Genomic DNA, 71912 nt, shown 5'->3' with positions numbered 1-71912 from the left:
CACAAAACAAAGTAAGTATTTAAAAACTGCATATAAAAATGTATTCGAGTACATGTGTTATATATATTGAGTATCAATAAGTTTTGTGATTTTATAGCACGTCACGTTTTACGTAAGGTTTTGTAGTAACACTAAAAAAAATTAACAGTTTGACCAAATATATAATATATTACAAATACTATAAATTAATATACAACTCTTGCAAAGCTGATGTGTATTTTTTCCTTTAACGTTGGGTTAGCAACAAGCGATGTAACATCCATCTGCCGTAATTTCTACTGGATATGCACCTTTGAAATGCAAATTTTTCATTTTGTTATATCGACACATTCAGTATAAGCTCCGTTCCAGCATCCAGAAGTTCATAAAATGGAATTTCATATGTTTTAATTGGATTAAAATTGGTAAAGGGCAATCGTTCAATGAAAAAATACGTAGTTCATATAGTCGATACATGAAAAATTAAATACCGGTACATTAACGCTCTGAGACTTAAATTTCATTAGAATTTATCAAAAGCACACACTACTAAATGCTATTACAGATTACGCAGTGTGTGTAAATTGGAAGCTCGTATTATTTCGACCATGTTTAATGTTAATATTAAACAAATGAGTTACTGTCCATTTGCAGTTAAAAAATAGTTTCAAATTTAAAAATTATTGTTTACCTTTTTCGCTCTAAATATCCGCAATATAATTATCTTAAAATGAGTTATAAATAGGTAAATATATTCAACATATAACATATGCTTAAAACAATCCACTCTAAATCTATCAAATTTTAAAAAATTCACGGATTTCAACGTATAAACTAAAAAAGATATAGAGTTCCTATAGAATACACTTCAAGTATGCCTTACAATATATTTACTAGATTTATCATTAATACATCTAAGCTGTATCTGAATATATGAATATATATTATATATATGAGAATTATATTTCATATTTACGTAATAAATCGAAATATTTAGTAAATAATTAGTTATTAATACCAAAAAAACTTATCACATATCTCTGATTGTATTGTCAAACGAATTTATGTTGTATTATGTTTCACCAAAAAGGTGTAAACAAGGACATTCATGCATTATACATTTTGTGGGACTGTCGATCTTTTCAATTCGAAATAGTATTGTTTTTGTATTATTCATGAATGTCTGTAAGTATGGGATTTGTGATATTAAGCTGATTTAATACGAAATCATATTTTTTTAAATACAAAGATAAACATTTTATTGGTTATTATTCTATTGGTATTAAGACATATGGTGTACATATAATTATTATATAATGGAAAACGAATATATAAGATATATCAAAAAAGCAAAGACCCGTAAAGCCGCCAACTGATATAACTTAATATTATTACCTTGTATTTCGATGTAAACATTTCTTTCATCTGAAAACTAATATGTGCTGTGTCCAGAAATATTCTTCAAATTCCTCAAGAAAAAACTGACTGAACTTTATTAGTTATGTATATGGTATATTATGTATTATTTTTGGGAAGACATTAATTATCGACAGATTAACATTTTATAAAAATATATATTTTTGAGCTAGAAACATTTTCATTGTTTAATTTAAATGATTGGGATTAGTTCAAAATTTAATTATGCTATTACGATCATGATATTAGTAAAACATACAACATATATATGTAGTTCCTTTTTGTGAATTTAATGATTATACGTCGATTAATTCTAGCATCGTGTGGAAGATCAATTGAAATTAAATTCGTTTTATGCATATATGTATGCGCTATGGAAGAATAGCAATTAGCTATTCTGCATTGCAAATCATATTTCGGTTTTATCCCCTCTTCGTTATATTTTCTTTTATTTCATGTATATCCACGAGACATAACACTTTTCTCTTTCGCAATTATTACGAATACCGCTATTATTATTTTTAATTACATTAATGTTAATATGTAATAACGATTTATGGACAGAGGATGTGTTGAAGCTTCATAATTTCAAGATGCCCGCTTTGACTATCACCCTAAGGCTATTATTTATTTCAAACTTTGGGGAACTTTCTTAATGATATAAAATTACCGTGTAGGAACTTCGTAAGAAAGTCGTACTGTATCAAATTGACGCCATAAAGGTTTACCTTGTATTTCACGTGCTTAACATTTTATTGTCCCAGTTATATTTATGTTATTTTGTCATTATTCTTAGTATATTTAATATAATCATATTAAATATGCTTAGGTTATTTTAAAGAGTTAAGAGACTTATAATTTTAGAATATTCCTTGTACTAACTTGTACTTTTGTACTAATAGTATTTTGTTGTTTCATTAATATTTATATAATTGCATGATGGAATCAATTTAAAACTTAAGCTATTACATCGTTGTTAAAAATAAATCATAAGAATTGCTTCATCATCGTCCAGACGAGAAGCACTTCTATTCTTCTATGTTATAGTTGTTCTTAATACACCACATAAGTTAATTAACTAAAAGTAGTTTTTTATTAACAAAACAAACAATTCCATGTAAGAGATAATATCAATGAGGATTAATATCAATTAAGTGAATGCGAAAATTAACAATCGATCGTTAAAAGGCGAAAAATTAAAAATACCAATATATAGAGGTTTTATTACAAATGTTATACTATTATAAATGAACTGCGACAAAAGAAGAAGTGAACAAATTAGGTTTTTAAGCGTTTTAATGTTGACATTTATATCAACATTATATATTTTTCATCTCTCAAGTGGTACTTTTATGGTGATAATATGAGGAGTTGTATGCATGGAGTATATCATATGGAGTTATGGTAACGCTGAGTATAGTAATTGTGATCTTCCCATCGGTTTACGTCAATCGATACTTAAGTGGTGAAAATTAAAATTTTGTGTATATGTGGTGTAAGACAGTTATGTAATATATATTACTGAAATTAATTATTCGAGCCTAACTAGTTCAGACACCTTATTACAGTATATTTTTTATATTTATAAATCTTTAATAGTACTTATTGAATATTGTACAATAAGGTTATTGATAATAGTATTGACTAATTGAATATTGTCTGGATGTGACAAAGGATAAAGAAGATCCGCCCAACTTATAAGCTTAATTGTTTTGCGGCAAATCTCAAAAGTTAGATTTGAACTCAGACGGTTTACTTAGTTAACTTTAAACGCTTAATTAGTGCATTTTCACAAGACAAACCCGGTTTTCATTATAGGGGCGGATTAAATGCGATGAAATTTGTCATTTATTATGTTTACATTTGACGCCGTTTAAGGTTTTCGGTCGGGGTAGCAGATAAAATTAACCGGGATATTTCCTGCTAGTTAGATATATCTGTTATTGCGGTGCGTTGCGCTCTAACCGAACGCTAATGTTTCCTTTTCTTTTCACGCCTATTTGGCGAAATCATCTAGTTATGACTGTCAAATAAATCGTTCTTCGTATAAATCTTGCCTAATCTTTCACATAACCCCTCTGTCCCATAATGGAGACCAAAAACAGAAGATTTTATTTGATATATACTTTTGCTTTAATACATTATATAAAAACTACTTTTCTAACAATCCTGGCATAACCATCTACCTAGTTATATATTAGAAGCTATTTACTGTATACTATACCATATTTCATATAATCTTCTAATCAATCGTTTTACAATTGCTTTATTGTCAACTTTTAGTTTACTTCTTCAATTTGAAGAAATATGCAAATGACATATATTAGCGACTGCTTCTACAAGCATGGTAAATTCACCTCGTAGATAAATAGATAAGTCAGAATCAGTAGTTCAAACTAAACTAAATCATCATGAGAGATTTAGTTTAATAAATTTGACAAAAGCGTTGGATATAAACTGCCACTATGAAAAGTAAAAATGTGATCAAGCTTTATATCAGGAGAATGTTTGGTTGCCGTTCATAAAACCCGTGAAATCCAACATTTTAAAAGTTTTAAATGGAAACCGCTACTTCACTCGCTGTATTCATTATCAGACCATTATTGTTTCTCAAGCCGATAATGGTATCGAAAAATCGTTGCTAAGGATGAACAATATTTTGAATAAAATATATGTTTATTAATTTTCTGAATCATGAACAATGTTAAAACCTATTTATATGTTCTAAATTTGAAAAAATAATAAATCAAACTTCTTTACAAATTTATTTTACACAATTATAAAAATTTTCATTCAATATTCCACAAGTTCTCTAAATACCATAGATCCTATTTATGTGAATTTTAAATTTATTTTACCATTAGGATTTATTTTATATCAGAACCATACTGTAATAGCATAGATACAGCATATATTAGAGCAATAATAATATGTTTGCATGAGAGGTTTTCAAATAAAGATAAATATTTTTCCTCTAAGAGGTATTATTTGATATATTTTACATTGTTAGTATAAATACTTTGAAAAGATAAGTGAGGAATATAAATGGTTATTATACTAAATATATTTTTATTGAATAAGTGTATTATCATATCGAAAAACTACAAGTAACTATTATAAATAATAATTAGTTTAGATAACATATCAAAATTACATAAAATTAGATAACATATCAAATATCAAAATTTTAAGTAAATAAGGAAATTTGGTTGAGAAAATTCAGAATGTTACTAATATGAATGTGAAGCTAAATCTGGTGTAAACGTAAACACATATCTAGAATAAAATATGTTAGTACTAATCGCGACATGTTTTACTATAGCTTATTATTTCTACCGTTAATATAATTATGGTATAGAGGAGATCATAAATTTTATTCAGGATAAAAATTAGGAAGAAATTTGACACGCACTACAATAAATTACCCTTGAAATATAATTGATCTTACTATCATTAGCATTTCAATGGGCAATGGATGGCATGACATTCCCAATGGAGCTGACTCATGCACATAGTCACGAGCTTTTTCACGGAGACGGCCCACACTATTAGGTTTCATTCATTATGAAATACTACAGGTAATTCTCTGTAAAGCATAGCGGTTACATAATACTGTCATCGATTATATGATGTATATGAACAGAAAAGATCTGTTGAAAAGCTTGTGACAATCTGTGATATTCGTAATATTTTATTTATTTATGAATTATTTTTCTATCTTTAACAATTAACTTTTCCACCACTAGATATTTATTTAGAAGGGTCCACTATGACTTACTTGTTTATTACAGAAATTATATACATATATTAAATAACAGTTTTCAATAATTTTCGAAACTAGTTTTTAGATCACATCCGCATATTAAACCCGCTCCAGAATCCATACTATATCTAAGAATAGAGCAGCACATACATTTTAGAACAGACTTTTTCTCCTTATATCTACGACATTACGTTTTCTCTCTACATGATTCGGTTTAGCGTTTTTAGTAAGAGTTTTTTAAATTGATCGATAATACTTTTCTTCATTTAATAATTTCCTCTTAAGTCCATAAAAACTTCGTGAATTTGAAAATTCCTTTTTAATATATTTTACAGCACCTGTCTAGTTATTAACCCAAAACTCAGTGCCTTTCTGACCTGTTTAGTTCAATCTGCAAATTTTCTCACTCTGTAAACCGTACGCGAGTTTACTTTTATTTTGAGTGAGGTTTTCTTATAAATAATCAACAAATGCTTAAACTTTTTGTTTTTCATGGATTTCTAGAAAGAAATACGAATTCTGAACATGTAATTTTAAAATTTGTTGTTATCTGTTAGATCCTGCAAGGAGTTATGTATGGATTCGTTTTTGATTTCGAATATTTCCTTGTTTAAACTTTGTGTTAAAATGTTTAATTTTTTTTCAGAAGTTCAACGTTGGATTTTTTTTCGTAATTTCACTAGTACAAAATAAACAACACTTTGCAAATAGTTTACCATTTTCTATGTTGAATATCGCACAAAAAGAACTAAATATTTTGACCTCGATTTGATCCATTTTAATGATATTGAGCCTAATAAAAATGTTATTCCACATTTGTTTACAGTAACTTTTCATACATAACGATTTCATATTCAGAAAGTAACACTAATTTAAAAAACAATCATTGAGTTAGCCTTAGTTTGCATTCATTATGAAATTTTTCACCGCGTAAATATACGCTCTATGTCTAAATCGCATCTATGCAAAAACGTCATGTCCATAAAGTTTATATATTTACGATATAACTTTTTAATTGCGTAATGATAAATTTTATTGTTTGTTTATTTGTTTGTACGCAATTCACACGACCTTCCCAAGTTCAACATATATTTAAACATAGAATATTAAACGTTTCCTCAAAATAATAAGTATGAATTAGTTTGTAAAGGCAAAGATCAGTCTCAGCTTGAACCTCTTCTTCAGTGTTGAACCGCAAAAATCCCAATCTAATAATTAAGACATAATAGATGCTCTTTTTCAACTTTCCCGGTTTTCTTAAAAATTAGAGTTTACACTAAATACAATTTTGCCTGAACATTTTATTTATTCTTCTTTAAATACAGTTCCTTTTCTTTGTTAATATTAATAATCTAAACAAAAGCATCAATTTATTTTTTAGCTATTTGAGAAAGCTTGTCCTGCCATACTAATTAATCATTGAACACAGTCAATATTGTAATTTGAATAAGCCAACAAATTATAATTAACATTTATGTAAATATTGTGACAAATAAAGTCTGCTCCTTTTTCAGTGATATTGATATATACTTTTTGGTATAATACGAAGGTCATGCTATAATCATTGAGAATATACAGATTGTTCTCAGAATTGTTATTTGCCATACTTATAGAATCTTTCAACCAGCTGCTTGTATCAATAATAATTCAATATCAAAAAAGACGTGACAGTGATACCAGTTTCTTTCGTTGATGGATTGGTTTCTTTCTCCTTTCTTTTAGAGCTCTAAAATTAGCCAAAAGTCACACATGGCCAAATCTGGTGAGTAAGGACAAATATATTTAACGGTTTTTTCTTTCCGGTTAAATATTGAAGAACAGCTGTTGCTCTATGAAAAATCATGGACTTTATTTTGTTCTTTTGTAGATTTTCCTGTCTTTGATTTGTAACAAGGAATGCTTCTCTTGTCATTCCTTTAATTTCGTTTCAATTATCTACTTCTTTGGGTTCTTTAAGCGCAATAAAAAAAGAATTCCTATTTGTTTGTTCTTATATTCTTCATCGTATTATTCATATTATTCTTCGTTCTTAGAGTCTTCTCGTCTAATACAATTTTTTAAAATTTATCATGCAATTATAAATTACTTCTCGATTGATTGATATCTAGTTGCTGATAACTTAACAAACTAAACTAATATAAGATTTAACACTATTAATTTAATATAAATAAGCTATTTAATAATAGTCTTGCATGGCCAACTAGATCCTTTAGATTTTCAATAAATATAGCTTCTCGTATCATTTATTATAAATTTATTTGTAAATTAAAGCCGTTAATTTTAAGAAAGTGGCTCCACAAATTAAATAATTAATTTTTTTAGTATTGTAATAAATTATTTTTAAACCAAATTTCTTTAGATACTTTATATCGAAACAACGGTCACGATTTAAAATTTAATTTTTAATAACAGGTATATTAGCAATTTCCTGAGAGCTATTAAAACAGTTTCTTATGGAATTCGTGAGAGAAATACTAAAGAGTATTAAGCCCCGAACTAAGTATCGTAATTAGAAAATTCGGTAAAAAAGAAACAGAAACGTTTTTGCCTGAGATATTGGCTTACGATTCTAAAGATTTAATTCTTGATTTTAGGTATATTCACATAATTTACATGAAGCTTTAATAAGATGTATACGTATAATATACACAATAAGCAATACCAGAATAAATATTGAAGAAAATATTCTTGAAAAACATTTTCCGACTTTACAAGTTAGTTATTAAAATCGAATTTGCTGATGCAAATGTTTGTTAACAAAATAAATCTGAAATCATTCTACCGACTCAATTCTTTTCCCTCTACTTATTTTTAACATATATTTCTACCAAAATGAATTACAAATAAAAACAAGTTAAAAGACGTGTCGTTCAAGAAAAGTATATTAAAAATACAGTTGAAAAAATATAATAAAGAACTCAAGATAGATTTAGTAGTTACAATTGATAGTAATAACAGGAGAAACAATTTTATTTCATATATTTAATAATTAACTTTTATATATAAAATATTAGCGATAAATTGCGATAAAAATAAAACTATAAGTATTGCTATCAATAAAAAAGTTATTTAATTTTGAAATACGCTATGATAAAATAACTCTGAAATTAAATATGCATTCCCTGTACATTCCAATATATAGTTCCACAAATTGGAAGTCTATAAAATTGATGAACATTGTTTTCCAGAAGTGAATCTTTCAGCAATAAAAGAGCCCGCTGTCAGAGAGAGCTTTTGTGTAAGATGGTGCATTAACTTGGTAAAATCTGATTTGTTCTTCTGCAAACCAGGTATATTTTTACATCTAGAGGCTCCAAAATGTTACTGTTATGGTCCGTGTTTATTATTTTACCAATTCATGAAGATTTCTTTTGTATCCAAACACTGACGCTAACAACTCTTTAACATCTTTTATAGATCAAATGATATGATCATGATCATAAGATAGAACAAAACTTCATTTATAATAATGGCACGATGCACAAAATGATTTACAATACCATACGTTATTTGTAATACGTGTCTATAATAAAATGTAATCATAAGATTGTTAAAAACAAAACTTCTCGAGATTTATTAATAGTCCTGTCGACTGAAAACATAAGTTAGCATTTTAAGACATTAAATGACCTATTTAGTATGCTCTGGAAAAGTTTTCTTGTCAATTACTATTTCATAATTTTGTGATTAAATTAATGATAGCATATTAGGGACTAGAATACTGAAAATAAAAGATGTTCGACTAAACTTCAGTGAATATTCGAAATGTCCTTCCAGAATTTAAATTTTGCACATTAAACATAACAATATACAGTTGGGGCGGGGGAGTTGCTGATTTCAAATGAGTACAAAAGTTGTAAAAAGTTTATGATGACAGTCATTTTCCTTTTTATAAATCATAGCATTTTTATATTCATAACAGAACACAATTTAGATATAGATTTTTTGCCATTTTTAATAGTAATATTTCAGAAACAACGAAATTCAACTTCAATGTATCACAATAATCCACTCTGGATGCTTTTCATATAAATTTGAGTTAATTCTGCGATTCTATAAAACTAGTTTCATTGTAATACGAGATGCGCATGTTAACAATTTCGCCATAACTCGTTAAAACGGGAAGCACATTAAAATAGTTCTCTAAACAAATTAGTTTAATCATACCCGTAAAACTAATAAAACGTTATTAACTTACATAAGTAATCAGTTTTAGTTGCCGCCATCCAATCACGTTAATTTAATATTGCGCTAATTGTCTTCTAAAATATGTTTCGAATTAGTATGAAAACGGATACAACATTTTGTCCCTTATATAACCGTTTTATTCCGCCAGCCTTTTGCCATGTTTAGCCAAATTTCGTTTTCACGACTTGATAATTAATAGCGTCAGATTCAACTTATGACTTTTTCTTAATTAATATTAAATTCTAATTTTTCTAATAAGTTCTAGCTTATTATTTAAAAAACACGTTTGGCATATAAACATTAATACATTTGAAAAGTAGTATATAAATGACAGAAAAAAGTTAATTTTTATGAAGTACTTATGAATATTGTATACGCATGGCTGTAATGGCTGAGAAATATATCTGTTAACGATGTTCTACATTAAGCATCAAGCGAAGATAGATAACGTTACCTTTAATTACATTACATCCCCAATACGAGTATTTTTATTTAATTAATGAAACCATTCAACCTTAAATAATAAAACTACAATCCAAGTAAGAAGTATTAGGTTTCCAATAATATTTTTATCAGTGGAGACACAGTACTGTATTGGTGTCTTCTGTGCCATTCTTTGGACCTAAAGATAATAAAAAACATTTTTTATATCTTGTGACATTAGAAGTATTTAATATTGCACAACAACATGTTCTATAATATCTAGATAACGTTTTATTTTCAAATAAATCGTATTATGATAGAACTAAACAAATATATCAATTTCTACATAGGTGAAAAACAGCAAGGCGCAAGGTATATATGAAAATCCTCCTGGGACCAATATATCTGCAAATATATAAGCAAAATATATTTACTTCTTTATTTTTATTTTATACCATTAGCCCTGAGAGTATTATTATTGTCTACTCTACAGTTTAGATATATATGAATCGGAATTCGTGGATTTATCCAGATTTATGCAGTATTTGAAAATACGCTTAACCTTTATATTTTCTGATCAAAGTGATTTCTACATTATTTAGAGTATATATATGTATGTATATGTACGTGTATGTGTATATAATAAAACAAGATGTTTAAACGTTATCTCGCGCAATGTAACTCAGAGAATAGTACTTAAAACCTACATTTGATTAATATGTAATTTCTGATCTTTACATTAGGCCTTTCCCTACTTAAAAATTAATCTTCAGCTAAACGAACTACTCTAGCTAGCTTCGTAATAAAGTTTTAAACATCTCTGGAAAAAGTACATTAATTTCTCCCGTTAAATTTACCCATAACTGTTATTACATAAACTTATTGTTTGTTCTTAAACGTTTCATATAATGATAGCAAGCTTAGTAATGGTTCTCCGACTAAACAATAACAATATTCCAGCGTCTAATTAATATGCCCCTGGACATTCCAAAAGCAATTACGAATGTTCCACGACAGCACCACAGGTTAAGAGGCAATTTCGAATTAAAATTTTAAATCGTAGGCATACAAATATGAACTAATTAACCCATACTGAATAAGTTATGTATTATTATATCCTTTTATAATTATTATTCTTATAAAATATTAATAAATTAAGTAATTTAATAATATATAACAATGACACTATTAGAACCAATGTTATGGCAAATAAAATTTAACAATATTATAAATGTTCATCAAGTATCTATGCTCATATTACAAAAAGGTTTATCGCATTACACAATCGAGTTTAATTCTAGTCAATTTCCTTATGTAAAGTGCGTAAATGCATTTCAATAAATTGAAAAAGTATAATATTTCAACGAAGCGTTTCGACCATACGCACAATGTTCTGTTTGGTCATATATTAATGGTATTATATCAACAGACATCAATGTTTAACTTAATTGTGATAATTCTATTGTACATACCGGAAGTGTAATTATCGTCATTTCATTCGAATTGTAGTATTAGCGCATACAATTTTTTATACAATATAAATTATAACTCTTATTATTTTTACTATCGTTATAAACTAGAGGCTATCGGATTATTATAATGTTTGGATTACTAAGTTGAAAGAGTTTATATGTTTATATATGTATAAATTGAATAAATAAATAGATATTATTATTATACATATATATGTACAACACATTTATTTACAATTCCCTATGTTGCTTATCTAATTTATTGTAAACAAATCCTTGATTGATATCAATTTTTTGAACTTTGATTTGGGAGGGCGATTAAATTCAAATTCTTTGACTATGAGAGTATTTATTTATATAAATTAACAATATTTGACCAAACGTAATCATATGGAAAATAAACACATTATCATACGTGCTCTAGGAAGCGTTAATGTTAAATATAAATCACTAAAACATTTCAAATTAATCAATTGATTAAATACATATATAATATTTTATTGGCAAATATATTTTGCCATATCAAAACAAAATTATTAATACAATTTTATCATATTTTTTTATTTTTAACATACAATAAAAACATTATTTCTATCTAGCACGTCACTTATAGCTCTAAAAATCTTTTTTGAGAAAATATAAGATTTATTCTAAGCAAATTTCTAATTTTGCTCATATTTAATTAAGTATATCAGGATTGTACAATATATTAGTTTTTTTTTTCGTTTTTTCTTATAAATTCAGGACAGACTTAACATAAATAATATATACGATAAATTAAATAATATATTGGTGCTTTTTAATTCATTAGATAATACTACATAATAGGCTTATGTTTCATTTACTGAACTTTAGTTAATCCAATTATCACAAACTATTAATTATATTGCAAGTTATATAAAGTAGATCTATTGTGAATGTAATATTGTTATATATGCTAAAGTTATTACATTTCCGGTTCATTTTAAATAAATTTATTTAAACATTATGCGATATTCAATTTAATAGCTATAAAATCAGTTTAAAAATGTTATGTAATATTTTATTATCTTATTGATCCAATTTTATCTGAAATATTGTATATAATTGTTTTGTTTTAGCTACATATAATTCTAATCCAATTTTCCAGCTCATTTCCTCTAAGAGCTCCCTCTAATAAAATATATCATCATTTATTTCCAATTAATTGATATTTTTCTTACAGCATCTTTTAAATGAAATATGCATGATCTCACTTAATATATTTCACTTCATTTATATTAACAATTCCTTATGTATACAAACTTTTTTGAATAAAATGTTACGTATAATTAATTAATGGTAAAAGTTACATATTCCACGGTTTATTATCACAATATATCAAAAGAAACATAAAAAATAACGAAGTATGTTCCATGCTATGAAAAATTATGTTCAGAAAAATCCATTGTTACTTTAAATCTTAAACCTGTATCACTTTTTAATTTTATGAAAATGTACAATACACTATTTATATCTTGTAAAAAACGTTATATTAGGCAACCACAAAGGTTCGTTAAAATATTCATTAAAAACAATTACTTAATTTTTTTAATGTTAAAAATTTTGACAAATAATCACAATATGACCTATAATATATGCATATAATATTCAAACCTATAACTCAACTAAAAATGTTAATACTTAGTGGTCAAGAAATGTTAGTGTTATACGCAAGATGAAAAAACCATATATTCATGTTTCGTTGAAATGCCACTTGTGATAAATTATTCCCTTATAGCCCTGTCATATATTCATGTAAAAATACGTATTATTTATATTTATATTCAGGAATATTAAAGAAAAAAATAAGACATAAATGATCAAATAGGAAAGAACTTTTAAATTACATACATTTGTATAATTAATTTTACATAAAATCCTTTGCAAACTAATATAAATATTAATTAATCCAGTTAACTGTAAATATATAAACAATAAAATAATATATCTTAACTAAATAAATAGTAATTTAACTAAAATAATTTAAGATTCCCTCTAATTGTCATTGCCATATCAAATTAAATTTATCATATATTTTATTTTGAAGCACCTGACTAAAAAGAACTACCAAAAAACCAATATACAATATTGTGACAGTTTTACGACTCTTTTGATCAACTTTTACTTTTAAAAAGATGAAAGAACATTTAAAGTTTAATATATTTAAGCGAAGGAAAAAATGATCTGACAATGTATAAGTAAGAAACTTTAAACACTTCAACAGCGTCGGATATTTTTAACATAATTTAATTTAAAATTAATTTTTTTGATTCACTAGCCTACATTAACAAAAATATCCAACCTTAGTTAGACTCAAACGAAGGAATTAGTAATAATTCTTCAATAACCTTTGGCCTACAAATTTCGAATTCCAATTAAAAAATATTACGTTCGGGATTTTGCGACATATCCCACCAAAAGCGGTTTTTGAAATATGGACATTTTTTGGATTTCAGATATATTTGGTAACCATTATTTTTATCTGTTACAAAATATTTTTCATTAGTTTTATAAAGAATGTATTTGAAATAACTAAATATTGCAAGTACATGTTGCATATATATGTAGAACCATTAGTATAAAGCTTTACACGTATCCCTAAACCTTTACAAATACATGACACCCACTTAGACAACTTTGTTATGATTTCCCTGTGGTAATTCGAAAACTTGATTTAATTCTCCACTTCCGCAACTCAGTTGCGATTAAATAAAGGTTAATCAACCAACCACTTGGAACTCTGTTGTGTATTTAGATCACATCTGATCAAAAATTTTAACACATCAGTTGTTATTATTGTTAATTGTTATCGTTAGTTGATTTTGTATATGTGCAATTGGAATTATTTTATATTTTTTGTTAATTTCGCACATTTAATTGTATGAATCCACTTCAAGCAATTATATTTTCTCAGTTCTCTGGCACCTTTCTGGTATCTTTTCTTTAATATTTAGATAAATTACATTCTACCAGCTCTTATATGGTTTTTTATGGTATTAATTGAAATAAACGATAGTTGAAGATCTAGAGAAAACAAAAGTTTCATGTTAAATATTGTAAATAACGATATGAAGAGAGATATCCCGCGAGAACAAATTTCTCGCACGTTGTATGTATTCCTCGACAGACTCGATCCCTTTTGATTATGTCCTATTCCAATTGATGAAGAATGACCCGTCTAATACGTTCTAGGAGATGTGCGAAAATGATATATGTATAAGGAGATAGTTACGTTATTTTGTCTGATATTTTTAAAAACTTAGAAAATGATAAAAGATGTATTAACATGTATCTATTTTAATTAATTATTTTGGACCTATTCAGTCGAAGATAATGGTAAGAATGGACTTTCTGCAGCTAATTTTATCCTAGAAGAATAAAAAAGGTATACCAAATCAATATAACCATTAAATATAAATTAAATCAACAGAAAACATTATTAACTATGCGAGAAAAACTAGTAATACAACGACAATAGAGGTGCAACTTCATGTTATTCAGGTATTATCTGGAAATAAAATCGAATTTTGTTTGGAGAAGATTCTATTGTTAAAATATATCGCATCCATCGACAACAGACTTTCCATTATCTTATTAAGTTCTTTTAACAGCGAAAAACAATGTCTCCCGTGTAAGCAACCAATGAGTCATTTGTTTCAACTGTTAAAATGCCATTAAGCACTCAAAAATATTCTTTATTTAGACAAAAATAATATTCGGAAGATTGCGTTGTTCGAAGTGGATAAACCTCTATATACCAATCGATCATATTCACGTTAACAAACATTAAGTATATTTTTCTGTTCTTATAGCAACATTTTAAAAGTATTTTAATCCAGAACGTTTGCGCAAATAAAAATCAAAATATGTACCACCAAATATCAAAGCTTTGAATCTCTATATAATTTACGTTAGTAATTTTTAATTGATGCCAATATTGCATCCACTACAATACCTATCATTGCTCCTTTGTGATGGTTTCGTCCGCACATAATACATAATTGAACATAAACTCCAGCAAACTGGCAATTTAATTTCCCTTAAATCAACTTCTCTCTGAATATAAACCAGATGTTATGTTATAATGTTAGCTTGTTTTTATTTGACTTTTAAACAATTTTGTAAAACTTTCGCACACAAATTTAATAAAGCTATTAGAAACTTATTAAAGGGGGAAGGGTGCGTTTTTTCGCAAATTAAAACAAATAAAAACCAGTAATTAGTGAATATTTGCTGGCCTCAGTTAAACACTCGATATTTTTTTAATTTCGTAATACTAAATTAAGTGTTATTAAGTATTGTAATCTTATGAAGTATTATTAATTGGCGCTTCTATATCAATTACATTGATAAAATATTTAGACATTTGTTGGACAACATCAGCAACATTTTAACTAATACTTGACGCATCGCATTCTCTAGTACTAGAGCAAAAATACACTCCAAATCCGAATTTAAATGATTTTATGTATATTGTCACTATGATGAATGATTAACGGACTACAAACAAAACTATCTACATAACCTACTAAGAGTAAAACTCAAAAGCTTAAAAAATAATCAATAAACTACTATTTACAAGAACTATTTAACTTGTTTTAGTTGTTTTACCTTGTTAACAATTTAATATCTGACTATCTTGGAGAAAAAACAAATATGCTCTGCAGTTTGTCTAAAAGTAATACAAAAACCGACACGAAAGCTTGATATATAAACTAAAAAAAATATTTTCAAATTAGCATATAGGTATATTATTCTATCCTCTCAAAATAAAAAAAAATCAAGATATTGTTTTAATTTTTTTTGCAATATATGTCTTTTTTTATTATTAGATTGCCAAATTCAATCAAGATATAAAACCTGTAAAGCTCTAGTGGTAACAACATCACTATTTTACACATTTTTATGCATCAGAGCAATCTTTCAAAATACTTTGATTAAATTGACTTTAGCGTCTGTTGCAATCTAAATGGATTGAATTGTTACAATGCGAGCCAACGCATATTTATTTCTCATGTTACTTTTCTGAAATTTTAAAAATATTTTCCATTTTAATTATTTATACACTTTTGAGCGCATTAATATTAAGTGTTAATGAAAAATGTTATTAAAATTAATACAAATAGTATAACAACATATTGTAACATAACAAAATATAATCATAAAAATAATTGAGTACCACAACTTTGACTACATGCCATGTTCGGTGTTAATAATTACTTAATGCAAATGTAATACGTGATGTATTACACTTTGTTGAAATGCACTTTGTTAATTAGATATTCTGTTACATAACTGTATCACATTTAGATATAAAAAGCTCCAATGTCTTGCCAATATCATAATGTTGCCATTTTGAAAATGCATATTTTTAAATCGACTAAATTTGTTTTTCATTATGATAAAAACTACTGTCTTAAAAGTTTTAAGAAAATACAGAAACAACTATCTTCCTCATAATTTAGAAAAAGTGTATCTGCTTCTGTTTTAATATCGTCACAATATATTTTATAAAAAATAATAAAGTAAAAAGCATTTTGCATTTAAAAACATTATATAAATTACTTTGATGGTATAATACGAGCTAATATGACAAACTAAACAATCGGAAAATTAATTGCAACAAAAAGTGTATTGTAATCGAGACTTGTTGTTACATATAGCAGTAGTTTGTTGCTTTAGGTTTAATTAAATTACCTTAACGTATCCTGCTTTGTAACTGAACTGGAAAATTAACTCTCAAAGGCATAAAAATTGCTACTCTATAGGTTTCAGCTTTTTTTCTATTTTAAATACAATACGGGATAGTAAAAATAAACGTCTATGGGTTAATTTATTAATCTAACATCAATTTTTTAATATTAATATTTTATAGGGTTTCCCTAATTTAGCATAAGATTTTAATTTGTTTTGATTAAATTTTGTTTCTACGTATGTAGTAAAGTGTAGCAATAAAAAAAGAGTTTTATAATTGACGATTTATCTATAGTATATTTTATAGTATTTACCACCACCGATATTTACGTTTACTTAAGTTTATACTAGAACGTTGTATATTTATTACCGACATAATGCCATACTAAAAATAGATACTTAAGTATTATTTGAATCATAAATATATGCTTAAAGCTTTATATTAAGGCCTTTTATCGATACTGTACAAAAGGGCTTTTCACCGCTCAATAATTAAAATGCGAAAATCAAATATCTTTCACAGAGGACGACGTTTTATACGGTAAAAGCCAATTATTTAGCTGCATTGGAAATTCTCAATAAAAAATGGTAATCTTTCTCTCGCCGAAACTACAACCCATAAATGACATTTTTATTCAACTCTGTACCCTCACAATCTGATATAAAACTTGTTACAATAGATCGGATTCCCGATAGCAATACTCGTGTTAAAGGTTTATCTACCTTAATTCTGATTAATTGTAACCGACTTGGAACAAGAAAAATAATAATAAAGGCAATATCGTAATACGAGTGACATTATTTTCAGTTATGAGTTCTCTTTATAATGCAAACAACTATTTCATTGAAACAGATTAAATGTAACTAAATTCTTAGTCATATTATTCGTATTTATTATAAGAAAAAGAGGAGAAAAGTATAACATGTAGTAAAAAAATCCTTTAGTATGAAACTAGCAATACTTCAGTAAGTCAAACAAAAAAGTGTATAAACGACCAAATAGTCATAACCAAATCTGATCCCGAGTGCTCTACTCATCATGGATTGATGATATCCATAGCACTCGGCACTCGAAGAGAGGGTCGGCCAACTTCTCAACCAATAGGCTGCCGTTGGTGCGACAGGACTTTGAACTTATTCTAGTCTCGAACAATGTCAGTCTTCTATTTTCAATCAGGTATGTTATTAGGTAGCTTTCTATGAACTTGGTCCATGTTTTTTTGTCTCTGAATTTGTACCTCAACTGTACACTGTGATAAATCTTGAACGAATGTCTTCATTTTTATATGTTCTCAGGGAGAAACGTGTAGAATTTGCCTTAAGTATCGGATTTGAAAGACATCAAGCTTACATATGGCAGATTGTAACGAGTTTCAGAGCAATATTGAAGGATTGACAAGATATGCCAAGAAAGATAAGCTTGAAAGGGGCAGCGATTTTGGTCTTTATTTTAATATTTCCTCTCTTCTGAGGAAAGGGAATGATTGAATGAAGAAAATGAAGAAATGATTGCCAAAGTTGAATTCTATTTTGAAAACAGAAACTCATGGTTCTTCAAAAAAGGTATAAAAAACTGGAATAGTGGGGGAATGAATGTATCAGTGATGGATGATAATGATAATTGAAGATTGATATATTGATGAAACGGTTAATAAAATCTTAGAAGTTAATGCGCTGCTACTGAAATCCTAGTGAAGGGTCCAAATTACATGAAGACATAGAATTAAATATTCAAACCCAAATAAATCGTCATGAGAGATACACTACGCTACAATTTTTCTAAAGAAAATAAAATTGCAAAAAAATTTAATTTTATTGTGTAGCTTATATTTAAAAATTATTTTTGGTGTTTTATATTATCGTACAATTAATTTAAATTATGAATTGTTAAAAAATACTCAATCGCTACGTACTACTTCCTGTCCAATAAAGCGCCTATTTTTAAAATCGTTTGAATCTACTGGAAAATAGACCTAAAATATCGCGATATAATAGCATGAGAATCGATTTTGAACTGAAAGAAATTCAAGAAAGTATCCATGCCTCTAATTTTTATTTATGTAACAATGTACAGTATACATTTTTAAACCCTATATATAATATTTTTCAAACATTTTATCATATATCTCAAACATTAATTAATGGCATATATACTATTTATTTTAATAGCTAACTTTTTTGGCAAAACCGTAAAAAACAAAATTTTACGAAAAAAGCCTTATGGAAGTCCATTTTCAAAACGCAGTAACTTTTGACTGAGCAAACAGATAACGCTACAACAATATTCAGTATATTCTACGAACTATTATCCCTATAGTTTGACTAGAGATATGGAACTTTAAAGCTGTTAGGAAAAACCGAAATTACTTTTCCCCAACCATATATAAGACTTAAATGAATACATTATAAGTACATGAACATATATGTATTTGTAATACGAGATTATTAGACACATTTATTTATAAAATATCCATGTTATTCTTGCCATTCTTGTCAATTATCTGACTAGATGTGACCAACGACCCATTTCATGGTTATTTTTAGCGTTCGTACTTCCCTATCCATTGCTGACTTAAGTTGTTTAAATGATAATTAATTTAATTACTACATAACACTAATTACTTTCAACTTTTTATTATATTAATATCTATTTTTTTTATCTAACTACTAATTTATGTATAATTTATATACATAACTGTTGTGTCATCAATTAATACAATATTTTTAAAAATTCTACCACTTATCTTTAGTATTACATTATATCTTTGCACAGAATTAATGTAATGTGTAAACTCCTTTTAATATCACGCAACTTAGTAATAATTTTGCATTATAAAATTTTCTCATTACTTCATTTCATTTCAACATGAACCTGCATTTATTGAAAAACCCTAAATTGTTTAATAATTCTCTTAGTAAAATGCTAGATATATTATAAATTAGAATCTAACTTCCGGTGTAACATTACAAATAGGAAATATAACTATGGTATATTTCGAAAAGTGTTAACGTTTGGTTAAAATTTCCCTAGGGCCTTTTATTGGGTATCGCCAATTTGCCACCATTTTATATTTTTATTTTTAACGTAATAGCAAACGATATATTCCACCCCAGTAAAAATAAATTAATTTTCTGCCGTTTTAAACTTGCTTGTGAATATCAGTAAATATATATGATATAATAAAAACTTTCCTTCTCGGTTTGATGATTGATGACGTTGATGACGATTGTTAGGTGTTACTTAGTCAGATCGAAACAAGTAATTGTCAAGTAAGGATTAATATCTGATAAATACGGCGAGTAAGTATGGTTTATTATATAAATATTTTTATATAGATATTCACAAATTATATGTCTTCACCGATCGTTCTTTTTTTCAATTTTTGACTCAGGCTTTTATTAGCAAATGTTGACGATCATAGCGTTTGGTTTTTCGAACAAGGGAGACTCTTGTACATCCAATAAAATTAAATGAAAACGACTAATTAACAAAGTTGCGCTTCAAACTGATGAATTGATTGGAAATAATGTATATAAAGTTTTTCATAAAGTGAATATTACGTTGATATAACTTTAACATATTATTGTGTTATATTAAATTATTTAGAACGCATGATATCGCAGCAAAAGCTAAATGAAATTTGACTGAACACTATCAAGTGCACAAAATAATACTTCAACTATTATTAACACAAAGCAGATATTTTGTGAAAGGCATTTTAAATTATTAATCATTAGTTTAATTATAAAATAAGTATTATTAACATGCAACTTTTTCAGAAACTACATTTTGTATAATCTATATAAAATAAAATGTTAGATGTGCAAATAAATATTTTAAATTCTAGAAAAATAGACGGTATCAGTGAGTAATGTAAAACTGTCAGGTTTACAGCGCCATATCATAAGATTAGGCATTATTAGCTTTTAATTATTCTTTTATAGGAATCATTGGTTTTCCCTTCTTGTTTTCGAGTAATTCTTGTTGTTTTTAGAAAGACATAATTGATATCAAAATATCCTATCAAGTCATATTGCAAAATGAATATATTCGGCCACGCCGTTAATTGAAGATTGAGAAAAAGTCGTAATTTTATGAAGAAAGTAGTATGATAGTAATCTGTAGTAATGATAAAGAAACGCAATTTAATTTTAATCTTGCCCAGAAAAATAAAAATAGTATATAGAAAAAAATATATTTTGAGATTCACATTAAACTTACCTCTAAATAATTTAGAGCAATAGTAAATATGGCACGTAAATGACTTCCGTCCATATTTATGTAAGACGATTTTGAACTTTGCTGTTTAAACATACTATTAAAAGTTTAATGCACTTTATATTAGAATACCAATAGGAGCTACGCAAATTCAGAACTGCTATTGTCCAAAATAATAGTAATCTGAACTCACATTGCTTCTCCACTCAACAATGGAGAATTCAAATTATCACTGATTATATGGTAAGTTAATTTCAATAACAAAACCGTTCATAACTATGACTTACTATAACTTCTAATCAAACTAACATACAAAAAATAGATAGAATATTTTTATTTTTATTCTATAAGAACACAACAAAAACGCCACGATTAAATTTGATTTGATTTCGTGAGAAAGCAGCTATCTGCTCTATGGATATCGCATTCCCAAATAATGGGATATTTTTCATTGAAAAATAATGTTGTGGACAATTTCATCACTATACATGAGGTTTAATGAGGTTTAGTAACAGTTCGGGCCGAGTTTGTGCTCAGAAATTTTCAGTAGCGTTTGTTTGGAATGCAAAAACAATTATTTCAACTTTTGCGATACTTAGTTCTACCTGACTTCTTAGACCTTAAAACATTGTTTTGTAGAAAACGATGAACATCCAACTAAAAGGTAACAGGTGCTATATTTTACATTTTCAAAACACCATGAAGATGGGGTCCATACATTTAAGAATCGTTGAAATAACTCTATTGGATTTAAAGTAAACGATATTAAATTATGTTACCAACTATAAATAAGAAATATTAAAAATATTTTTCTTCCTTCTAAAAATGTCCAATTACAAAGCAACAAAATACTATTGGTGATTAACTATATCTTCTTGTATTATTTAAAGAAAATTGTTAAAAATAATCAAGTACTGTTAACAATTTATTACTGCATTTACAATAACATACAATAATTGATATGATGGTTTCAAAATTAATAGTTTTCATATGTTCTACTGATTCCAGTCAACTTAAAAGTGATTCGACCTTTGGTTTTTTTCAACCGATTATTAAAAAACGAAAATATGAAAAAATAAAACTATAAAATTTTATAAAATCCATGAAAACCCACGTTTATAAATTGTTGTCACGTGATGATTAGCTGAATATCAGTCAGGTTTGCTAGATCCTGACTAGTCTCAAGAAACCCGTGACCTTTTATGACCAAACCAAACCAAACATCAATTTTTTAATATTCAACACTCCTAAAGTGTTTTCCCGTTATCTAATGTAGTTATATAAGTAATGTAGTAAAAATCTTCATTGCCGGACAAAGAATATAACTATTATTTAATCGACAGTCTCAAAGCACCGTTACATAGAAGCACAAAATAAGAAAGGCTATTGGAATAAATATAATTTAGTGAAAGGTCCGTGAAAATTTTTTAAATTTAAATAGTTAGAATAAAATAATAATATATTTCAAATATAATTAAATTTGTACTACTTCCAATTCCTATGATAAATAATGCAAATTTTACACAGAACTTTGACAACAGGTCCCTGTCGAGATATATAACAAAGTTAAAGCATTGAATAAATTATTTTTAGGATTTAATTTATTTTAAATAGTAATATCAAAAACTCGTAGGTCATAACAAAGTTTCATAAAAATCGCTAATATATAATTAATGATCTATTAACAATTCTATGTAAAATTCTTAAATATATTTCAGATTTTTTATATATTTCATGCAAATATATAAAATAATGCATGTTTATATGAAAATTTAATTATACTACAAAACACTCATTGTATTGGAGATGAAATATCTTTTCAAAGAAAGTTTTTTAATAAATCTATTAATTAAAAGGGCTTTTTAAGATGACTATCCATGACCTTCCCCATTCATAAATTTATAAGTTTATCGGTAGGTTGATAAGTAAATGTTGGAAATCTTGAAGTATGCGTACAATAGAAGTCTGTAAGAATATACTACAATAGAAGCGAATGGAGCATCATAGGAATGTCTGTTATGAAAAGATTATATGGGTAGTCACTTGTCATCGAAAAGGAAATGTTATCTTAAATAATGATTAACTATGTTCTGAATCCAGAATAAAACATCTTAATTTTCAATTGTTGCTACTTTGTATGACTATATATTTTATTATTTACAACAAAACAATTTAAAAATATTAAATTATAAAATATTGCTTTTAACTTAATATCTTTATATAAAAGTTGTTCAGGTTCATATAAAGAAGTAATAAAATACGTTCTATACTTGGTAAGATTTTTCGATTTTAACGTGTTGAATCAACAATTCTTTGTCCTGCTTAAGAGTATTATGCAACAAGTACTTTGATGGAATTTATGCCTGTTTTTTTGGATTTGATGAATGCCAAAATTTTTATTTTTTTTAACACAGAAAAAACTTTGTTAAAAGTTATTTCTGATATGCTACGCTACATCCATGTTTTTAACACTTAAAAATAGTTCAACACCATGAAACATACAACAACGACCATTCGACTTACCTCTTCGTAAGTGGTCACAAGTCTGTAACAAACTGTTTAGAGGACCGCGGCAACTTTCGAAGTTGGCAGTCGGCCGCCAGCCGGATGACATGCGCTCGCTCCCACCGCCGAAGAAGTTGCGTGAAGAACACCCGTCGGGGGCGGTGTGTGATAAACCACCAGCAATGTTTAATAAACATGAATTTTACACACCGATTATTTTCAGGCCCGGTCGCGAGTGTAGGAGTCGTAATTAAACGAAACTTCCTTTTTTATTCAATTTCGTATCGATATTAAATCGTTTATTACTATCATCGATACTGAAAAACTATAGGTGCATAATTAAGGTTACAGATATATCGAACCTTCAAAAGGGTATATTTCATTAACTACTTAATTTAGTCGACATTTTAGGAATCTTCTTTTTAAAATTTTGAATGATTTTTCGCAGAAATTCCTACAATGTTTTTTATTCAAAGTATTATCCAGGCAGTATACGGATTCTCAATGCCGAAAAATCATCGTAAATTGAAGCATTTCTGGAACCCACTTAATTTTTTAATTTCATCGTAAGAAGTAAGAAATAAAAGACTTATATATATTTCCTTCTTTCTATTTATATTTCTAAAGATAGAGAAATATGATTGGTATCTTAACGAAGAACAAGAAGGAAAAAATATATTCTTGAAAGAGTTCTATACACACTCAATTTTGTATGATATTTGTATGTATGCTCAAATAAAACTTTTTCTGTGTTATGAGGAAAGATTTTATTCTTGGATTTCGAACGAAAGTTTTTAGTATTAATGAAAAACAAATGTTCTGCGACTATATAACAACATAATTATTAATCAACAGAATACATTTCAGCGAAATATAATACATCACTTTGCATTAACTAATTATTAACAATGGATATATCATGTAGTCAAAACTGTGGTAGTCAATTATTTTTATAATACAAAAATTTATTTGAAAATATGAGATGACAAAAAAATTTATATATATATATATATATATATATATATATATATATATATATATATATATATATATATTAAAGTATCCTTATACCAACTATGAGTTTATCTGGACTGGGCCTAAAGTTTAACGTGGGCTACGAACCACGGTTCTCAGCATTAAGCCTACCGACGAAGACATCCGGTCTTACCCAGCCTGGTTACTCGCATGACTGGGATCATTTTCCTTGTCGGATTTTACACTCTTGCCTAGAACATTCAAACATTTTAAACAATCACAAACATACATTTACGACCATGCCCCAGCAGAATTCAAACGCGCGGCTATCGCAACAGTAGGAGGACCGTCCCATCGCCTTTACCACTGCGCCACCAAGCCGGCAGAACTTATTTTAGTTTTACCTACAATATACCTAAAAAATATATGTAATCATTCATATTATTTTGCAATAATATGGTATGTGATGTGGTACAATAATTTATCAATGCCCAAAAGTGTCCTTTACTTCATAAGTCTATTCTTACTAATTTTTAATTAATTAGAACAAAAATGACCAAGAAATAATTATTTTAAAGGAGTCTTCTACATGACTCTAGTTCTAAAATAGTAAATAGTATATTTAAAATAAAATTGGTCTAGCAGGTGCTCGAATCTATAATATCATATAGTATCAATCCATCGAAAAATGATATTCCTCTTATAACCAATTTATCAGATAATAAATAAAATATAAAATAAATGAAATTAAAATTAAAAGTGTCGGTCATTTCATATAATAGAGATAATTAATTGTTCAATTTATTTAATTTAATATTTACAAATTACGAATATATAATAATTTATAGCTTGTAACACTTAAAAAGTCCACAATGATTTTAAATAAATATTATTATTATTTATTTATAATGCATAACATATTTAAATCATTGTTAAATAGGTGATAAGGACATGAGTTCCGAAAATAAACCGAACATTACCGAAAAAAATGAAGAATGTCCTTATTAGATTCTTTTAGGTGCTGTAAACATATTATGTATCTGTCCCTAAAGATTTCGGCTTTACACCTACAAAAAAAACAATCCCTTATGCCTATAAATAAAAATACTCGATTAATTGATGTTAACTAATATAAAGGGTGTCTTTATTAAATCTGTTTTTCTAATATACTAGTTCTAAAATATATGCAAAAATGTAGGAGAGAGAAATATTAGAAAATATTTACTGTTTTAACAAATAATAACATATCAAAAACTACATTAATACTCCTAGGTGCATCAGATACAATAACTTTAACCAAAACCTCGAAATGGACATTATTGAACCAATATACATCTTATAAAACATGCTTCTTTAAACTTAACCATGTAACTCCTCAAAATCATGTAATATATAGAGTAAAGAATAACAAATATATATGGTGTTTTTTTCTCATCAACATTTAGACAATGTTTTTATGATTCAGAGTACTTACGAGTGATTGTCGAAAAAAATGTACGAACAAAGTACTTTGGCCTTGGCCTTACTTCTTCGAAGACAATAACGATTGAATAACTTTCATGTAGACTAGATGCGATTTCAACAAGACGGTGTTACGTGCCATATATTTCATTAGTGTATGAGACTCTGAGATCTATATATAACAATATTCTAAGTACTTGATGCTTAAATTGAGAAATTGCAATTAAAAAATTATATCTTTTATTTAATTCAAATCTTGGCTACATTTTGGAACACCTTGTATTTCTGCAGGACTTATAATATCAAAAACAAACATACAAGTTATTGCACAACATGGAAAATAAAGATATAAATGCCATGTTACTATTACACCTAGATCTAATATATCTTTTACGCCTTCATATCTTTGCCTAAACCATTTCCTGAAAATGATGTGGATTTACAGCCACCACTGTTATAATCTTTATTTATTAGAGGATATTCTTTATTTTCCTGCAATTTCCATGTTAAGCCGAGAAGAAGCAAAAATTGTCTTCGTTTTTCATTAATATTATAGTTGTATTATATTAGTACCACTATATATGTGCTCTTGTTATCATCAACTTACTGAGCGTATTGTGAGCATTACATTAAATTAATATAAGGCATTTATATTCGGCGTATTAATAAATATCTTCCTTTCAATATAAGAACTCAGTCCACTATTTTATTTCTCAAATTACAGAATAATTTTCCATTAGGATAGAATAGTAAGAATTGTTTGAAAGTCCAATTAATTCGCAAGATTTAAGTCCCCCGGACTTCTTGATATTGTCACACCTGAAAAATTCTTTCATAGAAAATATATGTTCTTATTTTATTTATATTTTAGAAAAGTTTTTTCTTCAGTTAAAATATATTTGACGTAAATGTACCTCTTAACTCATTCTTTTAAACTACTCATAAAATCGATCTTCAGTCCAGATGTTTCATAGCATAATACCTTCCGAAATTACAAATATCCATTCAAGTTTAGAAATAGTTGACATCTATTATTGAATACATTGCAAATGCATTTACGCTTTCAATTTTGAGTTAATACTTTATTCGACCGCTCAAAACGTCAAATGAAAATAATTACTTCCGCGGGTAAATAAAATATTTGTTTTTAAACGGCCATAAATTTCAACATAATTTTTGTTTCATTGGGGAGTTTATCATTTGATTGGCAGGGTATTAAGATAAGCCGCTTTTCGACAAATATTATCCCAGTAATTAACGATAAAAAATCCGCACCGATTGCCTATTTTAAATATCTAATACAACATGTTCGAAGATAAGAGATGAAAGCAAATTTCCCCAGGACCTGATGACTGAAGGTTTCACGCAATCCGCAACGATCCAGTAAATAAATCCATCTCGCGCCAAACGCGAAATAAGAATTAATCTAATGAGAATAGTACGTCATGAATAATTTGCTGATGTCAAAGAAAGCACGAGTGTTTATATAAATGACAACATTAGAGATTCTACTGTGGACATACATAATATACTAATTATTACAAATTATTTATATAAAAGGTGGTACGTCACCATAGACGCAATAAAATACGCAATAGTACAAATAAAACCTCAATTTGTTATAGCACATCACCTCCTAACTTACCAAACCTATCATAGTAGTCTTAAATTTCAGAGGACATTTGTCCAAATTTTATAAACATTAAAAACTACAGTAGTTCAAGTAAAATAACTTTTAACGTTTTCAAAACAATATATCTTATTGACGAAAACGATGATAAAATTGAACGAAACGTACTTAGAATTGCTTTGTCACCCACCTTATAGTCTGGATCTAGCCACCAATGGCTATCTGTACTTCGACTCAAACGAAATTGAGGACTATTTTGATATGAATGAAAAATTAAACAAGACGATATTGTTAAAAAAATAAGAACTCACAAAGCTACTTTAAGAAAAGTTCAATAAATACTTATATTAGGTGAACGACAAACACTTTTCTATGACGTTGTTTTGAGATTTTATTTTAGTCAAACAAAATGTTTATAGCTGTTCTTGTTAATATATTTTGTAGGTAACATTGTAGGCACTTTTCCGCTTGTTTTTGTTAATAAAATTATTTACTTGATTTCAAGAGTTCTAGATTTTAATATTATTAAGAGAAACATTGTAACTGAATGGAATGCAAGGAATATAAAAAAGTAAAATTTTATATTCTCTAATATTCAATCTGGTTTCCGGAAGTCTCAAAAGAACAAATAATTCTTAAAAAAACTCCATCCAATCACTAATAAACTTTATTTTAAACAAAAAAAAAACGATAACAAAAATAATGAATGAGAATAAACGATTAAATTCTTTATCTCAAAATAATTCTTATCCTAGACTTTCAATCTGATTAACTAACTGAAAATGTTGTGTATAGGTCTATTGTTCTATTAGATAAAAGTTGAGCTAATATAAAATACATGTTAGAAAATAAGAAATAAAAATAAATTTCCGCAGAACTTGACCGAAGTTTCCGCACAAACCACAACGATCTAACGAATAAATCCATCTCGAATTAAATGAGAAATAAGACCAAATGTAATGGAAATAATCTATCACAAATTAATGCCTTTTGAGCCCACAAAAAACAGTGCAGACTCCCTATCACGACAAATGCGAATGGAGCCAATATCTTGGCCTAACAATTCACGTTATTTCTGTCCTAAAATTAATATTGAAATATAATTATCAGGCTCCAAAAATTAATTCTTATCATTATTTTACTTGAATAAATATTTACTAAAAACAAATGGCATGAGTAAGGTTTAATCAAAATTTTTTCCATATTTTCTATTATTTTTTAAATATATATGCAAACATAACAATACCATTGACATAACCGCTATAGACACAGCCATGTGAGTTATTAATGCATCGGTCAATTTAACTTCTTCAACAGCTTCTTTAGTTAATATTTTGAGAACAAAAAATATTATATCAGACAAACAATTCTGTATAAATCTAAATAAATTATTATCAGAAGTTGTGGTCCATATTCTGGGCGTTGAGAACTAGAATTACTACAGTTTATCTTTCACACGTCTTGCAACATATACCAAGCGTTGTCGGATTCGAGAGCAGATGATTTTACGTCTATTTATTACTAATTGCAACTATTCTTACAACACTTTTTTTCTACCCTTTTTTTACTTTTATTCATTAAATGCTATGCTTAGAACAATCTTTATTTATGAACTTAATTTATTACTATTGTTCTGTTTCAGTTAATAGTAGCACTTATACTGTATTAATAGCTATATTGCTTCCATGTTGCTGCGATTTAGTAAGAAACAAAACCAGTAAACAGTTAAAGCTTTCATGCTTTACGGCGAAATCTTGAATAATGTTGTAAATCCATTTAGTTTTGAGATCATGGTGTAGTTATTTTTTGGTGATAGGGATAAACATTGATAATTAAAAGAAGAACTTTGATTTGATTTATTTATTGGCTTTTGAGTGCCTTACTTTATATTGGACTGAGAAATAAATCTCTTTGATTTTAAGTAAACCAGCAATAAGAGTATCTTCCGACTAATTAGTACAGTTGTTTCATTTTTAGTCTGATCTGCTCTGCTTAATGTTTAGACCATAAAAATGAAACTCAGCAGTCATGTTATGATGTAGTAGTTACAAGTATTTGACGAAGAAACAGATACTATTTGATCTAAGGATCTAATAAAAACTAAAACTATCGCGAATCCTATACATTGATTGAATTCGTTAAATGAAATCTAGAACATTTCGTTCAGGATCCCCAAACGATCTTAATTTTCCTTTACCCACCATCGCCGAACTTATCATCCTATACCTCGTTTTCTATTATACAGCGAGAGACATCAGAAATCGCATTACATTTCTTAATTGATTCTCATCGTTTACATGAAAAAAGACGCAAAGGGTTAGACGTAAAGGATTTAGCTTCAAACTTCGTCTCCCTGTCTCTGTCTTCCTCTCGTTTTCCGATATATCTCCCGAACAAAGATTCAATTTAATTAAATTTAAATCAAAAAGCATGTATAAATTACTTCCTTTCTATGTGAAGTGCATTTAACAGTTTAATAATAAATTGAATTTGTTAGAATAGTTGTTATTTAACACTTTAAATAGTTAAAGAGATTCATTTAAAATCTTTAAAATATTTTGTTTATTTTTAGTAATTAAAAATTCATTAGCAAATATACTAAATACCATTTAATTTTATTCAAACGATTTACTTGTTTTTAGATAGGGAACTAGTCTAGTTTTAAAAATTATTTTAGTAACCAAGAACTTTTATAGATGTTGATATAATACAAAAATGATATACGTCGTTTGGCTTGGAGACCTAAAACTGACTCAAATGGTGATACAAATACTGAAAACAACAAAGAGAAAGGCATTATAGTACATAAATCCCAGGTATGAGGAGCTCCTAAGCATCGACAGATCTACAAAAGTGACTTAATAAAATTATCTTTTTTAGCTCGAAGGGAAATTAATTTTTAAACACTGGAGCCTGCCACCCATAGATTTTTTGTTTCTCTCTTAGAGCTCAGCAAAATACTTCTAGACTAAAATGCCGCCTTATAAAATCGTAGATTATGGATAAAAATAATTAAATGTAAGAAATAATATAATCCAAGACAAAAACCAAAATTAAAAACTCGATACATAAGTAAATTTTAAACCCTTAAAAAATAATCGATTTTCATAATTTACGAGAAAGCGATTCGCATCTTATACATAAATGTATTATAGGTTTCGATTTAATACATGGCCACGGTTTTTCGATAGAACAAAAATAATTTCAAGTTAAGACGTTAATCGCCTCTCAGGATGTCGAAAGTTTCCGGCACCCAAATTCTGAAAATAACAATTGAATATTTAATCAAAAATTTACGCTTAAACTTTTCAATATAAAAACGATCCTTATTTAGATCAATCGAAATAAATTTTAATGAATTTGTTCTTATGACAGGGTTCTTGCATTGTGCTTGGACGATAACTGTAAAATACAGCTTTTATACCAGTCTTCGTTATATCAGTATCAATATATTAATCGTCCTAATTATATCATCTGAAGAATACCCGATTTCTCGGAGTATATCACTCATCATGGTAGGTTAAATTTGAAACATCATGTTAGACAAAAAACAGAGCAGATTAAACTCATAGTCAAGCAACTTGCTGGTTAATCGGAAGATACTCTCAACAACTCAAAATCAAAGAGATTTTATTTTTATGATACGGAGTTGCACTAAAACATCAAACTAACTAGCAATCCAACACACCCAAAATAAAGTTCTATGATTAATTACCAATGAATATTGCTACGTAACCAACGAAGAGCTGTGTGATGATCTCGAAGTGATCCAAGATTTCGCCTTAAAATATAAAATAAGATTGCTAAATCCCAGCAACTTAGCAATACAGCTACTAGACAACACACAGGAAATCAAGAGATTGAAGCGAACCAAACTACATGAACTTGTTTAGTATGTAAGTGTGTTAACTTGAGCTTTAATAGTTTTGTTTTAGTTTAATTTGGGGAATACATACTGATGTATCCCGTACTAACCTTGCTTGTGTATTAATTCAAGTACAATAGAGCAGTAGTAATAAATTAATTTGTAAATTAAGATCATACTAAGCATAACTAATGTAAGATGTAAAAAATATATTAATCGCGAATAACATTTGAATACATAATACTTTAATCTGTGATACACACCTAATAATTCTTGATTGATACATTATAACTTACCTCATATACATTACAAACATTTCTTTTAAGCAAATATACGTTTTTTCCATATATTTAAGAAGCAAAAAACCAACCTGCTGATACTAAACAGCTTTACCAAAATAAACGAATCTGGTTATTCAAAACAGGATCGTCTTAAATCGTTCAGATCTTCAAAATCCGCTTTACTTCCAGATAAAAATAGTTATTTTTATTAAAGAATTTATTGAGTTAATACACGTCCCATGACATTCGTGTATTGTGAAGCGAAAAAACCTCACGTCACCAAAAATAGACAAAGAAAATCACGTTAGGCTTGCTCTTTTTGTATAAATAATGACAACTGTAAAAGGCGCACAAAATAACAATTTTAAAATATTTTTTTTTGACAAATCTGTTACAATAATTCCTAATGTTCGCGACTTGAATTGTAGTAGTTAATATAAGGGTTGTGTTGTTTTGAAAGGGTATGTTATAACATGGCTACATGTCATTTTCTGGGACCTATGTAAGGGTTTTCCTCTACTAACCACCGTGCCGTGCTTAGTTATTTCTTCAGGTGGTTTCGTATTTTGTGGTTTTTCGCCTTCCGTAATTTTCATTACGCTTTAGACCCTTCTGATTATGCCCGTATTCATTCTTATGTTTTTCTAGAGAGTAAAGTTTTAGCGACATTTTGAATTAAGAGATTAACCTTCTCTAGGGCATACATTTTGTAAATTTTGTATATTTTTTTAATATTTGGATACTTTTTCAACAATAATACGTACTTTTAGTAATATAGTACTAATATAGTACTTTTTCCATATATACAGTCTTTAAAATTTGTTATTATTTGCTATTTTCGAATTTTATGTTGTTTTTTTCTTACTGTTGTTTGAAACTTACAGAGATTAAAAAGAATTTTACTTTGAAATAAATGATATTATAATCATTTTATATGACAATACATTAGTTTTAGGTATATACAATGAAAGGTGTATTTTCAAAAGATTAATAGATTTCTGTATATGTTTTAGACGTTTTTCTTTCCCCTCTTTGTCGTTATAGTCTACACATCTATAGTGTTATTTCTAAAAAAATATAAATTAACAGCAATAACACAAATTAACTAGTAACTAATGTTGCAAATAAAAACTGCCTCTGGATTTGACTGAATTCACCAAATCCAAATTGCTATGCGAAAACTCGCTGTTTACAGAAATTAATAAAATTAAAGCTATATGTACTTCAGATGCATTTAAGGGATAATTAGCTTTTTCCTTGATTACACACCTACATTTCGGTGATAAAATGCATATGCGATGAAAATTAAATGTAGACGACCTTGAATATAAACGACCCGAAATTATTTACTTGGGTAAATTAAAATTGTCCTTCTCCAAGCTGCCATATAAATGATAGCACTTTAAATCTGTTTATGACAATTATATCTAACCTAAGTGTATCTTTATAGTAATATTATGCTTGATAGTTATTTTTATCCATGCGCACTATTTATTAAAAAATCTACATATTTCCAGCCTTAACATCTGTTACTTCTTCAAAAAACGTAAACAGTATTTTAAAGAATTTATGTTACACATTATATTATTTGTAAATTTTAGAAGGTAGAAATAGATTTTGAAATTTTCTTACAAATGTTCACATAAGTTGACAATGGCGACATGTGTAATTATACTTCTGATTTATTTTTAAATATCATTTAACTCCGATATACCTTTAAAACGCCAAAAAAAATTGAGAAAAAAACGTTTTTATTCGCTTTCACAAGCCTATAGACATTCCAAATATGACTGAAGATATTGTTTAGCACTTATAAGACTATAAAGGATCAAAACAAACGCCTTTGTGGATGTATCTTTGTAGTCGTTGTCAAACAATTTCGAATTAAACATTATTTGAAAGAGTTAGAAGACGTATCGCCGTACTGGGTAAAAGGCACAGTAAAATAAGTAAGAAATTATAAATCGCCTGTTAATCGTTTAAAAAGGGCGAACTTAAATGAGTTTTTGAAAATTAATTTTGTCCTCAATCTAAGTTTATGACGAGATATAAGCAAAATTAAATTTAATTAATTTGATATCTTGTATTTTTATTTCCTTGTGGAAAGAAGAAACATTTTATTGTTTATTCGGCTTCAGTATATATATTTTTAATTTACACTAACAGCAATTATATTTTGTTAATACCACAATATTTCATGATACATAAAAATTACACATAACATTAACAAAAAACATGTCTTGCTTGTCATATTTATGCTTCATAATTGCCACCTAATGGAAATATATTCTTACAATCTAACTTCTTAATACGTTATGTAACCCGTTATACTCATAGTGAGAAAAAGAACAAAGAAGAAGAATAACCTAACTTCTCGTATAAACTACAACAAAATTGACGTTACTATTAAGGATTTTATTTCTATTATTTATAAACAAATGTATGTTCTCGAGTTACAATGTATATAACAACAAATCTTATTAAATGTAATTAAATTATTCTAAAAGCATTTGCTTATTGATTTTCTTTGATATAACAGGAAACATGGACATCTATAAAGTTATATGTTTCTGTAAGTAATATATTTCATTTGTTTTATTAATTTTGACACCAGTTATCTTTGTAGTAATATTTATTCAATATTCCTTTGCATCAAGAGTATTAGAGCTAACAGATAGATTTCCTGAAATTAGAAAAGATGGGGGATTATGGTTGGTAAAATTTTATGCTCCTTGGTGTGGACATTGTAAAAAATTGGATCCAATCTGGATGCATGTTGCACAGGCTTTAACCAAGACTAATATTAGAGTAGGTAAAGTAGATGTAACCAGATTTCCTTCAGTTGCTAATGAGTTTAAAGCATATGCAACACCAACCATCAAGTTGTAAGGAATATATGATTTGTTAGCATTTAAATTTTCATTATAATAAATTGTTTTAGCATTAAACCAGATAGTGAACATACTTATTATGGCGATAGAACTAAAGAAGCTATAGTGGGCTATGCCCTTAGAATGTCAGGGCCACCTGTTCAAGAAGTAACAAAATCAGAAAGCATAAATAATTTTAAAAACATGAATCAGTTATTCTTTATGTATGTTGGAAAAAGGGAAGGTCCTTTATGGGATGTATATTACAGTATTGCAGTCAATATGCAACCTTATGTACATTTTTATTCAGCCAGTGCCGAAATAGCTAAACATCATATAAAAATTAAAGAATTACCAACTGTTTTTGTACATAAAGAAGGGTCTCATTATTACTATCCAGGTTAATAAATATTTATATTTTTTAAATATAATATTTATGTTAATTATTTTAGTTGAAGAGGGGTCACGTATTGAAAATGCAGAGCATTTAAATAAGACTTTACATCAGTGGATAAGTGAAGAACGTTTCGAGACATTCCCAAAAATTACCTCTGATAATATTAATGAATACATGCAAACCAGAAAGTATTTGGTGCTAGTAATAGTTGAAGAGAATAAAATAAAGCAAATATCTCCAGAAATGTTGGAGTTTAGGAATAAAGTTGAACATTTAATTCGGTATGTTATTATTTATATTACTTCATATATGTATGATTCCATATCTATGTTTATATATTTTAGTAAAAAACGTGATACTTACCATAAATATTTTCAATTTGGATGGATGGGAAATCCATATGTAGCAAACAGTATTGCTATGACGAGATTACCACTGCCTTACCTATTAGTTTTAAATTCAAGCACCTATCACCATCATATACCAGAGGATGATCCTCCTCAAATGACGATTCAAGCAATTGAAGTGTTTTTGGAAAAAATTATGAACAGTACTTCTCCGGTATGGGTTAGCTATTTACTGAAAATAATAAACCATGTTTCCTCAGTGCTTTTCACATCAAATTAAAAATATACTTTTTTTATAATAATTTGTTTGCTAAACCCGGAAACGTTTAGCTGTGACTCAATCTGATATTTATTACTGGAACAAATAAAAGCAATCTAGTAGTCTGTATAAAATTAACTCATCTCTAGTATTTCAAATTAATCTAAAACACTTTGAATTGGACTTTCAATTAAAACTACGTAATAAAAACGGTTTTGCATAAATTTCAAACCATTTTATTATTTGACTTTCACATACAATGCTTGATGTTAAATTTGATTTTCATTGCTTTAGGTTTATGGCGGAAATAGTATTCCTGTCAATATATTGAGGAAATTTCTCAATGCAAAACGAGACTTGGAGGATATGTGGCATGGAAACCCTATGATGTTAATAGTGATTTTTACACTTCCTTCTATATTTTTCCTTTTAATAATTTATGCTTGTTGTTGTGCTGATATTCTGGATGCAGATGAGGATGAGGAAGAAGGTATATATACTTAATAGGTATAGACAGTAGTAATTCAATTTTTCTTAATTATTTTAGAATTACTGTTCCATGAAAAACATGAATAGGACTTAATCTAAAAAAATCTAGTCATAGAATTAAGATGGTATGCTTTTATTTTTAGTGTACAAACAATTGTTTCAAGGCGGCAATATTTGCAATCACTATGTTATATTACATAATTATTTATTATTAAGAAAAACATATTAAATAAATATAAAAGTAGACTTTCATAGTTTTTTTTATAAGGACGAGATAAAGCAGGTATCAATTATAAAAGTAATATTAAAACTTCACACAATGTTTTCAATAATGAATCAGTCCAAATGAAAATAAAATATATCATTACCTTTATAAAAATGTGGTTTGTAAGAATTAAAAATCATCATCATCTGAATCTAAGGCAGCCCTGCGTCTGTCAAACTTAACCGAAGTGGTATTTTTGGTTTGTGAATTGACATTCTCAAGCAAACCTATAAGTTCCTTTTCACCAATTTTTGTTGCTATTTGACCAGTTTGTGCCATTCTGAGTAACATATTTTGTACCATCTGGCCTTTCTCAGGCTTTCCTAACATCAATGTATTTACTAAAATACAGAATACCCTATGATATTAACAAAAAATAATAATGTCAATTCCTCACATCTAGCTCTAGCATTTTGATCCAAAATTTGAGATAAAATGGAATTTTTGGCGTCCTCTTGTGCCCTTGCTTGTTCCTCCTTGGCTCTTTGAGTTTCTACATCATTCCCCGAATCCTAGAACATCAAATTTTGAAAAAAGTGCCACCATTTAGAAATAAACCTTACTTTATATTGAGATTGCATTTGAGCCAACCTCTGTTTTCTGATAGCTTCTAATTCAGGATCTGCCATTTCAATAAAAGATGTTATAGTTATGTATAATAAAAATAAATACACTAATCTTCACTAATTTTTGCATTAAAAATGTTTTGCCTTAACCTAATTTCTTGCGGTTATAGTGTAAACTCTTATTTTGTACCATGGAGGTCTATCCACAGATTAAAAATAAATCTACTCTAGATAAACCATCGTTGGTAAAAAGGATACTTTAAAATATGTATATATATCGATATTTTTTCAATATTTTTAACAAAAAATTAAAAAGTTTGGCACTGGACCTTAAAAATTAATTATCCATTTTAAAGGTTTATTAAAAATTGTATAAAATAATGCATTATGAAATATATTTAATTTTTTTGAAAAATTCGAAAAAATTTGGCTAAAAAAATATCGTCCCTATTGTATACACAACATGAAACATAGACAAGTCGCTGTAATCGGTAGTTAATTAAAATTTTCTATGATTAAGCTTATATTAAATCAGCTAATGACATAAAATAAATAGTTTTACTGCAAAACACAAAGGTTTGAAAATACTAATATTTTTACATGACTAAATTTTTCATTTGTTGTCCTCATCCCTAATAGGAAATTAATTTGATAACAAAACCATATTGATGGCAGAATTTTATTTGATGAAAAATTGCACAAAATATATTAACTAAACTAGAAGGCTGTCCATTTTCTTAAGTATATCTTCATAATGAACATTTTCGAGCTCCTTCAAACAGTTGTGAATATCTTCTGGACCATTTTTGGAATTTTCAATATTTTTTGCGTCAACTTCATTAGAGCCATATATCACAACTGATTCTTTAGAGCCGTAGTGAGACCAAGCCAACATATTTATTTTTGTGTTAAAATGAACACAGTGCACAGCTTTTGACACCTTGAAAAACCCATCTAAAGTTTTTAAAACTTTTCCAGTAGTCCCATCCCATATTAGAACCAGTCCATTTTCACTTCCTGAAGCAACTAACAATCCATTATGGGATATAGAACAAAATGTTTGCATACTAGAAAAAAACATCAGAAACAGGTATGTGGAAATTAATATAAACTCAGACCTTACTTTAAATTTAGTGAGCCATACAACCAATGAATTACACATGAACTGTGAACAGATATGATTCTTAAGGCTGAGTCTCTTGAATGTACTAACATTCTCTTTTCATCAGGAAATAGTACTAGCTGATTTATTTTTATTCCTCTCAAATCAATTATATCTAATAATCTGAAATAATAAAGAATATATTTTATGTTGAAAAATTAATAAAACATCAGACAAATAAATTGTTAGCTGTTTATAAAAAAATGATGTTAGGAATTCTAAGTATATATAGCTTAATTAGTTACCTTTGTGGGTAAATAAAACAGTTGTTTACAATGCAGTATGACTTTATTCAAAGTATGCACCATTTGAAGCTACAACCTTTGCCCATCTCTCAGGCAAATTGTAGATTCCCTCCCGATAGAAATTTTCTTCTTTAGTTGAAATCCATTTATCCACCCATAATTCAATGCTTTCAAAAGAAGTAAACTTCTCTTCAGACAATGCTAATTGCATTGATCGGAACAAATGATAGTCTGAGGGTGCCATATCTGGTGAGTATGGTGGATGAGGCATCACTTCCCATTTCTGGCTTTCCAAGTATTTTTTAACCACCTGTGCGATATGAGGTCGGGTATTATCATGAAGAAATATTAACCTCTTATCTTTACTCAGCCACTCTGATCTCTTTTCCTCTATAGCCTCCTTCAAACAGGTTAATTGTCGTTCATAGCACTCACTGGTAATAGTTTCTGATGGTTTTAATAACTCATAATAAATCACTCCTTTCCAGTCCCACCAAATACACAACATTACCTTGGCACAATGACTATTTCGCTTTGGTTGCGACGGGCCCGCACCACCTAACTTTGTGCCATATTTTTTTCGTTTAGGGTTCTCGTAATATATCCATTTTTCACCTCCAGTAACCATGTAATGTAGAAAACCCTCTCTTTTTTCCCTTTCCAACAGCCTTTCGCAAAGATATTTTCGAGATTCGATAGTCTGTTCATTGAATTCCTGCGGCACCCAATGTGCGTCTCTCTGAACCATTCCCATTTTCCGTAAATGCTGCGAAACACACTGTTGAGTAACATTTAATGCAATAGCCAACTCCGTTTGTGTTTGCAATAAATCTTCGTCGAGTAAGGCTCTCAATTCCGCATCTTCGATTTTTTTCGGTGGTTTTCCGTGTTCTCTGTCATTTGTGTCGAAATCTTGCCGTCGAAACCGTCTAAACCATTCTTTACAAGTCGTACTTGAGGGTGCGTGTTCACCGTAAATTTCTACAAGCAAACGATAGGTTTCCGCCGGAAATTTGCCTCTCATAAAATAATGTAACAGAACTGCCCGTAAATGATGTTTGGATGGAATAAAATTGGACATTTTCGATCCGGTAAAACCAATTTGTTTATGTTTAGTATTAATGTCACAAACTAATAGTATAAGGTTATTGCCACAATCTTCTGTCCTCAATAAGTCATATGTGACAACTATAGGAGAGGATGACTTAATATGAGGATCCATATTCACAAAAATAAATCAATAATTAAATTATAAATAACAATTGAATTACCTGCTTACACTCCATCTGTCAGAGTTATAATTCCATTCGTATATTTCCCCTTGCGAATCTGCGGAATATAAAGTCCTAGTATGTTTTTTTGTAAAAGAAACGCTAGTTACAAATCCCTTATGTTTTTTTAATTCTTGCGATAATTCATATTTCATACTGGCAGAAATTATTGTCCATATCCTAATAATTTGGTCATAACAACCAGTTGCCAGTATATTTTCGCTGTTAATATCGCAAGTATAAACAAACGAAGGATGTTGAAGTATCTAGAAAAAAAACTATTCAAAGTTGTCTCAATAAAAATTCCATATTTTCAATTTTTTTTGTAAAAAATGTTCAATTATTATTCACCCAATAATTTCTTCTTAATTCAAATCCACAAACTGAATTAACATTTACAATAGTTTTAGCTTGGCGCTCGTAGCAAGATAAAATATAGAGTATAAAACTAAATGTATTTTATTCAAAATATTTCAAACAGGATATCGATTGTGTTACGTTTCAAAATTCTGTAAGTCTCTAATACTTGAAAGTTATATTGTTGACAGCTGTTCAATCTTTCATGGCGTTTTAACAAAGCTATTTAAACAAATTTCACAAAATACACTGACGTTGACAAATAAAAGATCGCATTATTTTTATATAAAAACCATAATTTGTTCTGTGCAGTTAACTAGATTTTTATGTTCTTACTAGTTATACATTAGTTCTCATGGTTTACCTGTTGAAACGTGTTAGTTTTGACATTCCATATTAATAAGCTTCTGTCTGAAGAGGCAGTTAGTAAACGTTGATTATCATCCGACCAAACAATACTATAAATCAAACCTTCCTGACATTGATATCGCAATTTTTCTTCAAAATCTTTCACCTAAAATGACATAAGTTTACCTTTCTCAAATAAAAACTTAAAACGAATCTTACCGAATAGATGATGATATAAAATTCTTTTCCCAAACGAGTACTACACGCTAAATATTTTCCGTCGTTGCTGAATTTCAAGACAAAACAGCCGTCATCATAACTTTCGATTTCAAAAACAAAATCTTCCGGTAATATATTTCGTTTCCGTTTCATGTCTTTCAATTTGGCGTTTATCTCGAATGTCTCTTGTTCGATTTGTTCCTGTATTTCTGCACTTTGGTCAGCTCTATCCTCAATATTAGTTAAAACTTCTTTGTGCAACGGTGTTTTAGATCGAAAGGATTCTAGAATACGCGTGGGTGAAATCATAGACCTAATCGTGACATATAAGCTAGAAGGATATTTTTTAAATGTTTTCTTATCCCACAGTTCCCATAATTCACAATAATCTGATTCGAGTTTTTTCGTATCGGTCATGTAAAAGAGTTGAAGCCGCAATTTCTTGTTAATGTGCGGAAATTCTTTGCCCGCAATTCGTAAAAATGCAAAAGCGATTTTATACCAACCCTTATGGTACTCTGAAAAATACAATTAATACACGATATCATAAAAATAAAACAACTCACCTTTCCTGTTCTTCTTTAAGACCTCAATATTACTCGTTGAAAAATCCATTATCTCAAAAAATATGATTACATTTTTATTTACAAAGTATTCAAAATCCTCGTTAAATATAATACTTTCTTCCCATTTTGGATAGAAAGATCTAAAACATAAATTTGTAAAAAACGTTTATAAAATATTAAGTTATTTTTTCTCAGAAAATGATAAAATAGATGTTTTGATTTATTTCAAGCCCTCAGTTTGACACAGATGCTGACAGGCTAACAAACTGATTTTCGCAATGTGATAAATAATCTGAAATCATCAGTTAAAATATTAAATTCATAAAAATATTGTCGAATTATTTAATATTGTAAAATACTAAATAATTCCGTAACTAAAAATATCAACATATATTAAAATAAGACAACAAAAAAGTTCGATGAATAAATTTATTGAATTCCAAAATTTTGAGTGTAAAGCATAGAATAATCCTCTAAGGTGTAAAGAAAGCCTGTGACACAAAATGGACACAAACATTAACATTGACATACATGTCTGTCAAATGATTTTGACAATGCCAGAAAATTTATTTTTACGGTACAAAAATAGGGTGGTTTCATATTTAATAATCATAATAATTTATATAATACATAATCCTCTATTATCTACTCACCTATTTTCTTGTAAATTATAAGAATTGCTTATTACCGGCAAAATATAATCGTTACTGTCATTTTCGTAATAGAATGTGACAGATCTATTTTTATCACTCTTTCGAAAATACTTTCCATTTCTTATATCTACAACGTGTACTTTAACAACCGGGTGAATTACAAAGGAATTCAATAACAGTCTATCTGATTTATGAATAATTATTTCAGTTATAGTTTGATAATTGTATTGATGTTCCTTCCACTCTGAGAACGCAATATTATCTTGCTGTGATTTACTATTGATACTTGACCCAGGTCTCGATGTTCTTTCGTTTAATTTCGTTTTTCCATATTTATTATTTGTTTTTTTCTTTTTCTCATGATCATATTCAACATTTGATATATCGCTAATTTCGCTGTTTTGACAAGGTGTTATTTGTTTTTCATGCTCTGCTTCGCTGATGCTAAGATCAGAATCAGATTCGATTTTATCTGACGAATTTCGTTTATTTTGAGCATCGTATGCCTTTATGTTGTCTAAATTATGAGAACTTGTTTTAAATAACACTTTAGGTGATGTAACATTAAATGTTCCAGTACTAGATGTGGAACCTCTTCTTTGTTCTTGTAATTTATTTTTTCTAGGTTTCGGCACTGGTTTCTCAACCATTTGTGTATTATTCTCATTTATAAATGAATCTTGATTTCTTATTTTACTTTTTTGGAGCTTCTTGTATTCATCTTCGCTTTCTATTTCATCTTTATGCCTATATTTCAATTTATTATTATCAGTTTGGATATGAACTGGTTTTGATTCATTTTGTAACAAAGACGTACCGCTATTAGAAATGGGGTTATTTTTTAACATAATATTTGTAAAAATTTACTATCACACTAGTAATTGTTTTGTTTGTATTGCAGGGAAGATTTCAATAGAAATACTTTACTATTAGTCAGTAAACCCTTAATATACAAGCTTGCATTGCTGGTTATCTATACCACTAATGGAAAACAATATTAAAACACTTAAAATTAACTTTATTAATACTAATAATTGTACTAATAACATCAAATAATAATAATTCAAACAAAAATCCTTCAAGTTTGTCATTTATTCGTATTTTTAACAAAAGAAAGAAAGAACTTTAATCAGCTGTCTATTGTCATTTTCTGGGTATCTGTCATTCTGTTGTTGAGAAATTGGGGAAAAGAAGTTGATTAAGTTAAATTCATAGAAAACTCGAAGAGATGGGTGACAAAAGTGAAGACGAAAGACAACCACTATTAAACCAGGAAGTTGCGGTATATAATGGCGAAGTCACCGGTGGGTAAATAGATTTTCAGTATATACGGATGAGTCATTGTTTTAGAAACTTTGAAACTTCTCTTTGATGCTTTTAAAATATGAGAATATTGAAAATTTTGTTGAAATTGAATGTTGTTTTTTAAATATTGTCTTTGGCTATCGCAAGTCCATCATTGTATTACATGAATAATAATAGCATATAGATAAGAACTTTCAGTGTAATATATATGTAATATGTAAACATAAATAATGAAGATAAATATCAGCTATATCTTATAAAAACATATAATTGTAATCAAACAAAATCAAAATATCAGGTCACCATTGTATGGTGATATTAATAAACAAAATGTGTTACAGAAGAGAGTGTAATTTTTATGACATACTATTGCATATATTTTATTAATTGATTATAATATATTATTATTTAAAGCTGGTCAACAAACAACAGTCAGTCCTATTGGCCCTGATGAATTACCACCGCCATTTTATCAACCCTCAGAGAGTGGTGGGGTTCCAATGGTTACTTGCCGTGTTTGTCAGGCTATGATTGATATTTCAGGGAAGAGAGATCAACATGTTGTTAAATGCACTCAGTGCAATGAAGCTACAGTAAGTATACAAACTTGCTTTAAATTAAAATTATGATGTAAATGTGGGCCAGTGATGTGAATTCTTAATGAAGCACGCTAAAACTTGTGGCTTGCCTCTGATAATCTTGGTAATTTGTGGTTAGAATCATATTACTGTAAAATCAGTGGTATATTAATGATGGTCTTATCGAATATCATAGCAATATTGGCAAAAAGGGCTTGTCAAGATTAAAGTCTTGTTTTCTAATGCTATCAGTACATATTCAGTGACCTTTGTGTTATTTACTAGTTTAACTGTATATTTAATATTTCTAAATATTAAATAAATAGTTTTGACTGAAGTAAAGTGGATAGAGGGTCACAGTTCTTAAAAGCCTAAACAAGTTCATTTTCTGTGATTATTCTTTAGTAATCTGAGGCCATGCAAAATTGGTTTTTAAAATCTCCAGACATATTAATTCCCCATAAATTGTATGTATTATATTTTATAGCCAATCAGAAATGCCCCACCAGGCAAGAAATATGTACGTTGTCCATGCAATTGTTTGTTGATATGTAAAAGCTCATCACAGCGTATTGCATGTCCAAGACCAAACTGTAAGCGTATTATTAATTTGGCGCCAAGTCCAGTAACGCCTCCGGTTCCATCGATGCCGGGAATGTGTCGAGTAACCTGTGGACATTGTCGAGATACTTTTTTGGTAAGTGATAACAATACAGTAAAAGGTCCTTATTCGCGGGTTATATGACATAAATCTAAATGAAACAATTTTTTATTATAACTTCATTTAGTATTCACCTGCTTAGACAGATGTTTAGAGAATTAATTTTTTTCTTATTTTGCTATTTTTAAATGGTACCTCAATAAGGAAACACTAAAGCTGAGTTTTTGTTTGTATGTTCACTCAGGTTGTTATAGTTTTCGTCTTGCGGCCCAAGCAACCCTTGATTGATATGGTTTACATTTTGTTAGGCATTCTTTTCCAAAAATTTGTTGTAAACTGAAAAATACATAAGACATTCATTATTCTATGAAAATTGTTGCAAGGAATGATAGATTGAAGTAATAAATCACTAAAGGAAACAAGATAAAGGTTCTTTGGGCGCTTGAGTATATAATATAGATAAGGGTATAACAAACAGCATGCGCTGCGTAAAATTATCATGCGTTTTGGTATTAGTGGACCCATTGGGTGTATTTTTAAAGTCACGGGTAGTGAGAACTCGTGATCAAGGATCTTCTACTGTAATTAGATATATGAAAAAAAATGTTTTTGTTTTCAGTTTAACACCTTAAACAACGCGCTGGCTCGTTGCCCCCATTGCAGGAAAGTGTCGTCCGTTGGACCTGACTATTCTCGTGGTCGTGGCAACATATTCTTCATTTTGACGATTGTTTGTTTTTTTATCGGGTTAGGAGTTACTTTAGGTACATATAAGTATGCCCGAACGCACGGTGGTATATACGTAGCTTACGTGGGTGCGTTCTTATTCGCAACAATATTTTTGGTGCGAAGCTTGTATTACTACTTCATGAAAGTAAGCATTATCGAAGGACCAATGTAAAAAGAACACCCTGACTCAAAAAGTGAATATTATTAAAGAATAAGATTTTTCTCCGAATTTTCCTAGGCGAAATATATTATATATTATTATATTTTATCTCCTATTTATCCCTTTCTGCAAGCAAACATATATACTGTAGATTTTTCTATATAAAAACGAAGGGCTGAATACCGATATTTATAAATATATTTTCCATATAATGGTAAAATACCCTCGATCTAATTTTTAGCTCTCTATTTGAAACCCTTTGATTGCAATAACTGTTTTATTGTATGAAAAAAAACTTTTTACAGGTTTTGTTAAAAATCTCCTATGGGTTATTTTGAGTTGTTACGATGTCAAATAGATTTTAAATGTGATTTAATGACCTAGGAATAAAATCTATTTAATGTATATTCAATTTAAGCATTTTCGTAACGAGGGTCTAGTTTTGGAGGTAATACAACATCAATTTATGCAGTGAAATTGAGTTGGATATTTTTCTTACCTTTAAAATATATTTGATAAATTTAGCAGTGGTCGACAATTTGTGCATATATTTATGGCATATTATTTAAAAGTAAATATGCTGTAACAGACGGATTTAAAACAAATGAAATTATGATAGAAATATACGATTTCAGTAACATTTGTACATTTTGCCGTATCATTATTTATAATTAAGATACATTCCTGATGTGATTTGAGTTTTGTCTGTGCTATATTAGGGAAGCTTTTCAATAATAATAAAAATATATATATAAACACTAGTCTTAAATTATGTGCCCTGAAATTATTGTTGGTAATGCTTGATAAATAACCTTGTAAATTGTGTTATGTGATTTACATCAAAGCTTAGGTGATTATCTGGCAGAGGTAATGAATTGATGTAAATCACAGTGATATTTGAATATTATTTTAGAAAATATTTTGTATATACGTAAGTAAATCTTTATTAGTATTAGTAGTATTTTAACATTAATTTCAACTTAATTACTATATCGACTGTTTCAAGTGATTATTGTAATAAAATATTTTAAACAGCGCTGTTTTATTTTATCTCGAAGCTATATATTATATATAATACATATATTTTTAATTGCAGATAATATTGTACATCATTGTCATTCTGGTATATCAACATAACCAAAAATTCATTTTGGTCTATCAATTGTTTACAATGCCTTTAAATTTGAAAACACCTTTGTTTATTTAACACACCTTTTAAAAATTTTGTGAAAATCAGTCTTTTCGGATTTTCGCCTACAAATATCTACGGCTTCACCAGAAATGTGGCAGGATTAAAAATGCTCATATATCACTGATTTGTGTTTGATATTTATCTGAGTAAATTGAGTTTTAGCCGGCTTGGTTGGCGCAGTGGTAAAGGTGACAGGGCAGTCCACCTACTGTTGCGATAGTCGAGGATTAGAATTCTGTTGGGGCATGGTCGTCAATTTGTGATTGTCCTAGGCAAGAGTGCAAAATCCGACAAGGAAAATTGTCCCGGTCACGCCAGTAACCAAGCTGGGTAAGACCGGATGTCTTCTGGGATGATTTCTAAGTTGGTCACTCGCCACGTTAAACTGTAGATCTAGTCCAGATAAACCCAGAGTTGGTAAAAGGAGACTTGAAAATACATTTAAAAAAAATTTACTTTGGAATACATGAAAAAAAAACAAATTTTTTTCTCTCAATCCATAAATAGATTTTGCTCATTTCACATAAAAAGGGTGGGTTCTAAATGAAAAATACATTTTCTGCAAATAAATTTTTATTATAAAATTTAGACATCACCATTCTAAGAATGAAAAATGTTAACAATTTTGACTCAATAAATTTTTAGAGTGTAAATTTTACATTACGTTCATTATTGCAGGTATCACACTGTACACAAGAAAAATAATTATATTATTACTATACACTATACTGTTTTGTTCATATAACATATATATTATTGATGATAATATCTACTAAAAAAAGGAATTTTTAGTTTATTTGGGTATTTTCAGCAGTATGTCTTTCATTTGAAAGGCATACCTTTGACAATAAATATAAAAATAAAAAAATATAGACAAAAGCTATATAACAAGTTCAAAACTCAACTTTAACTAACGTAAAAGGCATGATGACTATTAGCCTTTGACTGTATCTACATGTATTAAATTTAAAAAAATATACTATAAAATTATTATACCACCGCTAACGATAATATTTATAAGGTGATTATGTTCATAATGTAAATTGAGGAATCCATAATTACATTTAAAATATCAATATATGATTAAAACAAAAAAATATGAGCATAAAAGTAACAAAAGTCGAGGGATACTATGGAGTTTATAAGAGGTCACGAACTATTAAGCCAATAATAGAACGAAATTTTAGAACCACAATGCACATTAGAAAAAATCACCCCATGAAAATGCCTTAAAAATCACCAGAGTATCTTAATTTTAAACAATAATGCAAGTTACCAGACACTGCATTTAATTAAAAATTATAGCGTATGGCACGATATAGATACGAAAACAAATACCAAAGCATTTAGACTTAAGCCCATGTTTTAAATAAACTAATATTCGATCTCAATGATAGTGTATTGTTAAATATCATAACATATTTGAGTCAAGTTACCATGGACATAACATGTACTATAGAAAATAATTAGTTGTACTGTCTTGATCGACAATTTTTAATGATCAAATATAAATTTTCAGCATGCACTAACACCTAACTTAATATTAAAATACGAAAAAAACAGTAGAATAAAAAAATAGCTTTTAAAAACACCTCCAAAATAAAATATCATTATGTTAATAAAACATACAATTAATCAAAATAGATTATTTACGTATGAAATACGTCCCTTAAAAATTAAGGTAACTTTAAAAACTAAATCGAATATCATATTGTTCATATACGTTAATGCAATAAAGTTAAATAACTTCTATAATAAAGTTCACATTATGAACATTAAATGTACTTTCCAGATCCTAGGAACGTAAATCGGTTTTGGGATAAGGTTCGTGACAATTTCCCCGACAAGGTGGCCCCAGTTACAAGTAACTCATTGTTTGGAGAAGTTTGTTTTATCGCTTGTTCTGATTTTTTGCGTAATGCTACTTTTAAAAAATAACCATACATTTTCAGCAATAGCCTCATGACTATTATGATTAAAAATAACTTGTCCAACACTATCGGCTGAATTTTATTTAAAAAATGGCAAGAACCTTTTCTCAGACCCAATTGTGTTTTTAACAAATACTATACTTTAGAATGAAGTTAGGAAAACGTCACATGTAAATCATCAAAATTAAAGATAACTCCTATATTAAAAAAATCCAAATAAGTATGACTATAAAGAGAAAGTGTTCGTTATCTCGTAAGGTTGATTCAGTTATCGCTTTGGAAAAGCACTGTCAAGATTTATTTTAATATAATCTAATATGTCCTACTCTTAATTTATTTAGACCTTTTTACATTATTGTTACGAATAAAAGTGTGAGATTGATTTTATTTAATTGACCAATAAAATCCTCCACAAAACGATAATGTAAAGTTAATTGATTCGCGAACACAAAGCAGGTTCCTAACTCTACCATTTGTTAGCTACCATATTTTTAGACGTTATTTTATAGGATTTTGAACGATGGCAATACGAAAATAGTGATACAGAAAATAATATAATAAGAAGTTGTACTACGTATTTTTTATTCGAAATTCAATTCGAATTTCGTGGTTAAATTTAAAAATGGAAGAGGAAGTTTATATGTAACTCATATTAAGATAGCAGCAAGAACTTTAAATAGAAAGGATATTGTTTCGTTTTACGTCTGTAAATCTAATATAGATATTTAAGTTAGACTAGAATTTCTTCGTACAATAAAACCGACTACTTACAATAAAAAAATATTCAGTTTCGATTTGTTTTACTTCAAATCCATCTCGGCGTTTTCCATCCTGAAGTGTTTGATTTGCCCGTGTTCGACTAGAGGCGTCGCCAGTTCATCGTTGTCGATGCGAATCCGGATCTTGTTCATTTCCGGGAATGAACACGGGTGAGCTCGCTGTATGTCGCCGTTGTGGGGACTGGCGATTGGGGTTTCGAGGGGGGAATACGGGACGTAGATTCGTAGAACATCCGGGCTGGGGTTGTGAGGCGTCGCTCTGGGAGTCGACTGAGCGCTTGTGATTGGTTTATGCATACCCGCGATTCCTAGGACAATGATTACAATATTTCAAGTACCGTCAAAAATAAATATAGTAAATTTGTTGGGTGTATCAAAAAGTTTTAGATACAGAGTCGCATAAAAGAATAGTTGATTAAAAATCTTGCAAAAATGTACTCTAAAATATAGGGTGTACAAATAAGTGTTTTTTTTAAAATAATTTTGAGGCTTTATTCCGACAAACTGGTACAATATATTTTATTTAAAGCGTATTATCTCATTAGCTACGACTTTTCCCCATCTTTTAGATAGGATACGGATTCTGTGTTGAAAGTGCTGGTCAACTCCGATATCTAGTCGGAAGGAGCACTGTCTTGTGAATAAGACGGTTTGAAATGGTTTTTATTGTTACTTCTAACGAGCTCCCATTGAGTTCAACTTAAATATTGGTACAATAACACCTTCAACTCACAATGGTGAAACTTTACTGACCTATCTTAGTTTTTTTACTAGTTGCTATTTTTACATTTTCATAACCACTGCTCACATGTTTTAATTGGTGCAACATGCTGACCATATGCTCTACAGTGAAATGATAGGTAGTGACTGTCAGAACGAAATGACGCTTTAATGCCACGACACGATAGACATCTGCGCATTCACTCACTACGCCTACGTTTCTAACTTGTAATCCTTGACATTTTTACTATTTCCTGTCCATCTTTACGTCGACCATAACTACTTTGAAGGGACCAAAATAAATTTGGAAAATTAAATAACCCTTTAAGTTTTATTCAAAAAATTTTATGAAGCACATTTGTGATCACAGTATATCCCAAAAATTGATAATTTAATTCTACTTCACCAAAATTACGCACCTAACATTATTAATTGTTGACTTTCATTGCTTACTAGGTTGTCGAAATGATTTTCGAGGCTTACCTGATCCGACAGAACTTGCCCCACCTACTGAGTTATCGCTCATGTTACTATGAGTATCTAAACTATTTTCATGAGCTTGGGATCTAGTGATCGTTGAAAATACTGACAGATCGGCTGTTGATGTAACGCTGGTATCGGCCAACGATCGACGCGATCCTCCATGTTCGCAATCCAGTAATGAACTGGCGTCGTCCATGGAAGGATCAAATGAGAACTTGGAGCCTAGAAAAAATAGATTCGCTATTAACTGGAAACGAATCAAAAAAATTAACTAGAAAACTAGCGTTAAAGAGTACAGTTCAAATTTAAGTCTTTTTTGTGTTATTTTTTTGTTAAACTACTGTTTTATTTATTACTTAAATAAGCTCTATTTTATATAAATGTATCTAATTTGAGTACTTCTAATAAATTTAAATATAATTTTCATGAATCACTTTGGTCCATGAATACCATCAAAAAATTTAAGGCAACTTAAAAACATTATTTAAGTAAAAAGACATAAAATTATTCAATGTAGATATTGATGGGCCAATACTTATTAGATTATCTGATTTCAAAAATTATACATAGATTTTTTTTTAATCTGTAAATTAATCAATTATCAAAATTTCATTAAACCAGATAATCACCCATCATGTTTTTTTCAAGTTTTCCTACAGATTAAACTCAAACCGACAATACCTGCAATACTCTTCCCAAAGAAATCATTATGCAAAATCCTATAACCTTCACTGAGACAATCCCAAAAATTAATAGAAAATTCTCCATAATCCTCTTAAAAAAGTTAATTCAATAGATACAATTCATTGATATATTAGAACAAGATTAGATCCAAGCGTACTCAATACTGCTATAAGAAAGACATGTTAAAAGCTTAAAATTAGGATAGATGAAAAATGTTCTCTTACCATAGAATATTAATACACTAGGCACAAACACCAGGAACAGTTAGTTAAACATTTAAACAACACTATAGTATCGAACAATTTTTATAACCAAAACTTCTAAGTTGAATCATGTAGAACTATATACTAAACTTAACTACGTACATACTTTCTAGCTCAACGATAGTATAATTAAAACAAACTTAATATGATTCATGCTACAACTAATCACACATGTAAAACATGCCAAAACCTACCTAAATGCTTAACTTCCTGAATATCTTTCTCAAATGCTTACTTCTGGCAAAACTGTATTTTTTAACAGAAAAAAACGAATAGATAATCTTGTCTTAAATTGGTCCACTGTAAAATCTTCATACAAAATAAAAAATAATCACTAGCTAATCAGGCAAACATGGATTTATTGCCAAAATGAAAAGTTTTGGTTAAAAAAACATAGAACATAATTAACACCAACACCAATAGTTTAAACCAAACGTACAATTTATTGGGGAATGTTAGTTTCATATATTATAAAAATTGGTTTACAAAGATCTGAGATAAGATTGTAACAGAAATATGTAAGACATTAAAGCAACATTTAGTGAATTGTTTTTTTTTTCTTATATTAAATTATCAGATGTACGAAAAAATTTTAAGGGTCGAAGAATCTCTTTAACCCCAAATGGGATACAAATGGGGCCCTTCTAGTTTCTAGTTTTGAATTCAATTACACACACCAATTCACGTATTTCGATGTTTCTTGTCTGGAGTACGTATGAAAATCACACGTTCTGAAATCACTTCAAATTCTACCACTTCTCACGCATTTGTCAGTGGATTACCGAATATATTTCAAATATCAATCTCCGTTCTGACAAATTGTCTTTTGTTAGTATAATAATTAGAGCACACTTGATTTTTGATAAAATAGTGACACGACCCGGCACTATTTAATGTTGCCTTGTAAATCCTTCAAAACTTATTTGTACATCTTATTCTTACAATTTGGAATTGAAAATAACAAATGATGATAATGATACCAATTCCATATACAAAAATTATGGATTTGTTACAATTTATACAGTTACTCTTAATCTCAGATCGATGAGGACATTTATAAAAGACATGTTAGATAACACCAAAACCAATTGTTTCGTATTTGCTTCATATAAATATATTGCAAGAAAAATACATACCATATAAAGGAAATAAAAAAATATATTACAATTCGTTTAAACTTAATTCTAGTAGAAACATACCATTGTTCTCAGCACATGTATATACAGATACATAAGTAAACCTTAAATATGGCTTACTATCGAATATTCGCTTCAAAATAAGTACTATTTTTACAATCTTAATTAAAAACCTATATAATCATAAAATCATAATTTTAATTAATGGAACTTGTTGATACGAATGTATAAGGTAAAAATAAAAGACAATTCGAGGAAAAGGCAGAGCATATTTTATAGTTTCATTAAAGAAAGTTTTCGTTCACTGTAAAGGTACAATAAAACAATTCGAGAAGGCCCGGCATAGTTGATAGTTCGGTATCACTGGTACATAATTAAATTGATGTAATTTGGAGACAAAACTTAGTTTAATAGATAAGTATGTAAAAGCAAAAAACAAAACATAGCTCATTGTTTATCTTACTGGAATACATTGATGCTATATTGGAGATAAGGAAATGTTGGTTTGGTTGATTTCCAATAAAGGTAAAACCAAAACAAGTCAAGGAATACTTGATAGATTACCTCTTTTTATTTGGGGAAATAAGAAAAACTTAAAATGCAAATATAGCAATGCACAGGCAGATTTACTTTTAGCAGCACTACCTAGTTTAGAAATGATATCGATAGTTCTACATCGAAAATTTACGAGGAAATTTTGAATAAAAGCGCTTTTTAACGAGACTGGATAACACAGCTACAGTATTTTGGTAATGAGACGGTGCAAACATAGTCATTGGTCGCTTATATTTTTTTCTGGTACTTTATACAGCAATATGCAGAGAGAAAAATGTGATACAACAAAGAGTATTCTGAAAATTATTTTAGAACATGTACCGCACATGATATGAACTGGCGTAGAAAACTGTATCACTAACAATCTAATTCTTATTCACTGGTTGATCTCATGTGCAGGTACTGTAAGTTTACAATAAACATAACAATATTATAACCTAGTACATTCCTCAATACTACTAGCAATGCTATCCGCTATACTGCTTTTACTAGCCAAAGTGGTGCAACTACCGATGATCGAATTATTTTCAGTGTCCGTACCTGTAAATCCCACGGAATCGCCCACGGAGACGTGGCTTTCTTTCTCATCTTTCTCGGCCTGCTCGCGAGCCATGTCGCTCCTTATAGCAACTATCTCCTGAGTTCGCTTAAAAACAAACAAAATGTTGATATCAGCAAACGAGTAAACGTAATCGGTAAATAAAATAGACATCGTTTACCGCAAAGGTGTGGAAAAGACGCTACGTCTAAAGGAAATAAAGGATGACGTCAGCGTAAATATGTACTTTCTGTGTGTTGTTTCGATTTTTATGAGATTTCTGGTACATACAGGGTCTATCTCTAAAGTTTCAAGAATTTTTGAGTTGCGGTAAGTGATGGAAAAGCCCTCAGGACGTCCGGGAATCTGGAAGACTATCCTGTCTTATAGCCTTGACTTATTATGACACAGTGTCATGTATCCAGAAACGCTAAAGGAGGTAGAAAAAACGCTTTGATGTCCTTCCTAAAGGCGTCTTCCCTATAAAGCAATCTCCCTGAATTGGCTGAAACGCTACTAAAAGTGTATGTCCTATTTAAACAACTCAAGACACTAAAGAGGCCGAAAAAAAAATGTGAAAACATTTAAGATAGACCCTGTATTATCACTAAACGTAAATAATTAATTCGTTTAGGCTGATAATATTTAAAAAATCATACGTTAAAATGCAAATCAAAATATTGTTTTATATATATATATATATATATATATATATATATATATATATATATATATATATATATATATATATCTTGTTAAATCATCACAAAAGCTTCAAGCTCTATAGATTTTACTAATTATTTCATCTGATTTTTATCGTATATGAATAGCACTCATCCATAGACTTAACACAATGTGCTATAGATATAGTTTTTTTTTATATTTTTTAACCTTGAATTTTTTTTGGTCCACTTCGATGCAGTTAGGGATCATTCAATAATTCGACAAAATATGTAACTGATATTTATTGCTATAAATATATAAAAGATAATTATTTGAGCAGTAATTAAACATGTATTTCAATAAATATAATTAGTTTTCAAACAACTTAATTGAATTGGTAACCGAGATATGCGATAAAAGTATTTAGCGTTTCGCCAACCAGAAATATATTCATTCATAAGTCCGACTACCGAAAAATTACGGAAAACCATTTTTAACTGGAAAAAATGCTAGTATACCTTTTCTTTCTCACTAAATTTTTCTTTTCTAAAGCCGACAATTTCCTCAAACGTTGGTTCCTTAAATATCCCGAAGGGCCTCGATGGTAACTCGTCTTTAGAAGGAGGTCCCGGATGATCCAGTTTATGTTTCTTTAATTCCTCCATAGAATGTTCTAATTGTCTAATTACCATGTCGTCTTCATAAAGAAAATCTTTATGGAGTTTTACCTTCAACATAACATTTATTATAAATACACCTTAATATTGATACAAAAAAACCTTTTTACCTGTATATAATGTACAATGGCATCCATGTCATTCAACTTTAACAAATTTCTTTTATGCATTTTAAGGATCGTGTATGCCATGGCCGTGACGACCCTTTCTCCGTCAAGAAGATATATATCCCAAATCCTCAAGCATAAATTAAACGGTACCTAAATTATAACACGTTTAACATCATCCTCACATTTAATATCAAGTTCAACACTCACCCGTTCAATAAAACAAACAAAGAACCACTTCAGCGAATACAAAATGGTATCCAAACCGTGCTTGTCGAAATGTTTTTTCACTTTAGGCAAGAGCTTTGTTAAAATCTTATCGTGGTGTGCCAAGAATCGAGTTAACTTAGGAAACCCTATAATGACAAAATGTATAGATATTTAACAAATGACAATATAAGGCCTATTTTTAACAGTCTTAAACTTCAATTGTAAGGTCCTCGGGTCGTTGCTGTTTTATTAGCAGGACAAGGATCAAAGAATTATTTTTAATTGGGCGTTTAAAGTTAATAAAACGAGATATTAAATTCATACATGTCATGTTTCTGTTACTTAGGTCAAAATTTTCTATTTATCGCCTGAATGTATTAATAATAAAATTTGAAAATAAAAATATAAGAGAAAAAGAAAATTTTAGGTACCTTCTTTGTATAGTCCGTGCATAGCATACTTAGGATCTGTAAGCAAAATATGCATAGCCCAAAATGCATCTTCCTCATCCATATACATGAGGAGGACACCGGCAAGGCCTGACATTCCTTGACAGTAGCCTACTTCCGAATTGTACATTGCGTACGCCGTTAATACATTGAATAACATTTGTTGCTTAATGCTATATCTTAAAAACAAAATACTTCCTTTAAAAAGCTCATACACTACGAGTCTAAGCCCTTACCTCTCCCTGTAGTGTAAATGTTCTCTAAATTGTCGGTTAACATCCGAATCAATTTGTCTAGCGTCTGTCGAATGTTTCCTAGCTAACTTTAACATTTCCTGATACTTTCCACGATTTTCCTTTTTAATTTTATCAACTTGCAACAATTTACACCATGCGTCACTGCGTAATGAATTTGGAATGCCTTTATATACACGAGAGTGTAATTTTTCCTTTAATATATATATTTATATAGAATTAAAATAAAGAACACTGAATAATAAAAATTACCTTTACAGTAACTGAATCCCAATTCTTTATCATTTTAAGCCATTTTTTCTGTCGTTCCACCTCTATCACTAGCTTTTTTGCTTCTTGCGGGTCCACTTTGGATGGCAGACGTTTATCATGAATGAAGCCATACCTATTTTACAACCATTCGTAATACTACTACCAAAATCATACTCCTTCAAGAACATATTACCTGTCTGTGGTATGATAGACCTCAAATCCAGGGTCTTCCCATGGATCAATTTCTGTACACTCTCTACCTTGCTCATAACGTTTAAAGATTCTTTCACGCTCTTCAGCAGATCTTGAATTTTAATCCTTATTTAATGACAGATCTTAAGAAAACACAAAACCTACCTTTTCAGAAGATCTTCTTCATTCATCCCATTTATTGGTTTTAACACTGTTCACAATAATATTCATCCAGATCATACCGTAGAAGAATAAAAATATGTTGTTTCTACCATAATCCTTTCTTTATGAAAACAATTTGTTTTAAAAAAAAACCTACAAGAAAACACCATATTTTTAATTTATTGATATTGTTGAATTTTAATGAGATAAAGATTTGCCATGTTGTTACATTTTGCCACAAGTTTCTTTCATATTTTCTCAATAAGAATATGTACTGATATATGTATTAAATAAGAAATAATAAAGCACATAAATCCCATAGAAGTACATAAAAATGTAGGCCACTTTTGTAGGCCACCAATAGGTTTGATAAAGGATTTATTTTAAATAAAGGGTGAAAACTTAACGTTATAAATGGAGATAAAAATAAATAATGGGTGTTGCAATTCTTTGACAATTGCTCAGAAGACTATGAAAAGGGAATTTCCATATAAACCCACATATTTGCACATCTGTATATTAGTTAATCAAATAACATAATATTATTAATTAATGATAAAATAGTACAAGCTTAATTAGGATTATTAGAAAATGAAATAGCTTTAAAGTATAAACTTACAAATTCAATTAAAATGATTCAAAACAACTTCTACACAAAAATATATCAACACCAACATTAGACATTTAAAGTCAATGTCAAACTGACTGATTGAATGTTGTACTGACGTTTGATGGCACGACTCGTGTCGGTAAATAAGGATTCTATAGGCTTTGTATATACGGCGCGAAATATTTAAACATGTTTGTACTACAGATTTATATTACTGTATATCGTTTCATTTATAAATTAATAGTATTTTATGATATTCAACGGATGAGATAAAATCATAAGTTGTTAAATATACGACAAACAAAATATCCGTAACAAAAATATATTTATTTAATAAAGAAAACAATAAAATAAGATGATCATTTATTTACATTAAGCAATTTAATGTTACTTGTAAAATTGGCTAATATGCACTAAAAGCTCAAAAAAAGGCAATCGAAATTACGAAATAACTCTTGTCGGAATCAATTTTCCTTCTACATTCACGTAGGGTCCCATGTAATATCTCACAAGTAAACTGGAGCCACGTTTAAGCTGATGTTTCTTAGACAAGTCGTACCAACAATCTATCCAGGAAGTGTAGTGTGGCATAAAACCAGGAGAACCAATAACTAGACCTGAATTAGTTACAGCCATACAGTTTGATACGACTTGGAATGGGTACATGATTGCTGTGGAAATGAACTAAAGAAAGAGATTTAATAATTAAAATATTAATATACAATATGTAGAATTAAACTAACGTTCATAGTTGCTGCTGTATAAATTCTTAATTCTTTTTCATGGTCAAAGTACCGATTTACAGCATAAGTAAGGCTTCCTGCGAGAATCAAAGCAAGAACATCACCTAAAAGTCTAGGTACCAAACCACTGAAAAAACCCAGTATACCATTTTGATGGTATATTTCCTTTATAGATGAAAGAAAACCTCTAAAAAAACATAATGAAAAGGGTTTTTAACATCAGAGAGCTTCATTACGTATATTTGGTTTCTCTTCCAACAAATTGTGCCATCATTCTTATAGTTATTACATGAAATGGCTGACTGACTACAATTGCTGTTGTATGGGTGATAATATCACATTTTAAGCTAGCTAACCATTTTTGTTTCCTACAATATCAAAGATTATATAGGATTTTCTTATGTTACTTACTACCTCTGTTCTTCAGTTTCCTCTTCCTCGATATCTGCCTCATCCAAATCAGGTTCAGATAGCTTAAGAAATTCAGTACATTTCTGGGCAGCAATTGTACTTAATAAATTACCACAAACTTTTGGAGCTAAACCATTATATAATCCAGCAAAACCATCTACTGTTCTAATATGTTTAACTGAAATGTATAGAATTTAGTATTAACCAGTAAAATAGTCTAATTTGTACCATATTCAAATATATTTGGTAATTTGAGTGCAGGTTTCCCAAATAAAGTTCTTGCTGATCTTGGAGGGATAGGTTCATAACCAATCTAAAATATTGAATAAAACCCTACATTTTATTTGTATATTTATAAATTGCATTGTCATATATATACTATATCATTTTATAAACATCAGTGTATTCAAAATTTTGGGTTAGTTACATCTATTGAATTAAATATATGTAGGAACTTAACCTGAATTAAAACTTTGGCATATTCGAAAGGATGGGTTGCTGTGTTCACTATAATTCTGAGAGCAAAATTAGACCATTTATTTTCTTTTTGTTTTGACATGACTTCAGGTTTTGACATAATTTACCTGACAACCCTTTGTATTTTCAAATATTTTTAATTATAACCTGTAATATATTTGGGCAACGTTCCCCAAGACCTGCTAGATTTACTTTAAATTACATTGCTCTGAAATTAGGTTCGATTCCAAGACGGCGTCCAAAAAATGTGATGGACTCACAATGTATCGTTTCATATGTTAATTATATTTTAAGTTAATAAAACGAAGACTTTTCATTTTAATATTCTTTATTTATAAAATGTAAAAAGGAAAACTTTAAGTAGTGTTTCTTTAATGCAACACATTTTTGAGTAAAGAAGAAAATCATTTAAAAATTTGAAATAAAAAAATAACCTTTAATTGGAACAAGTTTTGTAACTTATTTGCACAAATTATTAGATTGTTAACATACTGTTAAATATCATATTCTAAAATAATAATTCCTATTTGTTTTTATATAATTTATTTGTGAAAATTTTTTAAAGAATATAACAAGTTTTAAACATTTTTAGTGAAGAATAGTTATAAGTAAAAAAGATCTTGTTTGATTTCAAAAAACCGTACTACACAGTACACAAGTACAAACTACTAACCACTAATGAGTAATAAATGTATTTATTCAATATATGTTCGATTGATAAAGGACAGTTAATTATTAAATATGTTTTCAATTAAAAAAAGATTATTAATTGACTGCAATATACTCTATATGCGGAACGTTATTAAAAGGAATATTTTAAAAATTCAGAAAATGTGTAACTGTGTAAGAAAGAATATTTGGTCAAAGAAGAAGACATTATTTAATTCAAACACAAACTAACCTGTAACTTAAATTAAGTTTTTTGATTATTTGTGTGATTTCAACTTTTAATTGATATTATTACAAAACTTATTCGAAAATTGTTAATTGACTAACAGCTAGTAAGTTTTTTTAAATTAATAAATGATATCATATTTTTATCTTGAACGTAATTGTATGTAATAGTTTAATAATTAGGTACAATGTTGGAAGATGAACAATCTAGTGAGAAAAGGAAAAGGATGTCATGCGGTTTATATACCAGTTGCCCGGCATCACTTAAGACAGCATTACAATCCGCTTTTGACTTTGGATTCCATTTTATTATTACCCAAATAACACATCCTAATTATTCACGAAACTTGGATGGGCCTAATGTACCATATATCATTGGTAGAACCGATCGGATTCTTAAAGGAAATGAATGGAATCGTTTAATAGTAGGTAAGAAGTTTAGAACAATGAATTGCCTTGATGTGTTAATAAAATATTTATTTTTAGGTGAACTAACAACATCTTTAGATGTAGAAAGTGAAGTAAGTCACATTCGAAGCAATGACAAGAAAATATTAGAACAAGAACTTGGTTTTGCTTCGCATTTGGGCATACCAGCTGTACTACTACATCTTAGTAAACCAAAAAATGTTCAATTATCGAGAATCATTAATGATAAGCTTGTTTCTGGGTTTTCATATGGTGTTTGGGTCCAAGTAAGTTGTTATTTGTAAACATATATCCTAATTTTTTGATTTTTTAAATGTTTTAGATACCTATGGTTCATCCATCTAATTATAGTCCTATAGCAGAAACACAACATGATTCCTGGGATTGGTGGAATGATTTTAGAATCCACTGTGATTATGATAAGAGAGTGGGACTTGTTTTAGAGTTACCTGATGTCAGGCATGTCCCATCTGTTGATGAAATTGAGCGATGGGTACTATTGCAACTAATATTTTAACAACAAATATTAAATATGCATTTTTTTCAGATTGGAGAACCTGTTAAGGCTCTGGTGATACAAGCCTCTTATTTTCTTATCAATCAATATGGAAAACCAGTCCTGTCCAAAGTGCATCAAGAAATTATTAAAAAATTTATGACAATTGATGTTCAATATATTATACACTTAGACATAGAAGGGGATTTTTCCCTCTATGTTAAGTACATGAACTTTTTAGGAAAGAAATTATACTGTTGTGATACAATGGCTGAATTTGTGCAAGGGTAAGTCATGTTTTAGATATTTATAACTAAACTAATATTTAAAAAAAAAATGGTTTTAGATGTGAAGATTACTTACAAAATCCTTTACAACCACTAACAGAGCATCTAGAAACTAATGTGTATGAGGTAAGTTAATGTATCAAAAAGTACCATAAGCTTTTTTTTCAAAATTTAAATACAGGTTTTCGAAAAAGACCAAATTAAATACGACACTTACCAAAAGGCAATTCACGATGCTCTAGAACACTGGACAGGGGATCATGTACCAGTAGTTATGGTAGTTGGAGCTGGACGAGGTCCATTAGTTCAAGCTGTATTAAATGTCTGTAAACTTCTGGAGAAAGAGGTATAGTTCAGTTAAAATAACTTATAAATATATCTATCCAATAATTTTATTTAGGTTAAAGTCTATGCTGTTGAAAAAAATCCATATGCTGTTAATACATTAGCTGAACGAGTTAAGAGAGAGTGGGGCTCTCAAGTGACTTTAATAAGAGAAGATATGAGGACGTGGCAACCTCCTGAGTTAGCAGATATTTTAGTTTCGGAGTTACTGGGTAGGTCTTATTCGTTTGATTAAACAAGCAATTAATAAACATTTATGGATATAAAAAATATGTAGGGACATCCGCGTTTTCAAATATTTTTTAATATTTATGGCAATCCCAAGCTATAATAAGTATTTTGCTTTAAATTGAAGCTTTAGTAAATAAAACTTGGCCAAGTAATGTTATTTTAACTGTTTTTACCCTCGTGTCCAGTACAAATCTTTTTCTGGACATGACCTAAGCACTTTAGATCTAGACTATCTATTATAGTTGACATATATAAGGGTTTCTGTCTTCTCATCTATTTTCATCTGAAATGGTAAAATGCACCCAAAATACTTGGAATATTGCTTTAAATTTTTTGATCTTATTTTTGTTTGGAATTCTAAAATACATATATGGCTGATATAATAATATGATAATTTTCGTTGAACGAAGAGGTTGTCCAGTTATGTTTAAGTTTAGCCATACCGTATTTTTATGGCACCTAACATTTACTATTTTAGTCTGATATTTGTGGAAAATCGCTAATCAACTTGTTGCATATATAACGCGCTAATATATATGATTTCTTGTGCATTTTTAGGTTCATTTGGTGATAACGAATTATCACCGGAATGTCTCGATGGCGCTCAGCGTTTTCTTCGACCGGAAACCGGAATTTCTATACCTAAACAATACACGTCTTTTATTGCACCGTTGCAGTCTTTAAAAATTTATAATGAAATACGGAATAGTCGTTTGCCAGATAAGACATTAAAACAATGTTTAGAAACACCATATGTTGTAGGTATTAACCAAAGTGTGTTGATAGATAATATAACCCATCTATATGGTTTCCATAGGTTCATTTAGCAAATTATCAGCAGCTGGCAGATAGCCAACCGTTGTTTGTTTTTGACCATCCAAATTATACAAAGAACGGGCAGAACCCCGACAATACGAGATTCAAATCGCTCAGATTCCCGCCAGCGAAAAAACATTGCGTATTAACGGGGATTGTCGGATTTTTCGAAGCGGTGCTTTATGGTGAAGTTACTTTGTCTACCAATCCTCGTACACATACGCCAGATATGGTAAGTCTCATTTAAAATGATGAATAACTTGTGTAGTTTTAATTCAAAGTTCGCGAATTTATTTTCATCATATTTTTGGTAAACGAAAGGAATATTTTTTGTGGATTACTGACTGGTTAAGACAAACTGCCACCATATTTAGCTTCCTATTTTCAGATTTTCACTTAAGAACCCATGGAACACCCAATATTTTACCAAATAACTATCAGTCAATGTGGTAATTGGAAAATTGTGTTGTAGGTTTCCTGGTTTCCAATAGTATTTCCGCTAGCAGCTCCCGTTCAGGTCAAAGAGGGAGACATTATTCAGATCAGTTTTTGGAGAGAAGAAAGTGTAGACAAAGTATGGTATGAATGGTGTCTAGAATCTCCTATTAAAACTCCAATAATGAATCCTAATGGAAGATCTTATCATATTAAAAAACATTGAAATAAACTATTTTTATAAAAACATATTTTATTGATTTTATTCTACCAAATCAATTCAGGAATATACTTCACAATATTTTGGCGTCAACAAATATTTCTTCTCAATAGGAGTAAGCTGAACGAATCTAGATATTCAAAAAAAAAACATTTTTATAAATTAAAATCACATAAATAAGTTGACATTATATAATCGGCTTCAGGTTTTTCATAATAGGTTGAGGACAATCCTGAAATTACTTTTTGTCATAATTACATTGGTAACTTTATATTTGTTTTGAAATGGTAGTACTGTAAGAAAATTCGAGTCTAAATTTTAGCTCGAAATTATAGTGTGTAAAGTTTGACAATACTCTGGCCTATATTTTCATATAGTAGGTGTAGAATAAATATCTGTCAAAATATTTCTGCTGTCATCGGTTTGGAGCTAACTTCACTGTATTTTCTTGACAAAATAATTTAGTAGTAAACAAAGATTCGTTTTTAAACCATATTATTACGATAAAATATGAGTCCAAATATATTTTTGGGTGTTTGGAATGATGATAAATGTCAGCGATATAAAGTCGAAGACATCGATATGGATTCTTCTGTTCAGGTTTTAAAAGGCCATTTGTCTAAGGCGTTAGGAACTAATTCCGTGGATCATTTGGGTAATGTTTGTTTAATTTTATGATAGCAAAATCTAGGACTACATATTTTGTAGAATTAACATTTTGTGGTCTCTTGCTTGATGATGAAAAACCTTTGTCCAATTATGGTATAACACCCGGCGTTACTGTTCACGTAATTCAAAAGCCTAAGCCAAAAATATTGAGTGAACCAGTTAATAAAAAAATTACAGAGGAGATTATTCAGGAATTTGTAAGCAATTATAGAAATTTTAGGGCCTCTCCTTCATTTCGTAGTACTTTGCATGTAAGTGATATATATATAGTCCTTTTTAAAACTATTATAGTGGCAACTATTTTGAGTGTAGAGACTTGAGAATTCTACAGAACTTGATAAAGTTATTGCTGCTGTTCCTGGTTTACAAGATGATCCAGTATCTATTGCTTTTATTTCTAAACCTGATTTATTCATGCAAATGGAAGACACAAAAACCTGCTGGCAGGTATATTAATGCAATATTTAATAAATTTAACAATTACAGTTTAATTTTTTTAATAGATATCTGAGAAACATCCTCTTATACTTATAGCAGCACAATATATTATCACTGATTTCCATCAAACTACTACCATGAGCTCTAGTCCAGCTTTTCATGTTCCAACTACATCAGGGCATTCATATTCTTTAGATGCATTGTCTGATGATGATGAAGAGATGGAAGGTGATGCAGCTTCATCCCAAGGAGCTATAACAGCAGCTCAATTAGCAGCCGCCCTTGCTGCAGCTTCCTCTGCTCCTCCAGCAAGAATTACAACTGAAATGTTACAACAAGCACTATCACCTGTCAATGGAAGTTCCAGATATACAACTCAATTGAGACAAATGCGGGAATTAGGTTTAAATGATGAGAATCGTAATTTAAGGGCATTAACGGCAGCTCAAGGGGATTTACAAGCAGCTATAGATCTTGTGTTTAGTGGAGCATTTGATGATTAGGCTGAAAAAATCTTGTAAAAGTGTACATTTTATAAATATTTAAAGTTTGTATTTGAATATGATAATTTTTTCTCATTTAATAAAATTTTAGTATTAGCCCATATGTTTTGATATTATTAATGAATCAAATTCTACATAATTAATAGAGGTTTTAAAATACACTAGGTAGATCTTTTTTAAATTTCATATGCAGATTGTTAAGTGTGATAATCATGATTTCTAAATATACATAGGTATATAGGTTTTTTATGTCTAAACACTAGAAAACGGAATTTAAAAAATATATAAATAAATAAAATTTAACCATAAACAACAAAATTGACAGATATTTATAAATTAAAATTATACTAAATGTACTCATTCTCTTTAACATCCTATCAATATATTGCTACATTAATATTTTTTATTGAAAATTAAATGTATTTTTAAAAATTATCGATTTACCTCGATAACTTTTTGTATTTTGATACCTACTATGTGAATCCTACTACTATGTCAATTTTGCATCCAATTGATTTAAGGGTTGCCAAAAATGTTACCGCCAGACGCATTCACCGAATCATTAAGAATGATTATTTCTTTTAAGAAGGGCTTTTTACTTACTTTTTTCAATAGTTGTCTTCATAGAGGAACCGATAAATTATAATTTAAAACGGAATGATACGTGGATATTTTATATATTTTTTGTGGAATAAAGCTTGCCTTAAGGATCTGAACTGGACATTTGACACTATTAATAAATTTTGTTTTAACGCAACTAATAGAAAATCTTTATACATAAAAGTCCTTTTTGTCATTCTCTTTATTATAAAAGTTCTAACAACGGAAACATTTTAAGTGGTTTAGGTTGATTTACATTTTGCCTTAGTTATGTTTCCATAGTAACTGTAAAAAGTTCACAAAAATGACATGAAATAAATTGTGAAACGGAGATATGTGTTGGATCGTATTATTAAATAATTAAAAAATACATTAAAATATTATCATTTTTCTCAAAATATAACATAAACTGTTATAAAAACATATCTAATAATGATAAATATTTATCAATAGATCGAGTTGGCTATCGTTAGCATTGCAACTTGAACCAAGCCGTTATGCCGTAATTAAAATATTAACTATTGTGTGAGATGTTTCGTCGTTGAAAATTGGTCCCATTCAAGGAGTCGTTTGCAAAAATATAATTAACGGGGTCCTACAATAAATTCCCTATTCTTGAATCCGAACAATGGCCAACTAATATCTTGACACTTGACAGCGAGTCTAGACGCTTTCTTCGGTCCACATCCGTCCGTTCATATACGCTACACTAAAGAGCCGAATTCGGCACTGAAGGGCATTCTCGAAGGGTCGAAAGAGTCCCATCGCCATTCGCCCGACTGCTCTACGACGCCACACCCCGCCGGCGCCCCGCCCCTTTGCCCCCGCGCCATATTGACAGGCCCACGAGCTGCATTGGTTGATTTTTTAATGCGAGCACCCCGGATAGTTGGCATTTTTCGCCCTGGGGATTTTTTAGGAGGTGTGTTTAGTTTAAGGGTGGAATAAAGCGAGCGAGAGGGACGTATTTGCCTTGCAACTTATTTAAAAGTATCGCGTGGGTTGAATGGTATGGGGTGCGACGATGGCGCGACCCCCGCCCCCGCCCTGGTTGGCGGTGCTGCTGCGTTGAAGAAAGTTTTTAATGCATCGAATTCTGTCGATGTAATGTCAATATGTTTGCTGATAAATAAGTTATAGGACTTGGCGTGTATAGAGTTCGTATATTGTATTGAATGAAAACGAGTGAAGCGGAATTAATAAAGTTTGCATTGGCACATTTTTAATGACGTATTGTAGAGTTCAACTAGATGTAGCCGGTGTGCGTTAGAGCGCCATGTACAGACATAAAACAGTACATTATAAATACTTTTTATTAATCATACGTTGTCATTCTCAAACAAATATAACAAATTAATTAGTCTTTTGCAAACTTTAATTGGGCAATTGGATTTTTGAGATGAAATATATATCTGGCGAATTTTCTTTATTTGTTAACAGGCTGTATAGTATTAATGTATATACTTCTTTAATACCGCATTATTAAATCCTTCTTAATTGTTTTTGCGATTGTTAAATCGACAGAATTATTTGAGAAAAGCTTTCTTTCATTCAATTCGATTTCTATGTCTTAAACAATGTCTTGGAATGTTAGCAAATTTAACGATGACTGAAACTGTATCGGTTATATATGTCGTAGTATTCACAGTAATATTTCTTCTGTAGAGTCCTTTTAGACATCCATTGATCACGTTAATGTTTTCCCTTCCCTTTTCTCTGCTTCTGGAACAATTACATTTTTACATAGAATACAGGAAATGCTAGACATATCTAGTATATCCAATAAAACGGCTAATGCACGTCATCAAAATTATGAGGTCATCACGTGGCAATCTTGCCACATCAATTTTGAGCCTTGGTTTAAAATGTCTATCAGTTTATAACCTCTGATTATCTTCTATATATCAATCGGCTTATTGAAAAATGTATCTCCCTTTTTGAGAAATCATCGGGACGCGTGAAATTTGGCACGGTTAAAGCTTATACGGAGGAAGAATTTTCAGGCTTAAAATTTTTGTGTGATATGCCGTACAAATAAGTAAGTTTTAATAAAATGAAATGCATCCAAATCAGGCAACCACACAAAATATATAAACTATAATATATATTTCAGGCTCTACCTGACCGACCCGCTGCCAGCTCCAATGCTAATATGATAGATTATACACCGTTTTTGTTTTTCTTAAATCGATATGATAATGTATGTATATACATTCATATCTATGTACGTGTTAATTTTACGTTGTGATGTAAATTTGGCAGCGCTGTACCGCAAAATGTCGATAGGTCAATTTTAATCATCAATATTTTAAAGAATTTTGCAGACATTTGACAACGGGGTCGACCAGTACCAATATAAATTGAATTTTATAGACTGGTTCGATTATATGTTCTAACGCATCAGACAGCATTCAATCTCTTTTAGCTAGGATATTTTAACTAGTAAAATGAGGAGGGAAAATAATTTAAGGGGTTAAAATTAATTTTACATTTTACGATTTTAGATAGATTAATAGTGTAGAAATATATATTCAAATGTTTCATACATTTTACAACATATGGCGAACTGTGGTCATCACAAGACATAGATAATATAAAAGGAAAACGTATGTAACTTGAACTAAGTTCTAGTATTGGTTTTGTCTATTGGATATTGAACCGACAAACGATTAATTACTCGACATAGCCAACTCGAATCATTATTTATGACGTTACCACCTTACAATGTTGCTGTATCAAACTTGACTTTTGGTTTGATATTTTTATATTTATAACCTTGTATTATTATCATTAATGTTTTGAAGAATTTTGCAAACATTTGGCAACATGGTCGACCAATACTAAATTTTAACGAGGATAAAATGAAAAGAAAAAAATCTGCTCCGAGTTTAAAATGAATTTTACATTTTTACAAACTGCAACTGGCAATATACTCTATGTCATCTATGATGTACATTAGCTGTTTTATTGGATGGGCTATATATGCTGAACCAAAGTTATTATTATTTGAAGGTTATATTGTTGACGTATGTCCAATCTTGCTGACACTTTAAAGTTATGTTTTAATTTATACAGTTTTATATCGTTTAATTTATTTTACGTTCGAAGGGTTGCTTCTAGATTACTTTCCAGTTTGTAATATTATTTTATAAAATTTAGTGGGAAATTCTCGTAATCAATTTGTCGTAAACAGTTGCAATAAACTTTTGACGACGTCATTTTAACAGTTTTTGTTAGACGTTAGTTTCAGAGACTAGGCCTTGTATAAAACACATATTATACCCATATAAGTTAAATAAGCCAAAGCCGTGATAAAGATAACATCAAACTGTCAGGATATAAATTAAGTAAATCAAGAAATTTACGGTTAATGGAAAATGTTTGCAACTCACCGAGTGCGGATATTTAATAGCGCAATCTTATCTATTTCGAGATCTTACAGGCGTGGGTGCCATTTTGTTCGTGTCGGTGTCAATGTTAAATAACTTATCTGCAGAATACTTTTATGTAGACCAAACTGTAAATTTCTAGTGCAACTATTTCCGCTTGCTACGGATTAATTTTAACATATTTTTATCCATTAATCAAGATGGCTTATCATACTATTTCCATCAAAAATAAACTTTTCGTTGAAGATTTGGTTTGGTTTAGTTTATGCTTATTGTTGTTTTAAGCACTGCGTAAACTTCTCCGTAAAAATTATTTGCCTTATTTTAAATACACCTTTTTTTCTATTTTATTTTAGCGATACTTTGGGCCTAACAAGACAAATTCAAAAAACTTATTTTCTATTTTTGATGTCAGATTAACAGCCAAATTATCTTTTTCTTGCATTAATATACGTAGAGAGACGTAGATTACAATGGTTTGGACATGTTTGCCTAATAAAAAGTGAACGAATTCCGCAGAACACATGGACCCAGATTACAGAAAGTGACCTAAAATAATAGGACAACTGTAGTGAGATTTACTGAATATTGTTTAAGTCCTGCGGCACCAACAGCAGTGTATTGAGAAATAAATGCTCTCTCCAAGGCTATGGGTTGGTGAAGATAGAAATAAATATGATGACTGTATTATGGTTTCATTGGAAAATAAAATATCGGAATAAGAGGCTACCTGTCAAAATGAATCATATATCAATAATGTTATTAAACGTATATATATCAGGTCAATTGAAAAAAAAAAGAAATGGATAAAAAGGAATTTCGCGTGTTGATAAAATGTTGCCGGACGCTGCCCTAGGAAAATAAACCATCAAGGATTGGTAATTTAGTTTTGGACGTGGTGAAATGAGCACTGAAGACGGTGAACGCTGTGGACGCCCAAAAGAACCTCTTTACCGACGAAAACATTAAAAAAATCCACAAAATGATTTTGAATAAAATCCGTAAATTGAAAGGCAAGGTTATGGCGTCTGTATTTTAGGATGCGCATGGAATGATGTTCATTGAATACCTTGAAAAAGAAAGGACCATCAACAGCGACTATTACATAGCGTTATTGGAGCGTTTGAAGGATGAAATCGCCGAAAAACGACCGCATTTGTAGAAAAAAAAGTGCTGCTTCACCAAGATAATGCAGGGTGCATCAAGTCAGTGAAAACGATGGCAAAAATCCATGAGTTGGGCTTCAAATTTCCTCCTCATTTACCGTACTCTCCAGCTCTAACTATTTGCTGTTGTTAGATCTAAAAAGAATGCTCGCTGGGAAGAAATTTTCGACGAATGAAGAGGAGATCGCCGAAATTGAGACCTATTTTAAAGCAAAGGACAAATCGTACTACAGAAATGGTATGGAAAAGTTGGAGGGTCGCTATAATCAGTGTATCACCCTTGAAGGCAATTATGTTGAATAAAAAAAACTAATTTTGCCAAAAAATATGTTTTACTATGGTAGGCCGGGGACTTTTCAATTTACCTGTTAATGTTGTAATTTGAGAACATTTTGAGATATTGGGCATCGAAATGGTACTGAAACAGCGAAATTATTAGATGTATTTACCCGAGATAATTACACGTTAACAGGCGGCATTTATATCTTCAGACTAAACAAAACTAATTTGCGTAACATAGTTAGGAATCGTTCGTGTGTTAAAATGGAAACCTGTGGCGTCGTCTCTGTCGACGCGAAATTAATATGGCCGCCGAATCCACGTGAAATTATTGCCGGATTCACTGATCTCATCAGCTTCATCCGATTGCGGCTGGTCTGGACCATCGAGCCCGTCAGGCTTTTGCCGCCTCTCACGTTTTCGGCGATAAATTTTCCGACGCCTGTCTCGCTAAAATAGCAACGATGATGGAGATCTATTGGAAAATGGACGGAGAAAATCTAAAAGCCCTTATCGGCCAATGTATGTGTTTTTCGTCATAGCGATTTTAAATTTATTAACTTTTAGTGACTCTTGAAAGTCACACCTAAGTATGAATTGTACATTTTATATGCCTTGGGATTGATGGTATATGTTACTTTTGTTTGCAAAACTGAATATAAAACGCAATCCAGTTTGTAATTAGAACTTGAACAGTACTGTTAATATTTATATTTTCATTGAAACATAGTATTCTTATAGATAATATTTTTCAATAAAATAGTATATAATATAAAATAGTAATATAATGTTCTTATAGAATAAAAAATATTTAACAAAAATCTTATTCGTCTAGTATTTAAGAGCAAAGTCTTTTATTGTTCTATGAATGTATATGCATAGCCAGATTGGTTGTACCAATTGAATTTAAAAATTGTTTGATCAATTTCATTTTAAAAATACCTCTCATAGCTGGTGAGATTGTTTGTTGCAATTTTGAGGAACATTCGGATTATTATTATACTGGGGCAGTATTTCTTCAGAAAATAAATGTTGTGAAGAGTGAAGAATGTGTGAGCGCACAGTTTTTTGTCAAGTCCTTTTGTTTAAAAGTATGTTTATCAACTGGTTCGAATCCTTCGTGAAAAATATGAAATTGTTGAAATATTTACAGGATATTATTATTATCATCATTTATTGTGAAATTTTACTAGTCACTACGCCTTTTGCTATGCCACTGAAGCCATAAACGTTTGGAAGATGTATTGATACTCTTGAACAAAATGGGGCCATTTCTGAAACTAATGAATACCTGTAATGAAAAATGGAAGGGAATTGCTCACCATGAGTTCCTACAATCTGTAAGAGCATTAATTCGACTTCCTACTGGTTTCCGTAAAGCCTTTTGGTTCTGCAAAGCTGTGTAAAAGTCGCTTTCGAAAATATAAAAAAAAACTAAAATTTTTTTTTCCAATTCATCATATCCACTTCTTGCTGAATTACTTTTATGAAATCATCAATTAAAGTCACTTGTCATCGAATAACAAACAAAATGGTATTGTGCTAACAAAATAATTACCTTTTTGTCAAATTGTTAATAAAATAATTCAAAATAGAAGTCTCGGTTGGCGTGTATATTTTAAATATAAATGCAAATTGAACATCGATGAGAAAAATGCCATTTTGCCAGATGGTTCTTCTTTGGTAATTTGCTGAATATTAAACAAACCAGGAGCTTTAATCTATAATGGATAAATTTGGGTGAATAGTAAACGATTTCGTCTTGACTTGGAAGATAACAAAAAAAATGCAAAACTCTGAGACGTTCTTAGGGTATTTTTCATTTAACTCGGGAACAAACGATTCAAAATTGTTTTCCATTTAAATATCATTAAGAGTCATTTGCATT

General features: G+C 29.3%; 9 protein-coding genes across 11 annotated transcripts in view; 4 read left to right on the top strand and 5 right to left on the bottom strand.

The window, feature by feature from the left end:
• Positions 1 to 23842, bottom strand: part of LOC143198396 (uncharacterized) — a 32544-nt gene extending 8702 nt beyond the window's left edge. Inside the window, exon 1 of the mRNA XM_076407577.1 lies at positions 23699 to 23842. Coding sequence (XP_076263692.1) covers positions 23699 to 23789 — 91 coding nt within the window. The 5' untranslated portion in view covers positions 23790 to 23842. The remainder of the gene's footprint in view (positions 1 to 23698) is intronic.
• A 10423-nt stretch (positions 23843 to 34265) lies between these two features.
• Positions 34266 to 36500, top strand: Tmx3 (Thioredoxin-related transmembrane protein 3). The gene is made up of 7 exons (XM_076407575.1): positions 34266 to 34464; positions 34519 to 34777; positions 34834 to 35162; positions 35215 to 35440; positions 35504 to 35720; positions 36060 to 36255; positions 36313 to 36500. The coding sequence occupies exons 1-7, from the start codon at positions 34437 to 34439 to the stop codon at positions 36339 to 36341; spliced, it is 1284 nt and encodes a 427-aa protein (XP_076263690.1). The 5' UTR covers positions 34266 to 34436; the 3' UTR covers positions 36342 to 36500.
• PDCD-5 (Programmed Cell Death 5) lies at positions 36372 to 37247 on the bottom strand. The gene is made up of 3 exons (XM_076407576.1): positions 37083 to 37247; positions 36917 to 37031; positions 36372 to 36860 (listed from the first exon to the last, which is right to left on the bottom strand). Exons 1-3 carry the CDS (start codon positions 37146 to 37148, stop codon positions 36649 to 36651), a joined length of 393 nt encoding a protein of 130 aa, XP_076263691.1. The 5' UTR covers positions 37149 to 37247; the 3' UTR covers positions 36372 to 36648.
• A 503-nt stretch (positions 37248 to 37750) lies between these two features.
• LOC143198393 (jouberin) lies at positions 37751 to 42795 on the bottom strand. Of its 2 annotated transcripts, none has more exons than XM_076407572.1 (7): positions 41907 to 42778; positions 41254 to 41393; positions 40688 to 41205; positions 40485 to 40634; positions 39764 to 40029; positions 38209 to 38370; positions 37751 to 38152 (listed from the first exon to the last, which is right to left on the bottom strand). In XM_076407572.1, the coding sequence occupies exons 1-7, from the start codon at positions 42752 to 42754 to the stop codon at positions 37798 to 37800; spliced, it is 2439 nt and encodes an 812-aa protein (XP_076263687.1). In that variant the 5' UTR covers positions 42755 to 42778; the 3' UTR covers positions 37751 to 37797. The 2 variants fall into 2 exon arrangements, with proteins under 2 accessions (XP_076263687.1, XP_076263689.1); XM_076407574.1 differs by having other exon boundaries at positions 38015 to 38152; positions 38204 to 38370; positions 41907 to 42795.
• Positions 42796 to 43039: 244 nt separating this feature from the next.
• Positions 43040 to 46375, top strand: LOC143198392 (type 2 phosphatidylinositol 4,5-bisphosphate 4-phosphatase). The gene is made up of 4 exons (XM_076407571.1): positions 43040 to 43210; positions 43626 to 43804; positions 44277 to 44486; positions 45070 to 46375. The coding sequence occupies exons 1-4, from the start codon at positions 43135 to 43137 to the stop codon at positions 45349 to 45351; spliced, it is 747 nt and encodes a 248-aa protein (XP_076263686.1). The 5' UTR covers positions 43040 to 43134; the 3' UTR covers positions 45352 to 46375.
• Positions 46376 to 47086: 711 nt separating this feature from the next.
• On the bottom strand, positions 47087 to 57297 carry RN-tre (USP6 N-terminal like RN-tre). Its single transcript, XM_076407569.1, has 12 exons — positions 57206 to 57297; positions 56590 to 56739; positions 56426 to 56536; positions 56233 to 56365; positions 55963 to 56174; positions 55709 to 55905; positions 55278 to 55423; positions 55071 to 55220; positions 54802 to 55011; positions 53623 to 53728; positions 50445 to 50666; positions 47087 to 49549 (listed from the first exon to the last, which is right to left on the bottom strand). The coding sequence occupies exons 2-12, from the start codon at positions 56613 to 56615 to the stop codon at positions 49263 to 49265; spliced, it is 1800 nt and encodes a 599-aa protein (XP_076263684.1). The 5' UTR covers positions 56616 to 56739; positions 57206 to 57297; the 3' UTR covers positions 47087 to 49262.
• A 249-nt stretch (positions 57298 to 57546) lies between these two features.
• On the bottom strand, positions 57547 to 59032 carry LOC143198391 (mitochondrial carrier homolog 2). Its single transcript, XM_076407570.1, has 6 exons — positions 58811 to 59032; positions 58579 to 58663; positions 58354 to 58528; positions 58176 to 58307; positions 57940 to 58126; positions 57547 to 57880 (listed from the first exon to the last, which is right to left on the bottom strand). The coding sequence occupies exons 1-6, from the start codon at positions 58925 to 58927 to the stop codon at positions 57638 to 57640; spliced, it is 939 nt and encodes a 312-aa protein (XP_076263685.1). The 5' UTR covers positions 58928 to 59032; the 3' UTR covers positions 57547 to 57637.
• Positions 59033 to 59199: 167 nt separating this feature from the next.
• Positions 59200 to 63011, top strand: csul (protein arginine N-methyltransferase 5). Of its 2 annotated transcripts, none has more exons than XM_076408041.1 (11): positions 59200 to 59828; positions 59905 to 60150; positions 60208 to 60416; positions 60473 to 60643; positions 60698 to 60933; positions 60993 to 61059; positions 61115 to 61279; positions 61334 to 61490; positions 62068 to 62267; positions 62327 to 62557; positions 62798 to 63011. In XM_076408041.1, the coding sequence occupies exons 2-11, from the start codon at positions 59910 to 59912 to the stop codon at positions 62984 to 62986; spliced, it is 1866 nt and encodes a 621-aa protein (XP_076264156.1). In that variant the 5' UTR covers positions 59200 to 59828; positions 59905 to 59909; the 3' UTR covers positions 62987 to 63011. The 2 variants fall into 2 exon arrangements, with proteins under 2 accessions (XP_076264156.1, XP_076264157.1); XM_076408042.1 differs by having other exon boundaries at positions 59708 to 59828; positions 59893 to 60150.
• Positions 63012 to 63405: 394 nt separating this feature from the next.
• On the top strand, positions 63406 to 64686 carry LOC143198683 (ubiquitin-like protein 7). Its single transcript, XM_076408043.1, has 4 exons — positions 63406 to 63635; positions 63689 to 63900; positions 63962 to 64096; positions 64153 to 64686. Exons 1-4 carry the CDS (start codon positions 63491 to 63493, stop codon positions 64588 to 64590), a joined length of 930 nt encoding a protein of 309 aa, XP_076264158.1. The 5' UTR covers positions 63406 to 63490; the 3' UTR covers positions 64591 to 64686.
• Positions 64687 to 71912: the final 7226 nt, after the last annotated feature.

Source organism: Rhynchophorus ferrugineus, unplaced genomic scaffold, assembly GCF_030347505.1.
Source record: "Rhynchophorus ferrugineus isolate W39M unplaced genomic scaffold, kcgeb_rfMv2 rfM6, whole genome shotgun sequence".
NCBI lineage: Eukaryota > Metazoa > Arthropoda > Insecta > Coleoptera > Curculionidae > Rhynchophorus > Rhynchophorus ferrugineus.
Note: the sequence above shows the minus strand (reverse complement) of the source record. Positions and strands in the feature narration are given on the sequence as shown.

Coding starts and splice junctions, on each gene's coding strand:
- Tmx3 (XM_076407575.1), top strand. CDS start 34,437: ATGGACATCTATAAAGTTATATGTTTCT. Junction 35,163..35,214: donor GTCTCATTATTACTATCCAG/GTTAATAAATAT, acceptor TAATTATTTTAG/TTGAAGAGGGGTCACGTATT. Junction 35,441..35,503: donor AAAGTTGAACATTTAATTCG/GTATGTTATTAT, acceptor TATATATTTTAG/TAAAAAACGTGATACTTACC.
- PDCD-5 (XM_076407576.1), bottom strand. CDS start 37,148: ATGGCAGATCCTGAATTAGAAGCTATCAGAAAACAGAGGTTGGCTCAA. Junction 37,032..37,082: donor AAATGCAATCTCAATATAAA/GTAAGGTTTATT, acceptor TTGATGTTCTAG/GATTCGGGGAATGATGTAGA. Junction 36,861..36,916: donor TCAAAATGCTAGAGCTAGAT/GTGAGGAATTGA, acceptor TCTGTATTTTAG/TAAATACATTGATGTTAGGA.
- LOC143198393 (XM_076407572.1), bottom strand. CDS start 42,754: ATGTTAAAAAATAACCCCATTTCTAATAGCGGTACGTCTTTGTTACAA. Junction 40,635..40,687: donor TTTATATCATCATCTATTCG/GTAAGATTCGTT, acceptor ATGTCATTTTAG/GTGAAAGATTTTGAAGAAAA. Junction 40,030..40,484: donor AAACTAACACGTTTCAACAG/GTAAACCATGAG, acceptor TTTTTTTTCTAG/ATACTTCAACATCCTTCGTT.
- LOC143198392 (XM_076407571.1), top strand. CDS start 43,135: ATGGGTGACAAAAGTGAAGACGAAAGACAACCACTATTAAACCAGGAA. Junction 43,805..44,276: donor CTCAGTGCAATGAAGCTACA/GTAAGTATACAA, acceptor TATATTTTATAG/CCAATCAGAAATGCCCCACC. Junction 44,487..45,069: donor ATTGTCGAGATACTTTTTTG/GTAAGTGATAAC, acceptor TTTTGTTTTCAG/TTTAACACCTTAAACAACGC.
- RN-tre (XM_076407569.1), bottom strand. CDS start 56,615: ATGAATGAAGAAGATCTTCTGAAAAG. Junction 55,424..55,708: donor GCACGGACTATACAAAGAAG/GTACCTAAAATT, acceptor TTGTCATTATAG/GGTTTCCTAAGTTAACTCGA. Junction 49,550..50,444: donor GGCAAGTTCTGTCGGATCAG/GTAAGCCTCGAA, acceptor TCATTGTCCTAG/GAATCGCGGGTATGCATAAA.
- LOC143198391 (XM_076407570.1), bottom strand. CDS start 58,927: ATGTCAAAACCTGAAGTCATGTCAAAACAAAAAGAAAATAAATGGTCT. Junction 58,529..58,578: donor ACCAAATATATTTGAATATG/GTACAAATTAGA, acceptor TATACATTTCAG/TTAAACATATTAGAACAGTA. Junction 57,881..57,939: donor ATACAGCAGCAACTATGAAC/GTTAGTTTAATT, acceptor CTCTTTCTTTAG/TTCATTTCCACAGCAATCAT.
- csul (XM_076408041.1), top strand. CDS start 59,910: ATGTTGGAAGATGAACAATCTAGTGAGAAAAGGAAAAGGATGTCATGC. Junction 60,644..60,697: donor TTGATGAAATTGAGCGATGG/GTACTATTGCAA, acceptor CATTTTTTTCAG/ATTGGAGAACCTGTTAAGGC. Junction 62,268..62,326: donor GTTTAGAAACACCATATGTT/GTAGGTATTAAC, acceptor TGGTTTCCATAG/GTTCATTTAGCAAATTATCA.
- LOC143198683 (XM_076408043.1), top strand. CDS start 63,491: ATGAGTCCAAATATATTTTTGGGTGTTTGGAATGATGATAAATGTCAG. Junction 63,636..63,688: donor TAATTCCGTGGATCATTTGG/GTAATGTTTGTT, acceptor CATATTTTGTAG/AATTAACATTTTGTGGTCTC. Junction 63,901..63,961: donor CATTTCGTAGTACTTTGCAT/GTAAGTGATATA, acceptor TTTTGAGTGTAG/AGACTTGAGAATTCTACAGA.